The sequence below is a fragment of the Biomphalaria glabrata genome, chromosome 6 (assembly GCF_947242115.1).
Source record: "Biomphalaria glabrata chromosome 6, xgBioGlab47.1, whole genome shotgun sequence".
NCBI lineage: Eukaryota > Metazoa > Mollusca > Gastropoda > Planorbidae > Biomphalaria > Biomphalaria glabrata.
In genome coordinates, this window is record NC_074716.1 from 21106322 (window position 1) to 21169236 (window position 62915).

The 62915-nt window shown below is 32.8% G+C and overlaps 1 protein-coding gene across 6 annotated transcripts; it reads left to right on the plus strand.

The window, feature by feature from the left end:
• The first annotated feature begins 729 nt into the window (after window positions 1–729).
• Window positions 730–54060, plus strand: LOC106066332 (protein unc-80 homolog). Of its 6 annotated transcripts, none has more exons than XM_056031583.1 (69): window positions 730–875; window positions 5022–5188; window positions 5298–5346; window positions 6377–6529; window positions 6650–6859; window positions 7387–7570; window positions 7658–7845; window positions 8343–8554; window positions 9187–9237; window positions 9669–10027; window positions 10199–10295; window positions 10389–10582; window positions 10725–10807; window positions 10903–11146; window positions 11657–11762; window positions 12607–12848; window positions 13050–13231; window positions 13564–13727; window positions 13900–14041; window positions 14406–14556; window positions 15232–15471; window positions 15590–15774; window positions 15940–16155; window positions 16256–16391; window positions 17786–18031; window positions 18167–18301; window positions 18428–18544; window positions 18918–19123; window positions 19680–19892; window positions 20827–21000; window positions 21131–21269; window positions 21397–21505; window positions 21697–21769; window positions 22279–22413; window positions 22672–22858; window positions 24750–24878; window positions 29256–29390; window positions 29815–29915; window positions 30016–30102; window positions 30197–30280; window positions 31145–31213; window positions 31329–31427; window positions 32123–32219; window positions 33912–34033; window positions 34152–34229; window positions 36368–36475; window positions 36653–36697; window positions 37312–37496; window positions 38410–38608; window positions 38704–38811; window positions 39185–39295; window positions 39375–39532; window positions 39899–40015; window positions 40451–40661; window positions 40901–40980; window positions 41115–41238; window positions 41483–41522; window positions 42203–42258; window positions 42993–43178; window positions 43837–43960; window positions 44689–44901; window positions 45888–45983; window positions 46331–46419; window positions 46508–46676; window positions 47256–47405; window positions 47498–47677; window positions 48803–48949; window positions 50361–50662; window positions 50959–54060. In XM_056031583.1, the coding sequence occupies exons 2-69, from the start codon at window positions 5097–5099 to the stop codon at window positions 52969–52971; spliced, it is 11826 nt and encodes a 3941-aa protein (XP_055887558.1). In that variant the 5' UTR covers window positions 730–875; window positions 5022–5096; the 3' UTR covers window positions 52972–54060. The 6 variants fall into 6 exon arrangements, with proteins under 6 accessions (XP_055887558.1, XP_013080777.2, XP_055887561.1 ...); XM_013225323.2 differs by having other exon boundaries at window positions 733–875; window positions 5064–5188; XM_056031586.1 differs by having other exon boundaries at window positions 733–875; window positions 5064–5188; window positions 14421–14556.
• Window positions 54061–62915: the final 8855 nt, after the last annotated feature.

Below are 62915 nucleotides of genomic sequence, written 5' to 3' on the forward strand. Positions count from 1 at the left end.
AATTAGATCTAGAGATAGATCTATAATCTATCCATTTAGTTTTGTTATAATAAAAATTATAATAGACTTATAGTATACTTTTAGTATACTAGTATAGTTTATTATTATAATTTATACTAGATCTAGAATCTACTACTATCCAGAATCTAGATCTAGTCATAAGTGACTGTCTACCCCCTAGTAGTCTAAGTTAGTAAGTAGACTAGTGACGTCTAGACTCTAGTCTAGCTAGCTAGTCCTATCTATTAATCTATCTATAATAACTATATTAATTAAATAGTCTGCTCTATAATATATTTAGAAAAGTAGAAGAGTTATCTTCGGGGCATTTTGGTGCATTCCATGATAAGTATCATTTAAAATTGTTTGACAGCTAGATTTTGATAAGTATATCATCTGAATCGCTATCAATAACGTATCCAGCCATGTCTATTTTTATTTACATTTTCTCAGTCCATTACAAGACGTCACTTCCGGTTTCGGCCATTGAAGCTGATTTTCAAATCTCGTTATTTTTTCCACTTTCAAATTACTTTTTCTAATATAAATACGCTTTTCTAAAATCTCAAAATTTTAGGAACTAACTTTGATGCTATCTACTGTCTGAATCAATCGCTATCTCAATTTCGAAAAAAACCTCTTCATTTGGTCTTTAAATATGACAAATTAACAACGCTTGTCACGTGACCTTCAACAACGTAAGTAATATACTTATTATATATTCAGGGGTGAAGGTGAAGGTGAAAGTTCAAATTTAGTAAAAAGAGGCTACACATTTATAGTCAATGTAGACTCAGTGTTTCAGAAACCTGGAATATTTAATAATTAGTTTCTTACTCTGTTTCTGACACAACACAAACAAATCGGTTCAGTGGGTGTGTAATAAATAGTTGCTCTATTATTAAATCTAATTCAAATCTTTATCTAGACTATATAATTCCTATTTCACACTATTTCTTCAACTTTAATTAGTGTCAGAATAGTCAGATTGACTCATTTATGATTTAATTTAGTCATTTTAGATCTATTAAATTTAAAATAATTAAATCTAAGACACTATAGTACTATACTCTATAGTGACCTTAATCAATAGTCTATAATCTTACAATGAATTATTGCCTGTCTAGATTGAGAATGAGTGAATAAGTTAGACTTTAGACTAGTTTAAGTTTAGACATCACAAAGTTAGTTAGTGTTAGTCCGTCATGAGAGATAAGAGTCTAGATTCTAGATATCATTTATCATATATAGAAATATAGAATAGTCTGGATCTAGAATAATATAGATCTATGATGACTGTATGACTATGAATAGTATGAATATGATGATCTATCTATAACTTATTATAACTTAAAGAATCTGTAGTAGTCTATTTACTACTCTATAGGCTAGTATAGTAGGGGCGGACTGGCTATATCACTAATATCAGTATATATGAAAACTATATGGATATTCAGGAGGCGCGGTGGCTGAGCAGTAAAGCGCTTGGCTTCTGAACCGGGGGTCCTGGGTTCGAATCCTGGTGAAGACTTGGATTTTTATTTACGGGATCCTCGGGCGCCTCTGAGTCCACCCAGCTCTAATGGGTACCTGACATTAGTTGGGGAAAAGTAAAGGCGGTTGGTCATTGTGCTGGCCACACAATACTCTCATTAACCGTAGGCCACAGAATATTACATCATCTGCCCTATAGACCACAAGGTCTGAAAGGGGAACCTTACTTATATATAGATATTCGGGCAAATACCCTGTCCCTGCAGGGTCACCAAAGGGGCTGCATGAATACCAATAAATTTTTTAAAAGATTTTATAATATTCTCTTTAAAGTTAAAAGCAGCATTCTGAGCATCATCATCATGATTTAAAAACAACAAACATCTTTTACACTAATCTAAAGCATTGTTTTAAGTACCCTACATTCTTCCTCCTTATTATAGTGCTTCTAGTAGATGTCACTTCCTTATTATATACAACTAAACGATAAACAAGAAACTTTAGACCTTATTTCTTATAGAGATATGGAGTTCACTTTAGTATGAACATATTCAGATGAATCTATAAAGGGACAAACAACGCTTAAAGTCCTATAGGTGACATGTTCAGTCACCTACAAATTCTTAATGGTTTGTTGCAGTTGTCGCATGATCTCAAGTTGGCCCATCTACCATGTCCTTCATAAATCACATTTATTATCTTGAACAGTGTAGCAATACATTGATTGGAATTAGAATGCAAAAAATTAAAAAAAAAAAAAAGGAGCAGAAGATAAGTATAATAATTTTAGCTTTTATATAGCGCTACTTTCATGCTAATAGCATGTTCAGATCGCTATGGTCCACTCTCATTTGTGGACCGGTTGGGAGGTTTTCCGTGCTGACTTTAGGCGCTCAGTAAACACAACTCTGCTCGAGTCGGGTGTTGGACCTTGACCCCCATTCTTAGGTGGCCAAGCCAAGTTTAAGCATACTTAGCCTCTCGACCAAACAACTATTGCTTGAATCCTATGCAAAAGAATGTAGTAAAATTATTTTTTTCTCACAAGCACCAACCTTATGATGAAAGCATTTATGAATGAACAGGCTCAATACCATAAGAAACACTAATGCCAAGATGACAAAAATATTGACTTAAGTCAAAATACATAGAGGCTTTGCTAAAATATGAAACAATCTTGACAGCATTTTTTTTTTTACTAAATGTAAGGATATATTAAATTACTCTCAAACAAATGGACTTAATTTTCTGTTGTGTGAGTAGCCAGTTCTAAGATGCAGACAGCCAAAGTAGGTTTCCATTTATATGACCTTATGAGTAGAGTAAAGTTCCCTTTTCAGACCTTGTGATCTACAGGACAGGTGATGTTAAGGTAATCTGTTTCTTTGGCCAACAGTTAACGAGCAGGGTGTCATGTGGCCAACACTACGACCAACCACCTTAGAAATGGGTGGACTCAGGGGAGCCCTTAAAATCCCAATTTATTTCAAAATCCCAGTCTTCACCGACATTCGAACTCAGGACACAGGTTCGGAAGCCAAGTGATTAACCACTCAGCCACCATGAATTGTGAGATGGGCAGTTAAATAATGGAGGATGAAGAGTTGTATTTGTAAATTCAAGTCAATATGCCTGAAAAAATGGCAAGGAATGAAACTGAATCATAAACTGTATGTTTGTGATGGAGGATCTTCAGATGCTGTGAATGTCAAGTACATGTGTATGTTAATGTATATAAAAAGGAAAAAAAAGTTCCCCTTTCAGACCATGCGGTCTATTGGACAGATGATGTAAAGGTCATCTGTTTTTGTGGCCCACAGTTAACAAGAGAGTTATGTGGCCAGCACAATGACCAACTGCCTTTACTTTTCTTTAGCTAATGTCAGGTCCCATTGGAGCTGGCTCAGCTTAAAGGTGCCCTTAAGAACCCGAAAAAAAAAATCCCAGTTTTCACCAGAATACAGGACCTTCCAGTTTGGAAGCAAAGCATGCAGTCACTGTGCCTGTTAATGTATATGGTAGCAGGAATTTTTGCGCAATGAGAGATTTCCAATTCCAAAAGTTATACTTAATTCATTTAGTCATAGTGCTTTTTATATAGTCTCAAAATCATCTAATATAGCATTCATATAGCTTTAAAATAACTAATTTCGATACATTATTAAACTGTACACAATGCTTTTGAGGACAGGTTTGATTGGATGCCCATCATATGGCATACAGTTTGTGGGCCGGATTTGAAACCCAGTCAACCCATTGTCTATAGTTAGGAATAATAGGATAGATCATCTATACATATACTAAATTTAGTCTATTCTAATTTCTAGTAATCTAGAATCTAGATCTATCATCTAGAGATCTAGACTTAAGTCACTCTAATCTAGTCTAGAAAATAAGACTGTCATACTCCATAGCCTGATGCAGCGTAGTCTCATACTGATTGTTTCTACTTTATAATTATAATTTTATAATGATATTTACATCTAGATTTAATAATTTAATACAATAGTTAAAGTTAGTTATCAATGCATCAATATTTAATAGGTAGAGCCTTGACTCTATAGATATTTTAATGTATGATTTACACAGGACGAGTTGGAGGTACTATAAATTAAATTTAAAATTTTCATGTGCACTAAAATTGAATATTTTTTTTTTAATCATTGTTTCCTTTTTTTTTTTTTTTTTTGGACAACATTAAAACCAACACACACATTATAATTTTAGTGATATAACAATAATTACACAAACTTAAATCCCAAATCTAATGGACAAAAATAACTATTTGTTCATTATATTAAAAAATATCTTTGACCACAAACACACATCATTCTTTGTAAAGACATAATAAAATGAACATATATAATGTGACTAAAACATTTCGTGACAAAGCAGTTGCGCCAAAAGGTTGGATCATGATAGGTCTGCCTAGTAGATCTAAAGTGCAGATATAGAAGAATCTTGAGATCTAGATCTAATACTTAAAGTTTATCATTTAAGAGTCTACTGTGAATTCAGCATTTCTATGAAATATCTTTATGATTTTTTTTTTATGGAAAAGTAGCTAGTACTGCCTGGTACCCATGTTTTTTTTTTTTTTTACATAAAATAGTTATGTTGTTAATCTTGTCTGTTTGTTTCCCCATTATGACCCCCCCCCCCATACACACACTCAACAACCACAATGTTTTTTACCAGAACTATTTATTGTATACATCCTTCAATGGTTCATTGGAAGGGCCTTAATTATAACCACACATTCTTGGCCCATGAATTCTAGTAGCCAGTAGGAAGAAAAATGCTTTGATCCTCTGACTATGATGGAGATAAAAAAAAAGGCATGCATTTCAAAATTTAGTCCTCCTCTCTTGCACTTTTTTTTTGTCTGTCCCGTGGGACTTCATTTACCCACAATTTACATACACATAATAATTTATTTTTAAAAAAATGTGTCATCAATTCTAGTTCAAGACTCTGTACTCTGTACTATCTTAGCTCTTTGTTCTTTCTCCTATTAAATCTTTTAGAGCTGCAGCACATCATTGATGTTTCAAAATTACTGGTTTCAGCAGCTAGCATTTATTTAAATCCAGGATGCCACAATGGTGAAGAGAAAGTCTCAGAGTGGAGATGACTATGATGGAGATCAGTCAGTACCACTCCCAATACAAACATTCTTTTGGAGACAGACCAGGTATCTATTGAAACTATGACATCTCCTTGTTATTGTTTTAATGATTTTTTTTAAATTTTATTGTGGCAAATAAAACATAGATAATGTTTTTTTTATTTCCAATGTGTAGTCCCTTTATTAGACCAAAGCAAGGCAAATTATGTGAAGCTTCTTGTGTGGTAAGTGTAAAATCATATCACATTACTTTTGTAAAGTTTTTATTTGCATGGAGATAATAAAGAACATTTAATATAATTTTTTTATTTTGATATTTTTTATTTAAGATAAAACAAAACTAAAAACAAAATGGCTCTTACCCTCTCCCTTTTTTGTTTGTGTTTTTATTTTGACCAGTTAGCCTTTCTTTGTCAATAAGACTTGTCATTTGTAGCTAAAACAACAATGGAAGCTGTTTTGTTATTATTCTAGAAACTACACAAATCTTGAAGTAGAGCTAAAAAAAAATAGCTTATAAAATTCCAGGAGTGCTAAAATTAAACATGTTTTATATTCATGAAGAATCTTTCTCTCTTAACTCTTCAAGAAGTTAATTTTAGAGCAGGATATTTTTAAGGAGAAGAAAATAAGGTTAAAGGGGGAGTCAGTTGTACTTTAGGTTTATTTCAATACTTTCATTGCAGATATATTCATTCAATTTATTTATATTGTGTTCTTATATTAGAAATATCCTTTAAACCTATTTATTTTAAAATTCAAGTCTATGCTATTATCCTGTTCAATATTCTAAATTGCAACTGTTTACTTCAATCTATTTAAATATTGGATCTGCATCTTTGCTTAAGTGTATGTGTCCATAGATCTTTATCTAGAATCACTAGTTTGTGTAAACCATACATACATACATGTGTATGACAGCCTTCCAATAAGAGCTAGATCTATAAAAAAAAACTTAAACAAATTTGCCATTGGGATTCTTTTTTTGTTTTGTCATTGTTATACACAGTTCTCAAATTAAACTGTTTGATTCTTAATATCATTTTACTATTGAACTAGGATTCTATGGAAATAAAGTAACATCTTGGTACTTAGTATGATTCATGAAACTTAAACCGTATTCAATTATTTTCATAAAGTGAAGAAAATTTATTTTTTTTCAAATTACCAAATACAATTAATTTTTCTTGTTTTATTAATTGTGCAAATAGTAATGCAATAAATTATTCTTTCTTTGTTTCATTTTTTTGTTAGTCTTTTGAGCGTGTGGTGGTCCAGAACATTCTTCATGGCTTGTCTCCTAGTCTTTGTGAAGCTGTCCAAAGTGTATCCCGTTGGAAAGTTGTGCAGGCAGCATTCCCACATTTGATGCATGCCTGTTCTTCCCTTATAACAGCCTGCAAGAAGGTAATCATGCAAACTTGCATTCTAATCAAATCAAATTCAAGTATTTGTAAAAGAAAACATTAAAAAAAAACATGTCCTAGAAATCCTTATGGAATATATGAGGGATTAATTGTTTAACAGGGAAATCCAGAGAATCGTTTTGGTCCAAGTGAGACTAAGCTTTTGTACACTCTGCATTGGATCATACTTGATGCTGCCTCAGAATGTGAAGATGCTGATGCTGAGTTTATGATTCAAAGGGATATAAAGGGCTCTTCACCACACATGCATTCTCTGAGTACCATTCAGTTGTTTGTGTATCTATTTGCACCATTAGTCCACTTGTTACAGGTGAGTTCACATTAAAGAAATTATATTGGTCAAATTCATATGAATACGTTTTTTTTAGTTCTTTAAGTAGGTAACTATACTATACTTTTGGTATTATTTTTATAAAAATGTAGTCTAAACTCATATTGTTGGATAAAGCTTACATATGTTTTGTGGAAAATAGGCTTCATAATTGATAAGGGTTTTGTTTAGTATTTAGCTTTAGCATATGTTGTTATTGAAAAAAATTTTTTTTTCAAATATATATATATATATATATAGAAATTTCACAGCAGATGAAATTTAATTTTAATCATATGCACTTCTAAAAACAAAACATGCAATATTTAGAGAATGAAACATCAAATGCATTCATTGTATGCTGCAAAAATGGTTGACGAATCCCTTTGATCATTTGTTTTAACCTAATTAGTCTATATTTAATGTCATGACCAAATGTTATGGTAACCAGAGAAGGGTGGTCATTGAGTAGGAATTAAAGAAAAATTTTACTTTCAAATGTTAATTTAAAAAAATATATTTTCCAGGATGCAGATTTTGAGTCCCTAAAATTAGAAAATGGTCTTCGCTTATGGCGTCCATTGTGGGAGTACCAGCAGCCAGATATCCCATGTTTTGCCACACCTGTTAAACCTCAGAGAAGTGTTCTGAAAGCTCAGAGGTCACTTCTCAAAGTCAACACGAATGCTGCTAATATCTATGTTGGCAAAGGTAATTGAACATTTATAAATATTTTTTGATTTTGCAGTTTAAAGATATATTCTACTTAAAGCTGAATTATTTCTATTTCCCATTAAGGTACATCCAGGGAGAACTTGTTTTTTTTAAACGATGACACAATGAGTAGACATAGTATTGAAGAAGATATGCCGGCACATGCTCCATTGGCCAGGATGAGTGACATCTGCACATTGTCGACAACAGACTCACAAACTGCGACCATGGAAGTAATATGTGAGAACTGTAACACAGTTATACCTGTGAAGGTAAGTATAAATGCAGTTCTTGATGTAGTTAGTCTTTCAAAATGATGGCTATTGATGGAAAGAATACTGTTAAGTAGACTTGCATAACAAAAATGTCTTGATTATATTGAAAGTATTAACTTTTGGATTCATTTGAAAATACATGCTCAATACAAAAAATTGAAAGCCAATAAAAACCAAACAATTAATAGCTTTCTAAATAGACACATGTTGTTATCCAATTGGATCAATGTGTATCTAGCGACATATTCCTATGCCTACCTAGAACGCTAAGTGATTTTTTTTTCTCTGGTTTTACTGAGGACATTTTTTATTATGACATTCTGCCGTAATGTAGTATTGTTATTTCAATATTTTACATTAAATGATAGCCACTGCTACATTTTATTAGGCTTCATGTTCAGTCATGGTTTTAAAATGTGGGCAAAATCTTAAAATTTAAGTTTTTCTTCTTCTTCTCATGCTGAATACTAAAACTTGTCTTGTTGATGTCACAGAACAATGATGGTCCAACTTGTCGCTGTGGACGTAAAGATACACTTGTTGCCTTCCTTCCAGACTCCAATAATTATGCTTTTCTGAAACTAACATCAGCTGTGGACAAAGACTATGTTAAACAGAAGCTTGCCTCTGCTGTAAATAGTGGTACAAGGGCTCCCAATGCATTAGATATACTTAGTGCTAGTTACCTGGATGTGGGTGTGCTAAGGTGAATTGTCTTAATAGTATTAAAATATAATATATACACCCAAGGGTGAATTAGCTATTATCCGCAATTTGGTTATAAATTTTGTTATGTTGGTAGTACTGTTCTCTTTGCATCTAAGTAGTGCAACATTCAGAGATCCATTTTTGTAGTCCACACACTGCTGGCTACACTGGCTTCAGAAATTCCACTTTGTTTCCGCTGACCTTGCTCCATTGGACTTGTCTGGTCCACTCAGTGAGGCATTCAGATTTACTTTGGATGAAGTGAAAGGAGCATTGCATTCTTGACTCGCAGCTCAACCAAAAATCTTCTTTTATGTGAGCTTTAGGAAGCTTGTATAATAATGGACCAAGTGCATTGAAAAGCAAGGAGAGATTGTGTTGTAAAATATTGTACATGTATTTCCTGTTTGTATTGCAATAACATTTTTAACCAAATTGTGGAGAATAGTTGACTTTCCCTTGTGTGTGTATATATATGCCATATTAGGATTGCATATTTTGATTTTCATCATATTGAGGCATAAGTTCTGATATTTTCACTGCTTATCATTAAAGCCATTCTGTCCTTTCACTTTTCTTCTACAAACACTGAAGAATTTTATAATTAAATTTTTATTTTCTGAATTGTAGGTGTTTATTCTGTCTAAGCTGGTCTGAAGATGGAATATATTGGTCACTACGGTAAGCCATTTGTTCAATACTTAATGTATCTTTAACTTTTATTAGACCATATGAAAAAATGTCTGATCTTCTATCCAGTTGTCGGGTCAGTATTTTGAGGTTTTATTCCAGTATTTAAAATCTTTGTGAAAGTTTAATACTTTTATGCATACTCTTAAATTACGTCCCTTGAAGTTAACAGGGAGGGAAGTATCACAGAAAAACACAATAAAAATCTATTTCCTTGCTGGGAAAAAGTTGCCAAACATCAATTTAATAGAGTAATGCTTAGTGAATAAGTTATAAATGTCAAGTACTGTTATGTCATTCAAAGTAAATGAATTATTAATTAACATCTTATTTTTTTAAAAACTTGATTGTATTGTTTTCTTTCAAAATCGTATTACACTTGCTTTCCTTGTGGTCAATTCTCTTTTCTGTCATCTCTTTAGATACATACATCAGAGAATGCTGGAGGTGTGCCATGAGCTTGAAAAACTGGAGTCCAAGGAACGAGCCAGAAGCTCCTCTCTGCCAATACCTGATCTGAATGTGTTAATGGCCCCACACAAACAAATGAACTATTCTGATACTTTCATACCCAACACTCCTACCAGTATGGTTTCAGAGCACCCCAGTCAAGCTCTTAAACATGTTCCTGGCCTAGAAATGCGGCGTCCAGCTATGACAACATTTCCTATCCCAGAAATCCGCAAAGAACCAGCCTTCAAAAAGATTAGGGTTGTAGAGTTAAAACAGTTCTTTGATTCTGGGAAATCATTTCTTCGCAAAAGAGATGCCACTGAAGAAGGTAAAATATACAAATGTTCACTAAAAATGTTTTTTGTTTTTTTTTACATCTCCTTTGGTAAAGATTAGCTCTGATTGTTTGGGACTAACACTTCACTAGTTTAAAATATATATTGACTCAATTTATCTCTAATTTTGTATTGTGTCTGAATTAACTTCAATATGTTCACAGCAAAAGATGATGGTGTTCATGATTTAGAAAATGAACTTCACAGACCAGGAAAAGATATGAAAGAAAATAATGACAAATATGTTGAACATCCAGCAAGGTAAGTACTCTTTATCCCCAATGTAAGTCTAGTTGACAAGAACTGCTTTTTAGATGTTACTCAGGTTATTTACAAATTGTATTTGTTCTTCAGTTTGCAAAGCAGAAAAAGTGTATCCACTTTAAGCCAACAGGATAAAGATTCAATGGGAAGCAGTAGTCACTGTAGTGGACAAGAGTCATCTGCTTCATCTCAGGCAGATCTGCAAAGCAAATCTGTCAATTCTGCTGGAGACAATAACCGCCATCCTATCATTCGTATTACTGAGCATAACCCAGAAGTGAAAGGTACAACAGCTTTATATTTCCAATGGTTTAAATTGTTTTTTTAGGTATATATTTAGATCTTTGAATAAAATAGTAAAGATTTAAATTAATGCTCTAAAGAAGGAATTGACCATTACTGTTTAATTAATTTTTGTGATTCCAGATGACATTTTGGGATCTCCAGCTCTAGCTCGTAGTTACACAGATTCCAACATAGCCTACAAGCAAGATGGAGAAGTGCAAGAGGTTAGAGAACTCACAATGCACTTAACTTCTGTTCAACAAGTATACTTGTTGTTTTTTTCATTTTGTACATGGAGTGTTGTTGTTTTCTTTCTCAGGTGTCTGGCTCTAAGTTTTATATTCAGTCCAATGGTCACATCAATTATAAAGTTGTATTGAGGGCTCTTCACTTTGTTGCCATGAAGGAACACACCCCCAGGATATGTGAAGTCTTGCTGAATCTCTTGAACTGTCTCCTGGATCTGGACATTATAGAAACCAAATCTTTCAGTTTGTCCTCAGAAACTCTCTCTGCTAAAGTCAGTACATCTGGTCCTAACTCGTCTGCTGGGACACCTGAAGGTAAGAGTAATGACAACTTTATTTCAGCTTTATTTTACACCTTATTATCAGTGTTGACCTTACAGTATTTTTATATAAGAAAATACTGCAGTTAGAAAATTGATGTAATGAATCATTATTATTTTCTAAAAGCTAATCTAAATTCTGAAAACATTAAAAGGATTTAATAGTTGGGGATAAAAAGTCCATACCTGACTGAACCAATTTTGGTTTTAAATTTGAACATTGATTATAATCTGAAGTTCCATAGATAATTTTGGATTGCATATATATTCATATATCACTCTTACAAAATAAGAAAACTTTTTCTAACATTTAATATAAAAAAATTTTCTCCTGCCATTCTAAGTGTTTTGTTTAGTCGAACTAGAGATATGTCACCGTAACATTTTGTTATTGATGAATTTGTTAAATTAATACCATTGTAATTGGATGTTCTAAGTATTTTTTAAAAAATAATTTTAATTATTTAATTAGTACTTTCTTTCTACTTTCTTTCTACTTTCCTAGGTATGGATGCCATGCACAGCGGTAAGCAGTCGCCAAACACAGAAGGAATGACAAAAACAAAAGATGAAATAACAGCGCACAGTCTAGCTATGGACAGTCTGTTCAGGTTGGGGAACAAAATAACTATTTTTCAAACTGTTTTAAGAAATGATCAGATCTACTTCATAACAAGAAAGACTTTTTGTCTCTTTATGATTTTTTATTCAGGTTTAAAAAAAAAAAATATTTGCACTAAATTGAGATCATTATGAAACTTGCTAAATTTGTATTTGTTAAATCATGGATCTTATCCTAAAGAGACAATAACTGCACCCATATGGAAACACTAGTGTTGATTGCCTTTTCTGGGTCAAAATTTACTTGGCTCAACAAGTTTGTGTTTCTTCTATAGGACTGTCTGACAGCTTTCTTCCTCTTCCTCTCAAAGGCCACCTCAGTCCTTTTGCTCTCAGCAAGAATCCTAGGGTCGTGCCAGCACATACAAAGTTTCCATGTTGTCCAATCATAAGCAAATACCCTGCCACATATTTTTGTTGATAACTGTGGTCACTTGCAGACATCTCTCCAGGTTGGAGTTTGAGATCCTTTGGGTCTAGTTTCATCAAATTCTTCTTTCTGGTTTGGGTTTTTCAAAGCATGATAAATTAACATCTTTGAAAAACTTTCATATCTATTTATTCATTAATTTCAATAAAGTACTGTATATTCCATAAACATATGAAGATTAAATTATTCTATTTTAATTAATTTTAATTAAACAGATTAAACAATATTGAAAGAATCATTTATTAATCTGCTTTACTGTAAATGCAAGTATAAACATTAACAAAACTTTTGATTAGCTAAAGTAAAATGAAATATGTCTAACTTTTGCTGTACTCTTTTAAATATTTGTGCAGCTATATCAGTCGCAAATGATATTCATAGCTCACTTTTGTTTATCTAATCAGGATCTACAAAGCACTTGGTTGTCCACATGGCTGTGGTGATGGGGTGGTAGGTGCTCAGGGTGATCACCTCCGTATGAAAGGACAAAACTGTTTACAAAGGCTACACAAAATCAATCCACTTCTCTTCCACAAGTTCCTTAGAGACAGCATAAGAAAGCGTCCATTACAGGAGACAGTTGACTTCTTGCATGCATTCCTTGGCTTTTGTTTTGATCCTGCAGCTATATTACAGTCTCCAATAAGTTAGTAATATATGTAATTTTATTTATCATTGAACACTTGCAGAATTAGTTTTCTTGTTTTGTTTTTCTAATGTTTTTGTGAACTCTTAAAAAAGCAATGATAATTTGTTACTAGTGTTAGAAAATGAAATAATAATTTTGTCTCAGATAAACCCATGTGGATTCCATAAAATGTATAAAAATTAAACCAAATACTCTCAGCACACAAGAAGTCAGTGTCTCAAGAAAATATCCCAAGATTAGGCTATGCTAACAATTTTGGCCACAGTGTGGGGGGTGAAGGTTATCGAGGAGTGGAAGGTGTCCTCATTGCAAACCTTATCAAGCCCCTGGTCACCCGATGTGTTGAGTGTTCTGGTGAATTGTATGGCAATGAAAACATTGTAAGTATTTAATTCTCTTCTAAATTCTTTCTTAGCTCTTTGTATTCTCTCTTACCTTTTCAATTCTTCCAACTTTTTTGTTTTTCTTCTGAATACTTTGTAAGATTTCATTGTGAATGTTGTTTAGATGTGTTTTATAAATTAGATATTTTAAAATGCATTATTATTGAATATTTTAAACCCATGAAATAATTACATTATTATAATCATTTTTGCAATTATAATGTACATATAGTGAATATACATTAACTTTTTGATGAATAGTAATTATAAAATATCAACATTAAGATGTTTTGTATTGGCATTCTAATTGTTCAAACTAAATGTCCCAGAGTTTATTCTGTGATGTGCGGCAATTGATGGCATATGTCAAAGAAGTTCATGGAGGAACATTCCGACGGTTGGCCTTAAGTGGACTTTTGGACTCTTTACAGAAACTTAATAGTAGTGCCAAGAAAGTGCCACTTACTTTAAAGAAACAGGTTTTTCCTATCCGGTGAGAGAAAGTAGCATAAAAATACAAGCATAGATGAGACAAAAAATACTAATTGAATAGTTTCCCCTTGTGTTTTGCTCTTGGTTATTTTATTTACTCTACTAGAATAAATTCATATTCATTTCTTTTTTTTTTTTTAAATTTGTCATGTTGTTTTTTTTCTGCGTCACAGGAGGACAACATCTATAACTTCCGAAAGTGGGGATGAGAAAGAAACTCCAGTGTCATCTAAACATGTCAGTCTACAGAGCTCTGAAGATGTTATGAGCAGACGCAAATCAAAGAAGTCTCTGTTTCGTACCAAAATTACAAAAGTAATCAAATTTTGATGTAATTTATCCAAGTTCTCTGTTTAGTAAATACTTTTTAAAAAATGTTATAAAATATTTGGCACAAAAAACAAGATAGTTTTTGTAAACTTTTTAAAGTGGATGCAGTTTAATATGTGTTGTTTATGTTTCACTAAACATTTACAAGTGGATGCAGTTTAATATGTGTTGTTTATGTTTCACTAAACATTTACAAGTGGATGCAGTTTAATATGTGTTGTTTATGTTTCACTAAACATTTACAAGTGGATGCAGTTTAATATGTGTTGTTTATGTTTCACTAAACATTTACAAGTGGATGCAGTTTAATATGTGTTGTTTATGTTTCACTAAACATTTTCCCTTTCAGTCATTGATGTTTCAGTATGCAGCAAGTGACTCAGAAGTTACAGATGAGGCAGTTGGTGGGAAAAGTCCAAGAACTAGTATTTCTGCAGCAGAAGAAGACTCTCCACAATCTAGTTCAACACCTAGACGTAGATTTAGTAAATTTAACATAGGTTTGTGTTTAAACTTATAGGATTTATTTCAAAGAATTAAATAAACTATTGTAAACTATAATTACTTTGTAAAGGAGGATTTATTTAAGACACTACAATAGACCTATTTTTAACATTGTGTGTATGCATATTATTTTCCTTTTTTTAAAAACAAATTGTGTCATAAATGTGTCGGGTATGTTTATAGGATCTACTAAACATGTTTGAAAGGATAACAAATTAGGGTTTGAAAAAAACTTTCTAAATAATTTTCATTCAGAAAAATATAACAATAGGTCTATTGTGTCTTAAATAAATCCTCCTTTACAAAGTAATTATAGTTGTCTTCAGTCCTAAAAACATAAGGAAGAAAGCAGTATTTCGGATGGCTATTCAAACCCAGCCGCCAATCTACTCTCAAATCAAACAGTCCAAGATGTCCATTGAAGTTTTCTTTATAATGTTTGCCTTTAGTTTAAAATAGACTGTTTGTACATGATGATACAATTTTCTTACTCATTTTAGTTTGAAGTCCTTCAAAAGAAATCTTTTCGTTATTTGAATGTTTGATGTGCTTCCTAGATCATTAAAGTGCTATAATCCTTTCATAAAAAAGTATATTGTTCTCAAGTGACTTTGATCTTGTAATTTATTATTGGAAATGTTTTCTTGACTGCATCTATTCTGAAACTCTAGGTTGGAGAAGAGGTACAAAAAGTGATCATGAAGATGAACAAGTTTCAGACCCACCTCCTCTAGACAGACGGGAAAGTCGTAGTGAAGCACAGGTTCATCGCACTGGGCCAAGTGGACGAGGACGAATGTCTTTTAGGGCAGCAAGTCAAGCAACCTTGACCTTCCTGAGTGCAAGAAAGAGAATAGAAGATGGGATTAAAACTTTGGGCAAGAAGATGACACGTAAAGGAAGCTGTGATGGTGAGTGCAAAGATTGAAATAAATACAGATGCTTTCACACTATAAACACTTTAGTGAGACTTTAATTTATACGTACAAGGTTTTGAATATTTATTTGTATCTTCTTTTTATCACCTAGATTTTTACAAGCAAAGATCAGGCATGAAAAATGATGGCAATGTAGAACTAGTGTTTGTTAAAGAGAAGCGCATGGTGGATAAATATGTGATCAAGTCTGGAATGCTGCGTTTCTCATTCCTCTTGGAATGTTGTTCTCCTGGTTCATTGCCAGACCCACAGCTTCTTGCTGCCATGTTAGATTTGGTAAGCAGCATTGTGCCAAGAGTTGTCTGCCTTGATTTTCACTCTGTTGTTTTTATATTTAGTCACATAGCTTATACTTTGGATTTTATAGTGAATTTATTATTTCCATCTCTTACCCATCACATTAAATGTCTTAGAAACATGATGATTTTGCTGCTGTTCCAGGAGGCTCCTGTGTCAGCTAGGGCAGCTCTTCTGCTTGAGTGTGCGCATTTCATTCACCGATGTAATCGGGGTGAGTGGCCCAACTGGATGAAGTTGAACTTGCCAAGCTTTAGACACACAGTGGCAGCATTACAAAATAGAGGTCAGCCTTCAGGCTATCGCAGGAACCTGATGTTGCAGAGAGCTGCTGGGCGTATGTTTTATGCCTGGGCTGAGGTAATGCATCTTTCTTTGGTTGCTTTTGATTTCACTGTGTTCAATAGGAAACCACTCACATCTAGTATTCTATTCCTCATGAGTACATTTGTGTTGACAGAACTTGGGTCTCCAAATGGAATACATTCTTGCTAAAGAGCATGCAGATAGACTGGCTGTCATTGATGAAGTGAAAGATGAAAAAAGAAAGAAAGAGTTAAGGATGGAGGATGAAGAAGAAGATTTTTTAGATGAAGGTAAACTTTATCTTGAACAGTTAAGTACATTTACCAGTAAGTTAACATTTTTGTGTGTGGATTCCAAACATCTACTTCTAAAATTCAGTAATACAAAATACCTAATTTTATGCAACTGTTGACCTTTTCTCATGTTTAATTAAATTACTAACACAGAGAAATAGGAAAAACAACCAAAAAAAGCAAAGGACTTTGATCCAACTTACTGACGAACTAGCCCTAAAACACCACCTACCGGACTAAACTACAAACAACCAACCATCAAAACACATTTACTAAATAACACCTTAACAAAAGAATCAAATCCACTGGAGCTCAAAGTGTAGGCATGCTTGAAATAATTGAAAGCTATCAAAAAACAGCTATCCATATATATACAGATGGATCAGCTTTCAAAGCCTCCATCAATGCTGGTCTTGGTGCCTTCCTGGTCTTCCCTAAAAATAAACACTTTGAGATGAGCACACCCTGTGGCGAAAACCGCTCAAACTTCCAAGCCGAAATTGAGGCAATTACCATAGCACTACAGACAGTGGAAAACAAATTGTATGAAGTAGTGCAACCACCATCAGATATTGTTGTCTTTACAGACTCCCAATCCACTCTGCAAGCACTTAACAGCAACACCTCAAACAGCCCAAGAGAGTTGACAACACTAATTGTGATAATCCATCAGATGATATCAAAATTAAATATCAATATCACACTACAGTGGATCCCTGGACACATTGGCATCATGGGAAATGAAAAGGCAGATAAGCTATCAAAGGCAGGTTCATCTATGAAACAACCAGATAGACCTGTTAACTAACTCACCCTAAGGTCAATGTTAGTCAACAATCACAAAGAGGAGTGGCGCAACCAATGGGCATCAGGAAACACAGGCAGAGCCATGTACAAAGAAATGACTACGCCTAACAAACTGGACAGTATTAACTTCCTCCCCCGCAAAGAACAATCTACAATTTTCCAACTAAGAACAGGACACACACCACTATTAAATTACCACCTGAACAAAATAAACTCCACACAACTCCCCCTTTGCAGACACTGTGCCCACCCCTTTGAAACCGTAAACCATATCCTCTTTGAATGCCCCTCCCTAATCCACCTTAGGCAGACCCTACTTCCACTACAGCCCAACATAACCAACACCCTGTACGGCAGTGCTGAACAACTGAAGAAAACAGCACACTTTTTTTCCTTGGCACAGTCTGCAAAAGAGCTCACAGCTCAACAGCAATAAAGCTGGCTAGAAGAAGAAGAAGAATGTTTAAATTGTGTACTTATGTAATAGTAGCATTTTTTTGGTTTTGAGTTAAAAAAACAAACAACTTCCAGCATGTTGCTCTTTGTTCCTTTAAATAATAATATTTTGTCTTGACTTTGACCAGCATCAGTGAATCAAAAAGGAAAAGAATGTCCATATGCACTGAAAATGTTAGCCTGTCTAGTTCTAGTCGAGATCACAACTTTCTTAAGAGAAACATTCCAGTATCTCCCAAGATCCAGAAGTCAGAAACGGGAACATATGTGGGAAAAAAATGTGCCTTGTCGTCGCTACAGTAGTATTGTCAGTAGCCCTGGTCACTCTGACAAAAGTTCAGAATCCAATTTAGCAGAACTACCTTCTAATTTTAGTAAGTTGCATTAGTGGAAGTAAACTAGTTTCAAATTTTATTTGGTAGACAAGAAGCATTTCTAAAATAAAACTTTTTTTATTAAATGATTAAAATACACTGTTGGGTCTAGAAGTGTTATATTGTTTGCTGCAGATAATGTTGGCAGTCCAGGGGACAGAAAAATTAGTTTTGCTGTGCTCACAGAACGGTCTGACTCTCTTCACAGTAGTACTACATCTTTGTCTGCTCTGGACCCAAATGCCACATCAGAGGATAAAAAAGAAAGGGGTATGTTTTAAAGTTGTAAAGTATTTAATACTTTGTCTAACAGCTTGAAATAGAAGAGAATGCATTGAAGCCCCAAAATAATTTTTGAACTGTGTTTTATTTTAACTCTTTTAATTTTTCTTCTAGTTCGTCGATTAGCTCAAGGCAGACAGAAACTACTGAGACACTTTCGGCGAGGTTCTGGACATAATCTTAGTTTCCGACGAAGTTTCAAGCTTTCACGTCCAGAGGGTGGAGGAGGAAGTAATTTTATAGTTTAATATTTATTACTGTAGTTCAGTATTTAGTCTATAGCTTTAGTTTAATCATTAGTTTATCAATAAACATAATTATCCACTGCTCTAAACTATGTCTGTAATTTATTACGTTATAAGAAAACTATAATTTAACTAGTTTATAGTAAAAATAAAAACTTTAAAAAAAATTAAATGACAGACTATTATAGTTAGAATTTAGGAATCGTCTTGTAAAACTTGGACCTCTAAACATTTGAGGTGCATCCCTACATAATATCTCCTGAACTTGTATTTTGTATCTTTTTATTTGCTTTAAAAAAAATGATTGACATGCTCATTGGTAATGTTAATCAAAAGATGTTGATGAATTGTTTTATCAGGTATTAAACATGGTGGCAGCATTAAGTCTCGTAAAATAAGCAGTCACTCACTTCAGTCGGATGCTAAGCTTGTTGAAGAAGACGTACCAGCTGAAGTAGACAATGAGTCTGTAACCATGATGAGCGACGACACACAGGAATCTCCCATTGATAAAGAAATGGAGCTAGAAGATGAACATTTGTACACAAACCTGCCTTGGATTAAGGTTAGATAATGTCTCAACATTTAGAGAGCTTTGAGCTATCTTTAAGTAAAATTTACTTTTTGCCAAAACATTGTGGAGAATACTGCAAAACTTACAGCATGTGCATAGTATTTTTAAAGTGAAGATTGGCTTTGTTTTGTGCAAGTCTATTCTAATCTTTAGGCTTAATGTGCACCACAATGACACAGTAGGTCTGGCTGCCAGTGAATGCTATATAGAGCCCAGTCAGCAGCATGCTTCTTAAAGATACAAACACGAATGTGTCTGTACCTCCCCTCACACTCCATAGCAAGACTTTGAACAACTCATTTCTTAGCAATTGTATCACTTTGAATAACATCTTGTGTAACATCACCTTTTTGATCCTACACGCGTATTTTAGTGACCCTCAAGTTTCAATTGTTTAAGACTAATGTGTCAACTTACACAATCATAATTATATTGGCTGCACCTAGACACGTAATTATTTATTTCTGAACTAATACTTTAAACATTAAATGATTTCATTCAATAGTCTCTCATTTGTATATAAAATCATAACTGTTTCCTTAACCAGGTTGTGGTTCAGTTGGCTAATCTCTCTAATTTCATCTGTACTCATCAAAATTTCTGCCATCCCAACTGTTATGAACGTCAGCGAAGGTCTTGTACTAGGCTGACTGCTGCTCTTCGTAAAATATACGAGTCTACTGAAGAAGATGAAAAAGATTCTAGCAGCAAGCAGCAACAAGATAAGAAAGATACATTGAAAGAAAAACTGAAAAGAAGGGTAAACACAAAGTCTTAATGTCAGTTTTTAATGTTTCATATATTGACTGTACTAACTGTTCTAATACAAATTCCTACAAGGAACAAAAACATAATAATTGTCTTGTAAATAGCAGAATGTTGATTATCTGGGTTAACTGGGAACAGGTTCTGTCCAGAATATTGATCCTTGAGATAACCAAATATGGAATATTATAAACAACAATTCATTTCACCAACAATATAAAGAAAATTCATACATAAACATTAAATTCAAGCAAAATATACAGGGAAACAAAGCTTTATATATTGTAGCCTACCATTATTGAGAGAAATTATTCTTGATCTTTCACTGCACATCAGCAAGATCACTTTTGATACCATAATGTAAAACAAACAAAAAAAAAGCCAGTTCAGATATTTGGCATTCTGTATAACTGACATCCAGATAAACAATGTTTTACTTTTATTCTAATTGTTGAACATATCTTTAGATAAATATTCTCATGGAGCCCTATTCTGCAGAGACATTCCTGTCCACATACATAGCAGGTGAAGGTGGAATTTGGTTTGATGGTAGAGAAACCAGTCATTTTCTGTTCGGCTATCTTTTCTTCCAGAGCTGAGTAAAGTAAAAGTAAAGTGCCCCTTGCCCTTTTTAGGGCAGATGATGTAAACGTTATCTGTTTCCATGGCCAATGGTTAATGAGAATGTCATGTGACCAGCAAATGACCAACTGTCTTTACTTTTCTTAACTAAAGTCAAGTACCCAAAGAAGTGAACTCAAGGACATCCTAATAATCCTGTCCTAGTCTTCACTGAGATTTGAACACAGAATCTCTTGGTTTGGTAGCTAAGCGCTTTACCCCTCCTCTTCCACACTCCCATGAAGAAGTACACTTAGACTTACATGTTACACTCAATTGTTGATAATAGTTTGAGCTGATGTTTGCAGGAATCTATCTTCCAAGTGGCCTCACCAAGTGCAAGGAGAAGGGAGAGCACTCCACTGTTAGAGAAGATCAAGACTGATGTTTCCATAACAAAGTTAAAACTGAGTACAAAAAAAGATGACAAGCCAAGGGAAACCAAAGAAGACCCTCCCATTCTCAAGTATCTGACATCTCAGGTGCGCCAACTAATTAGTTCTTTCAGTCACATTCCAATGTGTACTAGGCTACCACGAATATAGAATAACCTACAATATCTCAATATAGGCCTACTGGGTTCATTCATGCTCTACTATACCTTCTCTCCAGGCTCATAGACTTACTCAATGTCCCATGGCCATACTTACTAAGGCAGTGCCTGTTCTTAATGTGGAACACTTTATTGACATAATGCCTGTTGCCTGGGAGCTCATGCTAGAAAGTGATCAGGAATTAGCAGCAGCAGCTGGTTAGTAGACATTGAACTTGCATAAATTGTTTGTAGACAGATTTTTATTAGAGCTTTGGACATTAAAGATTATTTTTTTAAAAATAAAATGGCTCATTAATATTGTCAATACATTTTTTTTTTCAAGCTTCAGTGTTTTTGCTATCATCGGCGAAGTCCTCAGACAAAGCAAGAAATATGATCATCAAAGAACTTCAACATGAAGAAACCAACCAAAGAATCAATGCAGTTCTTAGGTATATTATGATGCAATTGATTAGAAATCATATCTAAATTCATATTATGTATATAATCTATATTAAAATTCACATTCATCTCTTGATTTGTAGACAAACTCTTCTAGAGGCATGCTAGTTGTGTGAGTGTATGTGTTCCTTATCATAATAACATGCAGAGAATTAGAAATAATTTTGTTGTTGTTTATTAGATTTGGCTCTTTATGGAAATTTCGTTATCAAGTGTGGCCTAGAATGGAGGAAGGAGCAAATCTTTATTTTAAAGTAGGATTGTTATTTTTTTTCTCTCTTTTTTATGCATGTTATTGCCCTTATAGTTAGAAGTATTTTTAATGTACACTAGGACATTCAAAGGACAGAAGTGCCAACAAAAGTTCAAGCTAGTTTTCCTCACAACTAAACTTTATAAGGATCTGAGTTTGAAATAAGTCACACATTTCTGAGTTTGCATTTTCATTAAATCACACTACATAATGTCTAGAGTTCAAAGTAGGTCAGGGGTTCCCAACATTTTCACATTTGTTTGATCAGTGCACATTTTGACTGCATATTCACCGCAGTGGCTAGACCTCGTTTGATACATTTAAGTTTATGAAACCATTTGTAAAGTAAATTTGGTAAATTGTAAACAGCTTTGTATGAACACATCTAAAACATATCCTGGGAAAAAAAATTAATGTTACGTTTATCTAATAATAATGAGCATATGGTTCATTCTTGCTATAGACATACAATTTTACACAAAAAAATGTCTAGATATGTTATGTTTTCAGCTTCCCCCACCAAGCATAGATTTCACATTGCCATCTCCAACAATTGGTTTACCAAATCTGATGGTTGTAGACCCACCGTGGATGCCTCACTTTAAAACTAATATCGAAGAAGTGACTGTCAACCAAGAGGAGACCGTAAGAGAATTTACAGATAAGCAAATAGAAAATTTAAATTCAAGGCTTATATAACTAGATAAATGTGTACAAAAAAATAAGGTTATCCTAGGCTAGACAAATCAGAATTTACCAATAGCTTAGGCCATTAGATTATTGGAGTACCCTAGGACTAGAACTAGAACTATGATAATGTCATACGTTTTTAGGACTTACAAATGTCTCTTCTTTTTTGTTTGAAATTTGCCTCTAAAGTACATTTTGATTTTTTTTCCCCAGAAATCATTGGTAACAGCAACCACCACCCGACGTAAGCAGCAACAGGAAATGATTCGCAAAGCTCTCCTTGCTGAGGAGGAAAGGAAAAGAATAGGGAGAGAAAATTTCCCAATGACCACCATTCCTCTAGCCCAGCATGCTGCATATGAACCATTATTACACCATGGGGAGGAAGGGCATGAGGAAGGTAATTTGATCTTGTCCAGCCTCCTCCCTGTCACCACACTCCTTATGGTACTAGTTGAAGCTAATGACATCATCATGTTGACATCCATGTCTCACATCAGTTCTACTCTCAAACATTTAGGAAATTTATTGCATCAACATTTTTAAGTTGTCAATATTTTACAGTTTAAATTTTTCAATTTACACACATTCTAGGCTTATGACTTCTACTCAGTAAATAATTAACCAGCAAAAGCTAACAAAGTATATAAATAACCATCTAAAAAGATGTAAAACTGTTCTGTATTTTTCAACAACATTTAGAAGAAAAAAAATCAAACACTATTTTTATGTACACTGCTGAGGATGTGAAGTTGTGCCATGCACAAATAAATACTGCATGACAGCACTGGCATATGTATTTCCTTGTTACCAAATCATATTTAAAAAAACAACATTTGAAGACTTGCTGATTATCACATGCAATCAATTCATTCTTTAAAAGTTTGCCAGATGCTAGGATATTGACCTTGACCTTGTTGCACATCACATCACCTGTATCATTCTAATAAAAAAATATTAATCTCATTAATATTAATTTGATTAATGTTATGTTGAAATAGTCACATTTGGCATTAGAAAAAGGAATGCTTTGAAAGCACATGAAGACATTAACCTTGACTTACATACACATCATCCACCCTTGACTTGAAATGTCATCAGCTCCAGACTTAATCAAAGGCTTGTTCTAATTAGCAAACATTCACCATTGTATATTAGATGTGAATATTGTGATCTTGCAAAGCTTTCTTATATCGCTGGCCTCTCAAATCTGTCGGATAGAACTTAGCTAGAATGTTGTGTATGTTTGTTAGTTTTTTTTTTTGTTTTTTTTTTTGTTTTTTTTTTAATTGCTCATTTTGTATTAAACATTTTTTTAAAAAATGCTTCAATGATTTTCATTTAGATTTTGTTGAAGTATCTGTATTCTTTTTTTTTTTTTTTTTTTTTTTAACCGAAACAATTCATACAATAAAGTCCAAAGTATGTTCAGAAAATGTTTGTTATTTTCCTATGGTTTATACAAGATGTGACTGTGCTGAGAGAAAGAATAAGTTCACAAATGATGATGTCCGACCTTTTTGAGAGGCCCTAAATGTTTTTTTCCTTATATTTATATATATTTATTTTTTTTTATTTTAAAGATACGTCATTCATATATCTTCATTTATTTCTAGTACATTCTAGTTAGTTTGAACAATTTTGTTTTAGACTTAGTTTTATTTCATCTGCTCACATGAAGAATACAATGTATCCATAAGAAGTAATCAAGTATATCTCCACATTGATCTTTCCTATTACAAGTAGAACACTAGCACTTGGAATGTTGATACCCTCAAGACAAACTCAGCACCACCACTAATATGTCCATCCAACATGACAGTTTGATTTGTTCCATCCCATGACTCCTGTGATAACATTTGTTTTATAATCTCTTTAACCATTCAGTCACAGCGCGTGCTGGTGAAAAGTGACATTATCTACGTATCAAAAGGCAGACGCAATTCCCTTTCCGAGCTACGCATGCAGTTCTTTGTTTGAATAAATTTGTTCTCCGGTCCAGTGAATAAATATTTGTTCATATTTTATCTGAAAAGATGTTTTTAAAATCTTCAATATGTGGTCATCGATAAAAGAAAATATGAATTGGTTTTTAAACTTTTGTTTTAAGGTAATACTTTTATCTTTAAGAACGATACCCTTTCTTTCAAAGAGAACAAAGATATGCATGTTGCTTAAGATTGGGCTGGACGTCAGCAAACCATATTTGTATGTCCCTTTTTGCCAGCGCGGGTTCCTCTCAGCTTGTGTACATTTGTGCCATTGTTTGCTTGTTTGGACATGTCTGACAGTCGTGCAGGAAGAGATGTCACTGGCGGCAAGACGTGTATCATTGGCCCCAACCAATCGGGCCAATAACCAAAGCCGCAGCATGTCCTGGCGAAACGGCAGTCTGCATTGGGGTAGACTTGCCGCGGAAGGTAGTAAATTTTGTTTGTTTTTAGATTTGCTTTAGTATTAGAATATCTTAATGGACAGATTTAGTTTAAAATCAGTAAAGTTGTATTATCTAGGGGAAAAAACTATATTCTTAAACAATTTAGTTTGAAAGACATTCCAATATAATAAGCAATGTAAAAACGAAATAGCAATATTATTTTTTTGTTAGAAGTCCAGATTAACATAAATAGTAACATGTAAAAACATTTTCTGTTAAATGTATATAAAAAAAATAATATTAATAACTTAAGGCTGATATCATCTGGAAATAATACTATAAAACGAGGTTTTTATTCTTGAAATAAAATGTTATGTATAAGAAAGGAAACTTTAAAACATTGAAAAAAGTGCTGGATTTCCAATGATCACATTGTCTGTTGTTGGAGCTGAGTCTAATGATTACTGTTCTTTTTTTATTCATAATAGAATAAACAATTGTGATTGTATAGTATGTGCATGGACTGCATGGACTAGAAAAATGTCAACAAATTAATAAAACTGAACTTAAGAATTGTTCTTCTATTTTGTACCATGCTCAAAATACTAGTCTAACACTCACTGCATAGTTAGTGCATGCAAAGATTCATGTGTAAATTGAACATTGGTTAGGTACAAACACATTGTAAATCTAACAAATGAATTTAAAATTGTAACTACATTTCAACAAAAGCAAGGAAAACTGTTGATTTCTTCAAATGATCAAAAACTGGTTAAAGTTCTAGATTATTCTTAGAATTGGCTGAAGCTTTTATGGGTTTCATTCATTTAATTATTATTATTTCATTTTGAATTTGGCTTTGATAAGCTTTTGGGGAATCATAACTTGTCTTTGCAACTTTGCACCTATTTTGAACCTGATGAAGACCATAGTAAAAATTAATAACCCAATAGCAGATCATTTGAAACACAAACTACTCTTTACCTTTTTTAAAAAATTGTATATTTATTCATGTGCACACAACATGCTTTTTTTTTAATTTAAAGGGTGCACCATAGACCTATATATATATATAGATGGTTAAGTATGTAACTCTTTTTCAAACTCGAAGGGAAGTCATCATGAATCTATGAAAATCAATCTTTTCTGTCTTAGAAAAGTAATGATCTTTAGTCTTCAAATTTTAGAAACATTGCAATAACATTTAGCGGATTTTTAATAAAATGGGCTATTAATCACAGAACTATATAGTCATGCAAATATATAAAATAAAGCCATTTCCTGTTAGTTTCCATTGAGATAACGTTTACAAAATTCTAGATCGAAATAATTCACATCTGTTTATTTTAATCCTCTTATGTAGCCTACACTCAAATAGATTGGTTACGTAGATTTTATTAGTTATATAGATGTATCTAAAAAATGCAAAATAATAATTATGAGACGAGACTGTTCTTATTTTCGATGTTCAATTACTAGATCTAGATCTAAACATAAATTATATGTTACATAGATTAGGGATAAAAAAAAAAGTTACTTCTTATAATAAGGCTAGTCTTTGAGTCCGAAGATCAGTGAGGAATGCAGTATTTCCCGTGGCTTATAACTAGTTTACAAAACAATGCCTTGTTTCAGCTTTTTTGAACTTTTTCATGACATTGTTTTGTAAAGTTAAAAGATATCCATGTCCAGTCCCAAGATCAGAATGGTTTCAATTTTTGAAATAGCACAAGAACAAGATCAGTTCTTGTCATTGGGGGGGCCACTAAAACAAAAGGTTGTTGACCTGAAATTTCCCTATCTACAGATGATATTTGTCCCAAGAGGTAGATGCAGTGAGAGCTTTAGTGCACCAGTGTCTACTGTAAAAAGAATGACATTTTTACTAGCTTAATTTCACCAATTTTGAACTTTGAATTGAATTATTTTCCTAGTAAGTTAAAAATCTGTTTTAAATTGCCTCAGTGGTATTTTCTCTTTTATGCATATCATGTTTCTTCTAAAAGCAAGCAGAAGTTTTGTTCAACACATTAGTGCAAATATTGTTAAAAACAGATGTGGCTCTTACACTGACTGTCAAAGAGAGAAATGTTGAACAAAATGTTCTTAACAACAATCAACTGTTTAAACATATTAAAGATTGTGCTTTTGTTTTATATAGTGATCATATTCTTACTAAGGTAAGCTTGAAGAGGCATACTTGTTTGATCCCAAACATTTCTTGAAGAATCTTCTTGGCATTATCTTTGAAACCCTCATTTCTAGAACTCCTATGTTACTGAGTTTTAGAGTGCAGTGTTGAGTTCATTTGTTAATGGTACTGAGTTCTAGAGTGCAGTGCTTAGTTCATTGTTTAATGTACACAATTGCTAGGTAGTTCATGAGAAGGCCATTGGTAAATACACATTGAATTATAAAGCTATTTAGTCTGAATTATCTTGAATGTTAGGGTACATATATAGATATATTTAATCTAATTATCTTTACTGTGTATCTCTGTATCTATCCATGACATTTACTCAGTGTTGCCTCCCTATACCAATGTATATGTATCTCTGTATTCAATAACCCTATTCAATGTAATGATGTAGCCTAATCAATTCTGTTCATTTCTTTAGTAGATACTGTTACTTATTTCCAAACACTAAGCATGTTCTACAGTTTAAACATCCTCTCTTAATGTCAACTTGGTGATTTAGCATTAAATTAATATATTTATAAGAGTTGAAACAGTTACACATTAGTCAAGTAAACTTGTTTATTTTTCAATATATTTTGTTTAAGAGTCAGCCTATTATTTGTCTTCATCTTGTGCCCTTGAGGAAGCAGAATTAAAAGATTTCCCAGTATGCAGTTTAGTATTTGGCCATCGTAAGCTAGACCAACAAAAGTCAAATGCAAGTTGTACTGGCTTTAAAAAAAATCTTTCAAATTCATATTTTGTCATGCAGAGAAAATTTATTCAAGATTTTTTTATATGGAGCAATCTGTTTTTATGGAGATGAAACGAAAACTTAATTAGAAAATTTGAACACCACACACAGAGACTTCATGTTCTTCCCTCTTTATGGAAACTAGAAAGTTGAGTGGATTTTAATAATAATCAACACAAAGTTTACTTGAATTCAGTTTGAATAAAAAAAAACTTAAGTCATGTAATGATTAACCATTCCTTTTTTTAAAATTGTTCTATATTCTTCTACTGCATCTTAAGAGAGATAGTAATGAAGGATTTCACTGATGAATAGTTGGACAGTACTGTCAAAACATTGAACAAGACACTTTAACTAAACAGTAGTGTCCAATAGTACTAATAGTTTTATTATTGTATTTTTAATTAGTATCTTTCTTATGCTGAATCACAGCCCTCTTATAGCACTGAGCCCGATTTATTATTGAGCCCGACTTTTATATGATAATATAGAATAACATGTTTTGATTGATTGATAGCAACTGATGTTATTAATGGAACACTAGTGGATAGAACCATTCAGATGTTGTTTGTTTTTTCCTTGGATCTCCCTGTGTTAGTATGGACCCAGAGCTTTCTAAGTGCAGTCATCAGGTTTCCATCAGCTGGCATGTTCTATTGGATTATTAACAACTACTCAATGATTTTCTTTTCCATTGAAATTACATGCTTATTTGTTTTCATTGGTTTGTGTTTTGTTTTATAGTGCTGAGCCATTATTTTTTTATCATATTATAACCATTTTTTAAAACATAACATTTTTACAAATGTTTTTAGCTTTAAAACACTAAGAAACATATCAGGCCCCTTTTCTCTGTATGGAATTGCATAGTTTCAAGCTAACAGGCCAGCACTTCCAGTGCAGCTAAGATTATGTTATAGGCATTCCCACAAATGTGCAAAGCCTTTTTTATTTTCCATTTTTTCCTTAAAGGTACATTTTTAAAAAAAGGTTTACAAACAGGCAGGCTAATACGTCCAATGATTTCCTCCAGTTCTTCTTTTCAAGATTCTAGTGGAGTACTGAAAATGAACTCATATCAATTGTACATATATATTATGTAAGAAAAAAGAGATTACCTGAATACAGTGTAACTAAAAAAACAAACAGCAAAAAAAAACCTACTACAGTAACTAAGTTAAATATAATTGACTTACATTGTAATATGATCTTGTTAATATCAGTAAAAATGTAAAGTCTATTGACTTGAACTTTACATTGGAGACTAAATTCAAAATGTTTGCAATTTGTGTAAGTTTTACTCTTAATGAATACATTTGATACTTTAATCAATTAGTCCTTTTTTTTTCTTCTAAATTTCAATGCATTTTCTTAAAATGTCTTCTAATTTGTTTTCCTTTTACTTATCAATAATCCTATAATAACAAATGATTTAACTCAATTTAGTTTGTGAGAATGTTTCAATCTGTACTTGAACTATTTCCTAGGAGATGAAGACAGAGTGGAACATGCACATCATCTCCAAACAGCTCAGGCTATCTTCCCTTCCTGCATCTGTGCTGCTGTTCTTCCAGTTCTCCATCTACTAGATGATCATGATGTCAATGCAGATGGAGTATCTGGTGAGATGTTCATGTTGTTATGGTCTGCTTGGAGAAATAAATAGATTGCTTTTTAAAAACTAGGCTATTTTTATTTTTGATATCAGTTTTTCTATATTTAATGATTATATATAAATATATATATATATATATATATATATATATTTGTAACAGAAAAACAAGTTTCATGGTTAGAAAAAAAAATGTGACTAATATCAATATTAAACTTTTAAAACATTTCCTCAGTAATTTTTTTTATCAGTTAGCCATAAAAAAAAATAATTTTCATTTGTTTTTGAAACTATCAGATTTGTTCTCTGTATAAAGTAAAGTAAAAACTTGTTCTTTCACTATAATGATTTGTAAAATTGACCTTATTAGTTCTAAATGCTTTCCTATCAATCCAACTCTCTAATTCTAATGGTTGCTAATTTTTTTTTCTCAGTTGCTGAAGTAGCTAACAAGGTGATCTGGGATTGTATTGTTGATGACCCAATTCTTTTTCTCAGACATTTTTTGGAAAAACTTACTGTTAAAGATAGACAGGTAGGAGGAACTGATCTCCATTCTTACAATTAATGATTGAAGATTTTTTTTTTTTTTATCAAGTATAAAATGCTGACATTTGATGTTTCTTTCCCCTCAGGAGGAGTTGATGTTCCTGTTACGTAAACTCATCTTGTATTTCCCACACATGCCAGCACAAGCTGCTCACTCAATCTTTAATTATCTGGTAAGCTTCAGAGTAGGGATGACATTTACATGGTATAAGTATCACATGATGATATGATAGAGTATAATCTCTAGTCCATTTTGTTGTGTTCTAGATTGGATACATCATGTTCTATGTCAGGACGCCATGTGAAGGAGGTCAGGATGCTATTTCTGGAGCTTTGTCACTTCTCTGGCTGGTAAGGTTTTTAAACTTTGCCTATTCACATTCTCTTTACAACTTCTCTGGCTGGTAAGGTTTTTAAACTTTGCCTATTCACATTCTCTTTACAACTTCTCTGGCTGGTAAGGTTTTTAAACTTTGCCTATTCACATTCTCTTTACAACTTCTCTGGCTGGTAAGGTTTTTAAACTTTGCCTATTCACATTCTCTTTACAACTTCTCTGGCTGGTAAGGTTTTTAAACTTTGCCTATTCACATTCTCTTTACAACTTCTCTGGCTGGTAAGGTTTTTAAACTTTGCCTATTCACATTCTCTTTACAACTTCTCTGGCTGGTAAGGTTTTTAAACTTTGCCTATTCACATTCTCTTTACAACTTCTCTGGCTGGTAATTTGTTTCAGACCATGCTATTCAAAGCTCTCAACTTCCATGAAAATTAAAAAAAAAAAGTTTTAATTAAAAAAAGCCATTTTGAGACCTATAGTCCATGTATGAGATGATGCCAAGTTTCTATAACCCAAATAATCTTGTAATGAGCTATCATCATAATCATTTTAGCTTTACATTTCAACAACTAGACACAGATTAAAGATGGAAGACTCAAGAGACATCCTAAAATTTTGAATGAAATGGTTTTACTACCTGATCTCATTTCAAAAAATGAACAAAGACATGATAGAATTGTACATCACATTTAGTTTTTAGTGCGGATATTGAACAAGGAAAATAGATTTTTTTTTAATGTGGGTTTGTAAAAAATAAAAAACACCTCATGGGTGTCATTTAGAGCTGATACCAAGACATGTTACTTAGTATTAGTCTTAGTCTTAGTATTTGTTATGAGATTTAACAATGACTTTGATCCCTATCTCAATCTCAGTGTATCCCATGTGTTGAAGGAATCTATTTCAAAGACTTGAAACAGACTTTGAAAAAAGAACAATGTGATGTAAGTTGTTCATAGTTGCATTTCTCTTCTAAAAATACTTTTTACTATCAAGAGCTATAAGCACAAAATAAATTTAGTGATGAACTAAACAATGCTCTTTTTTTTTTATTAACAGCCTTATCTTCTCGTCTCCGCAAGTGTGGCCAGTGCCAAAAAGATTTTAGTCCATGGACCTGATTTATCTAGTATACCATCACAGCTGCCTATACATGAGGTGATGCGGGCTAAAGCATTTGTAGTATTGCATATTGTGCTGTAACAATAATTTTCTTTTCTAACACTTGGAAAAGTCTTTGTTCCACTGTTCATTTGTGGAGTTGCTCTTTTGTTCTAGTATTTGAAGTATATTAGACACTTACTTAGCATAGCAACGCACCATATTTAATAGACTTTGAAAGCAACATTTAGTGATGTCATGGATAGTTGGCTTTGGCTTGTTTATGTTAATTTTACTTCAAGGTGACAACATTGTACTGTGTAGTCGCTGAATGAACTCTTTATGTTGTGTCTATTCTATTTATGTGTATGTTTCTGTTGTGTTGTCTTTATATGAGAAAAGAGTCCTTGTAATCACAACTAATTTCCATAAGGATCAATAAAGCAGTCTTAGTCTTAGTTGTATTACTGACAGAGATTTGACTGTGGCCTTTATGTATTAAACTACGTTCAAGTTATTAAACTGTCAGAACTTGGTTCTTTATTTGTGATAGTGTTTGTCTGTTTGTTTGAGATTGCAAGTACTACACCTGTTCAAGACACTCAAACATCTGAGTAATATGTCAGAGCCAGACAGCCATTTACAAGTACAAGACAAACCTATTACACTTATTGGTTGTAGTATTATGAGGTGTCTTTGTTCTAGGTAAAGTCACTCTTTTTAATAAGCATTTTTTCTGAAATCATTTTCAGGACACACAATTCTCTCAAATCTTACAAGAAAGTTTGGAGTTTTTCAATATTCCTGAAGACCAACATCACTCTCATTTTTTGGTGGACACAAAAACACGTAAATTACATTTCAAGATATAAAGTACTGATAATTAGTATAACATTCTAATAGGTTAATAATTATAGACAGTACCATTGACCAAGATATATATAGATATAGTGCTCATAATTATTTGAAAATGAATCATTTTTAATTTGTTGAGACTTTTTTTTCTGAAAATCAAATATTTATGTAATTTCTGTTATGAAAAGGTAATTTCCCAAAAATCTAGTTTTGACATTAAACTCTTACTCTCCTAAGCGATGATAATATCGTAGATTTTTTTCTCAATAGTCCATTAAGCAACGATATTGCCGTTGGTGCATTTAAACATCTTTGTTTCGTTGCTATTCTTGGTTAATAATTTTAAATGCTTATATTCTAAATCTACGTGATTTCCGCTTGCAGAAGAGTTCACTGTTTACTTCTTTCAACATGGTTTTAATATTACAGAGCGTTTTAAAAGTCGTTTTTTTTTTTTTTTTTTTTTTTTGTGTGTGTTAAAATGGAAATCTTAATTATATTTGGATCAACAAATAAAAGACCTTATTGATTCAGATGACAGTGATTTTGTTTTATCTGTTCACAGTGATAGCGATAGTTCTAGTGTCAGTGTTAGATCTGAATCTGATAGTTCATCAACTGATGAACCTGCCACGCCCCCTCCTAAATCTAGAAGTATTAGTACAAAGAATACATCTAGATCTCATTTTAACAAGTTTGAAAAATGTAGAGATGGGTACTAAAACAGAAAGCAATTTTAGATTTATTCTTTCCAGTAAATCTAGATCTACTTCAGGCAATGTAGTATATTCAGGTGTCAACATGAACTTACTCAATTCTGAGTCAACTCAGCTTGACTGTTTTTTTACTCAACTAGATTCCGCAATAGTTGATAATCTTGTTGATGCAATAAACAGTTATGCAGTCTACATAATAAAAATAAACACTCCAGCACGCAGGACATCCATTTTTACAAAATGGAAACCAGTTTCTAACTGAAATTTATAATTTATACTTGTCGTTACGTGCCGCACATCCATATGGATTGTTTTAAATGCCACAGTTAAAACATGGAAGTTGTTTTTTGTTCAGGCAAACATTATGTAAAAAGCAATGAATCACTTTTATTTGAAATACAGTACAGTGTAATTATTTTCTTACTGGAACTTAATGTTGCAAGTTGTTGTTTTTTCTCATAAATTTTCTATGGTGGTGACCTTGGAAAATGTGCTCCATTTTTGTACTTCATGAGTTTTTTATTGTTTTAGTGGTTCTATTTCATGAAAATATGAATAAGGATTATAAAACAATAGCATTTAATTCAATTTGGAATAGAAATGATCTTCTTATGGGACTTGGATTACATTTTTTGTCCTCCATTGGTGACTTTTCAGATTTTTATTTTTACTTTTCATATTATACACTTGATTTTGTAATATCTAACAAGAACATTCATTTTCCTTTAATTCAATATAAAAAACATTATTCTATGATTGTAAATAAAAACGTTATATCATTTTAATTATTACATGTAACTGCACTACAATCTGATTAAATTAATAATTCCGTTAGAACATGGAAGATAATTACGGAGAGAAAGAGTTAATAGTATGCTTTTTAATACTCCTCAAATAGAGCTGTTACATACTTTACAAAGGACATTTCTTTTGTGCTCTTTTCAAAACAAGCAATTTCTTTTATTTTCAGACCAAATCCATAGCAACAATGCCTATGTCAGAGATTTTTACTTTTTCCGTAGAAATTTTTACCCACAGTTAAGTTTGGTGCACATGAACCCAGAAGATGCATCATTAGCTTTACAGAGAAGGGTAATATTGAAATGTTTATATTTCATAATATCAATATTCTATGTTTTTACGTATCAATATTCTATGTTTTTTACGTTGGCTTGAAACCAATAGAACTGATTCCTATTTAACTCTGCAGGTGTTTTTGCTGAAGTTTGTTGAAGTTGGTAAAGTTTTATTACTGCAAGCAATCATGAAGAACACATCACAACATCAGGTAAGCTAGTACATGGTTGTGTTTTTAATATTTTCTTTTGGCTTGTGTTCCATCATAAAGATAAGTTCTACACTTATCGGTGTCATTCAAGTGAAAAAGAGAATTAAACTGTATGAAGTCATTAATTTTCATGGCCAATTCTTGTGTGTTTGATCAAAGCATTAGTATCTATCTGCGTATTGAATCAGATTAGGATTTTTTAATTTGTAAGCTGTGGTTTAGTGTTTAATATTATATGCACATGTTTTTTAATGTTCTTTCTTAGAATCTCACTAATTTGGCTATTTTACCAATGCTATTAGTCTTGTTAATTATAAATATCTACATGTGATAAATCTAAATGCTTATTTTTTATTGGGAGACCACAAAAAATAATTTGGGTACTGCAAATATTTTTTATTTATGAAGTGAGAGATACCTATCAGGAGATGTATATCATATGACATTTATCTTATCTTATGAAATATATACATAACTTTAAAAAAAAAAGGATAACGTCTTACACATGTTCCTAGGTCAATCTAATCATGCATGTTAATCAATGACTTAAACTCTGCCAGGTAATTGGTTTTCCTGCCTGACTCAGGCAACCCATTCTATGCTCTAATAGCACTAGGGAAGAAGGAGCATTTGTACAAATTTGTCCAAGCGTATGGAACAAGGAATGTGCCTTTATTCTTGTCTTTCTGAGTATTTTATTAGATTATTTTTTTTGTATTTGAAGATTATGGTTTAAAGTTTTATGTAAAATTGCTGCTTTAATTTAAGTCTTTTATTATTATTATTTTGTGTCTGTTCTAGTTTCTTAATTTTTTCTTGGGTTGAGGGGTCCCATACCAAGGTTATAAATAACATTTTTAGTTTGATGTTCTTATTTGATTTGTAAAATTTCTTTTAATAAATCCTAATGCTTTGTTTGATTTTTTAATAGTTTCATCAATATGGGAATTCCATTATAGTTTTTAATTAATTATAATACCTAGGTATTTTGCATTTTAAGTCTGTATTACTGGTTTTAACAAAACTAAGATAAGTTTTTTTTTTTTTTTTTTTTTGTTACTCCCAAAAACTGGCATTTTTTTGTATGAAAAGACATGCTCCAATTTGATTCCCATTTCTGTAATTCATCTAATTCTCTTTGCAAAATTTCTGTATCTTGTGTTGCTTTTATTGTTCTATATATTATGCAGTTTTCTGCAAATAATCTGACTTTTGTTCCTGAACTAATGCTATTTGGTAAATCGTTTATGTAAATTAAAAATATTAATGGACCTGTAACATTTCCTTGAGGTACACCTGAGTTAACTGTTATTGGTTTCATATAATCATCCCACATTGAGATGGGACTTTTGTATGATCCCATTATCTTGTTGGTGATACTTGTTTGTAATATACAGTATTGAAATGTTATTGTGAGCATTGTTATGCAGCAGGTATAACAAGCCTAAGAAAAAGAATGGCTGTTGCTTACAAACTTTATTTATTGAAAAATTAATTTTCCTTACAAATTCTTCTAAACAAACCTGGATGATGCATTTTGAAAAGAAAAAGTCTTGAAATAGTCAATTTCTAATCAACTTAGCACCTCAGAATCCACATGTCATATATGATTGTGGAGACAAATACATTTTGATGCATATACATGAAAGAAGTTTTTTTTTACTTTGTTTTATATTACATTACAAACTTTAACCATAGTTCTCAAAGCCTAAATCTAATTGGACATTTTCACTGTAAACCAAACAATGTCAAGTCGCTAAATTAAGCTTCAGTGTTCCCAAGTAAAGCTACCGATGGAAGAGTTTAGAAAATTTGACTCTGTAGAGCTAAAAAGTGCACAAAAATAATAAGACTATCTTTTTAAAACCTAGTTTACCAACACTACATTAGTTCTGGTCACTGGAACACCAATACAAAAGGTTGTTATTTATGGATTTGCCTCCATTAATAAGAATCTCCACTAGATACCTACATTAAATAAGTGTGCGCCTGGATGATTGTGACTAACATAACCAGTGACTCTGTTGTTCTTCATTTCTATACAAACTCATTAGTTGGAAAAACAACACTTTGGGTTTTTATTGCCAGGACAGTTCCTTGAATAGTACTTTTTACATAGTGTGTCTGCATTATTTCAGATACAAAACCATGTTTCATTTCTTCATGAAGAATTGACTAAACTTCCATCTTTCCCACGCAAAGCTTTAGAATCTGAGTTTGACATGTATTCTGGGCAGTGGGGCAAGGTGAGACTTGTAGATCTGTGTAGACTTTAATTTTATTTATTTCAAAATATTTAATTAGTATTTAGTAGCTTTTAAAATTGTTCAAGGAATTATTTTTAAATTTGTTTATTTTCAAATGTGTTTTTTTTTTTCATGATTATCATATGTATAAATTGTATGTTCTCTTCTTTGTTCCAGGAAATCTTTGGGATGGATGCTTTGCATAAATATTCTTGGGCTAAGGTTTGCTAAACTCTTTTATTCATCATTAAAAAAACAAATTTCAACATCAATATTTGATGATGTTTGTTACAGCTTTTCTAATATATATCTATTTATAACTCTCTGACAACTACCTTCTTGATGCGTCTAGGTCTCCTGAGGTTCCACTGTAATTATCGAATAAAACAATTAAACAACTAGATCTATACACAGAAATTTTAATAAACTTTACAGCATATCAAACACCGCACTCGCTCTTTTGTAAAAATAGATTATACATACATTCACACATTCACCCGTGACATTGTTAATGTGACTATAAATGTCACGATTCATTCTTTACAAAAGAAAACATCTCTCCTTTTCTCACTTTTATTAGAATAAAAACTTCATTCAGTCCTGTTTTAAATGAATAATTCCATTGTTTTATCTCCATTATCAATTCTACAGCCTCAACAATGAATGGTGGAATTATTTATACTGGGAATTTTTTTTATTGAAAAAAAAACAGATTTTTTGCATACATTTTTAATCTAGTATGTTTGAAAATCATTTCAGCTTGAAAATATTGTGCTGTGATATTATCTCCCCTAGATTCTACATCATGTAACTCTAATCTCTCTGCTATTCAACAGTTGATTAGAACTATCTTCACTTCCATGTCCAGCACTTTCACCTGGTCTAATGACCTCAATCTGTTCATCAGTGTCATTAATGGAACTATTGTTCTTCAGTTTGAGGATACTGCTGTCCTGCGATTCTGTTTAGCCACACTCATTAATGCCTCTAGGCATTTTAAACACATTTTTGCAACCAATGGGTATGTAAAGTGGGTTCGGATCTTCTAACTTGTTGCTGGCATATTGTATGGACATTGGTTGAACTTTGATTACTCTGGTCACTTTTTTTTGTTGTTTTGGTTATTTAGTTACCATGAGCATGTCTTTCATATTGTATTTCTCTACATGTTGGTGTGGCATTTGATGTCTCTGTAATGCTTGATTCATATCATTTTTTTTTTAAATTGGTTTTAGTTGACACTGCAGTGCTTTTTTTTTTGTTTGGTTAGACACAATTTTGATTTCAAACCCTTCAGTATTGCTGCCAAATGTGCATTTACATATTGTCTTGTTAAGCTAGAATTTCTCTTTTGTTCAATCTATTAGTTTGTGATGGCTCTTGATGGTTTTGAGTCAGTGGCACATTTCTTTTTTGTTTTTTATTTGGTGTCTAATTATTGTTTTATTTTTATTTGCTGTATGAATAATTTATTTTTGTAATTTACTGCCTTAGTACAGCTAAATGACATTTTTTTTAAGGCGAAGTACAGATGTATAATGTTGTATATAGTGTGAAGTACACAACAATAGCTCAGTTGTGTAAAATAGTTAGTAATGTTTGATTAGGCTTTGTAAGTACTGTTGCATGAAAAGGTTTGTTTGAATCCAACTACAATAGTAACATTGTGATGTATATACTAACTTGCATAGTGACAATGAAGTATGTCAATTAGTAAAATATTTCTGTATAGTATTCTGTTTACTACTAAAAAGAGATTGTAGAAATACTCATTAACAAATGAAAAAGTATATATATATATATATATATATATCATTAGATTGTGCTTTCTGTTGTTATGTAATAATGTCAATGCATAAGAACTTGTTTATGTTGATAAAGGCAAATTTGTATGATGTGTCTTTGTGTTATTTGGTATTCTGTATATTTTCCAGTTTCCTTTACATCATGCCCACATTGGTTAGAGTCTACAGCAACAACCAGGCTAATCCAGTGTTAAAAAAAGCCATTCATTTTGTGTGCAAGCAGTTCTTTATTCTCCACCGTAAACCATTCATTCTCCAGATGTTTGGCAGCATAGCACCCATCCTAGATATGCCATGTGCTATTGAAGGTGTCAAGAATTGTACAAAGGTAAAAGCAAAGGGACTTCTATACTCCATGAATGTGTAATCCCAAGGATTTCTGTGGAGCTGAAACTATTCCTATGTATTTTTTCTTTGTTTCAGGTTCAGCCCAACAGTTTCTTTAACTTACTCTTGGCATTAGAGAAAGATTGCCCAGATCATTTATCTGTCCTTGACCTAGTTGTTGGGGACAAACCACTCAAAGCTTTGGTGAGTGTTTTTATAGATAGTTCAGTATTTCTTTTAAATTGGGTTAGAAAGTTGGTTTCCTAAACAAGGTTTTTACGCACTGAATTGTGTCTCTAAGGTCTAAGTTCTATAAGATTTCAGTCACAACAGTTTAAAGGGTCTTACATGGGCTCCAAAATGTTCACATTTAGAATAACATACAATCTAAATATAGTTATGAAGGAATAGTTTCAAAATCAAAATGGTGTTCAGATGCTAAAATGATCTTATCAAATGTAATGCTGAATTTGTCTATATAATCTTTTCAAGTCTTTGTATTATAACTGTTGTTTAATGTTCATTCTGCTTGGAAGACTGTATTTTACTATTATTAGTATGTATTTGTTTCTCCCAGGATTTCTGTTATGAGAATGATCCAGATACTTTCAATATGATGGATCTGATCAATATGTGTGTTACAGTTATAGCTTATGCACCAGACTCCTTTCGCTCCAGTCAGATGTTGGTAAGAACTAAGTTTGGTGACCTGTGTGTAAAAAAGTACATGAATGGTCTACAATGAATGTTTCTATTGGATGTTTCAGACTATACTTGAAATGGTGATTCCTCGCTATTTGGAATATCTTAAAAAAGAGACAAGCAGGAGAGACAACTCGGTAGCTGCGAGAACTGAAGTTGTGGCCATAACTAATTTAGCAGTAGCTGTAAGATCTCTCATTACATGCTGTGAATATTTTGCAAGGTATTGTCTATCTTATGTAGAATTATCTTTTTAGACTAAGCAAATATCCAGGTTTTAAAATACTCATTTCTAGGCCTCAAACTTGAGTGAAACTCTTCAGTTGTCTTGAATATGTCAATTAGTGTTTAAGCAAAGGGAGAATATCATGAACACAGGTCCAGTGCTATGAAATGTATTATAGTTTTTACATTTACAATAGCTGTCATGAATGTTGGTAGTCATTACTTGTGATGAATGAATGATTCAGGAGTGGCTTAATGAGATGTTCTTACAATATATGAATACAGCACTAGCAACACCATACAGTAGCTGGTTTAGAATTTTGATGGTTTAGTCTTTCTGAATGACTTTATTTTGTCACAACAGGAGCATGAGTTTACCGCAGAGATTTCTAGAGGTCACTGGAGTCACAGGATCTAAACCAATGCAGAACCACAGTCTGCATTCACTGACTGTTGATGAAAGAGAGGATTCACATGCCAGGTAGGATTACATATACAAGACCAACAGGCAGTCTCACTCATCTCTATGTAGTGGAAACTTTACAGGCACCATTGAAGTTCTGGTCTAGACATTACTTCTGTTTAGTCTCCAGATAACATATACAAGACCAACAGGCAGCTAGCCTCACTCATCTCTATGTAGTGGAAACTTTACAGGCACCATTGAAGTTCTGGTCTAGACATTACTTCTCTTTAGTCTCCAAATGTAATTTTATGCTAGGTTTATTTTGGATAAACATTTAATTAACATTTGTAACTGATAAACTTGCATAGTTAAATGATTGTAGCTGAGCTGCTATTTTTTGAAAGGACTGGCTTTCACTTTATATATAGATTACATATATATATATATATATATATATATATTGTACATTTAATTATTCAACATTTAATATTGATTTGGTTGTTTTTGTAGCCGACATATGGAAGAAGGCCGAAGAAAAACCTATGGTCAGGAACCAGATGACCTTGAACTTCGTGAAGATTTTCGCAAACCTAGAGACTCCCTCTTGTCAATAGCAGCAGAATTTTATTCTCAGTGCTGCAGTCGATTGAAAGATCTCAGGAAAATGTTGGCAGATCCAGCGTTCCGGTCACCAGAATTGTTTGACAATAAAACTCATAATGTGAGTAGTCTGTTGAACTTAGTCCATTGAACACTTTGAAAGAAGGAGAGTTGATCTGATAGTGTATTTAAGTTTATCAAACAAACAATGAAGCTAAGATAAAGTTAATATTATTTTTGTTGCATTCTGTTTTTACTTTTGTAATATTTAGACATACAAATAATGTCTGTATTTTTTTTGTTCATTAAATGTTCAAAGATAAATGTTTGAACTAATCGTTTATCACTTTGTCAACTTAGCGCCTCGCTGAAGTAGCTCATACTTTACTCAAACTAGCACCTTATGATCCACTTACTATGGCTTGCTCAGGATTACAGAGGTGAGCTAATTGTTCATTTAAAAAAAAAGTAATTTTTTAATTATCCTTTTGACTTTAATTACCTAAACATAAAGAAAAAAAAATTTTCATAACAATATTCATGCAAATTGAATCTGACTACTGTGTTTGTACAGATATATGTTAGAAATAATGCCCAACACAGACTGGTCTCATGAACTAATAAGGCCTGGCTTAAACTTGATCTTGAGACGACTGGACAGACTCTTTACTAAAATATCCAAGAAGACAGCATTAAGAGTAAGTAGACTTACTTTTTAAGCTTAAGGTGTGAGTCAGTTTAAGATGTGTGTCAGTGTTTGTACAATTAACCAAGTTAAATGAACAAAAATATCTTGATGTAGATGCTTGAATTTTAGTTTAAAATGTAATATTTTAGTAAATTGCATTTAGTTCTGCATTTAAGAAAAACAATATTTGACCATAGTATACTGTGTTACATTGAACTGAGACTACTCTTTAAAAGTGACTTTTTGTATTGCAGAGACAACTGGACTGGGAGGCTGCTGCTAATATATTAAAAGGTATGAAATACGTGTATTTCTTCTATCAAACTAAAGTTTAATCTTGGTTTTTGTGAGAATCTTTTCAGGTTATTCTTTTGTATTTGTAAGTTACGGTTTAATGTTTTATGTACAGAAGTAATAGTACTTTACTTTGTACTCTTCTCTCCTGGAGAATCTTTAAGTTTTAATGATTTTACAAATGATTATTAAATGTGATTAACCTCATGGCTCTATTTTGGGTCAGTTCTAGTTTGTTGTCTTGAGGTATCCAAAAACAGATGATACACATTTAGGTAGTATTGATTCAACTGCATTCAAAAAGCATTTCAGTTTTAGGCTCACAATAAAGTCAAACAAAATCGCTCAGTAATTAGAGGTATAGAATTGCAAATGAAGCAATGCATTGACCTTAATGCAATAGATACCAAGACCATTCAAGCTATATTATGATACATGATTTGTATATTGTAGATTAAATTTTGTGCTCTTTACTTAAAATAAACTTACTTCCCTTTACTGAGATAGAGCGGCCAATGTTGTTGATAGTGTAGTTTACATTTTCTGCCCTTTGTTATAATTAAGTCAACATTGTAGATCAAAGTATCTCCCCTATACACTCAAACACCCCAGTCTGTATTGTAGATGAAATGAGCTATCTTGTCCAACTGTTGCTTTATACAATCTTGTTTTGTCGACAGGAGTTTATCAAACTTTAAGGAAATTTTCTTTTGTTGCACTTCTTCCTCACCTGAAGGTAATTTATTAGTTGAGAACTGTTAGTAGTACATATTTATATTAAATCAAGTATTGTACCTCTGATTTAGTATTGTGTAACCCACCCCTCACATATAAAATAGCTACCTTACCCAGCTGTTAAAACAATAAACATGGCTGCTGTATTGTCAAAATGGGCATTCTCCAGATCACCCTAATTATAAGTCATATCTTACAATAGTTTTCAATTCCTAGATTTAAGACTTTACAAAAATTTAGGTAATAATTAATTGGTTAAGCCTACAAGAACTTCAAACTAATTTTTTTGTAAAGCTATTGGGCTCATTTTCACTAATTGCTTGGTAGGAGGGCTGAGTGAGAAAAAGTTCTGTATTCAGGGTTCTAGCAAAAGGAAAATTTTTTTTGATAATGAATGAAACAGTGAAATTAAATTCATTTGATATGTTCTGGTCACATGACACATTCGTTAACATTAATCACTAAAATCTTCACCTTTACAATTCCTGAAGACTAAAGCTCTTCTGAAAAGGTCTCTCCATTCTTCTGCGTTTCTTCTCTTAAGTGTCTAATCAGTGTAAGGTTTTTTTAATTCTCAATTTTGTCTTCCCATTGTTTTGTTTTGACCTCTTTAACTTTTTTCTTATTCTGATTTTTATGGAAGAGTCTTTACTTTACCAATGAGACAAAAATCATTTCCATTAAACTGCATAGTCTCATTTTATGTACAAGTAATCAAATAATTTGTTTCCCCAGACACTTGTGAATATCTTGATTACTATTTTGTTAACAAGTAATGGTTCTCATCTGTTGCTGCCTGAGTCTCTGACTGTACCAACTGGTATACACCGCAGTGAGCCTTGTGCTCTACAGATAGATGCTAGTCCTTTGTTTGTCTCCTCTGTGGTTAAGTTGGTTGCTATGCAGATGCAAGCTCTTGGGGTGAGTTGTAGAAAATGTTTCCTACCACACATTATACTCTAGGAGTGTAGACATAAGTACTAAACATGACAAAAAATATACATTCCAGCATTCTATGTGTCTAATATGCTCTGTAAGTCCTAGTTCTGAACATTTCAAACAAATCAGAAAGATAATTTATTTGCATATTAGATGTTAACAACAACCATCACATTTTCCATCCCTTGATCTGTGAAAGTTTCAAAGAATTGTTTCAAATAACTAATTCATGTAAAAAAAAAAACAACTTTTCATACAATATTATTTGACTTTTTTTTTTCTTTTTGGTTTCGTTCTTCTTTTTATTCTTGCTTTAAACAAAATTTTCCTACCACAAACCAAAGCAACTTAGCTCAGTAGTCTTCATTGACTTAGCTCAATAGTCTTCATTGACTTAGCTCAATAGTCTTCATTGACTTAGCAGCTCAATAGTCTTCATTGACTTAGCAGCTCAATAGTCTTCATTGACTTAGCTCAATAGTCTTCATTGACTTAGCTCAATAGTCTTCATTGACTGAGAGTTGAACAGATTGAAGCAATAAAGGTGTGACATTTTTTTGTTTAGTATCTATATATATTTCTAAATACTTTATACAGAGACAAGCTTTAATTATAGACACTATAACTAAAACCTTTTCAGGACCAATATTCTTTAGAGCAAATCTGTGGCGGTGTTTCAGCTTTCACTGCCAATGAGAAGTCTCTCAATTTACTGATCAACTTTATACTTCCATTGTGTATTAGAGTTGGATCACACTGTCGAGGTTAGTCAATGCATTCTTGAGTACTTAAGTACTCTGATACTTTTCTTTAAAGTTTAGGTCTAAATATCCATTTAGCGCAGCTTTAAATAAGTTGTCATCTATTTAATTTTTACATTTCTTCTTATTGTACTGCTTAACATGCCCAACTGGGTTTTATTACACTCCTGCTCACACAATTCCAAAGTGAATGAAAGTTGATATTAACTAGAAATAGATCAATTTGAATAGAGGAATCATAAGAACTGAATAGAGGAATCATAAGAACTGAATAGAGGAATCATAAGAACTGAATAGAGGAATCATAAGAACTGAAAAGAAACTGGTAATTCCAGAGTGGTTGTTAATTTTTTTTGACACTAGAGAATGACTTCTTTTATCATTTCAATACAATTGTTCCCAAAACCTGTTGTTACTTAAATATAAACATTGTAACCAGAACGTTCCTACTATTTTTATTTTATTTCAACTATAGTTTTTGAAATAGCATTTTCTTACTGCAGCTGAAATAGCAAAAGAATGATTAACAGAAAAACAAAAGAAATATTAAATAAACATGATAGAGAGCATTGTTTTTAGGAAAGAACAAAATAAAGTGAGATCATGGAGATAGTTGGAATAACTTAGAGTGATATGTACTTATTAAAGAGGCCAAGTTCTAGAGCAAGTAGTTTACTGAGACATGTATTTCTATAAAGCTTAAGCTTTTTTGCTGTGATTTTTTATTATAGACACACCAAGGTTGAGTCATGCTGACATGACCTTTGCCCTTACAGTCATCATTAACATTTTGAGTCCAAGTGCTTCCAATCAATCCAATCAGAACAACTTCAACAAATCAACATACCTCTCTATTGGTGAATATGGCAGGACTCCCAGTGTGTCCCAGACAGATAAAAGTATCAAGTATATATCTGAACTACATCTTCACACTGCACTTGTGGGTGAGTCCCTACTTAATCATTGGGGATTTTCAGGATACATCTTTACAATAAACAAACTATTAAAGTAATACAATACAGTAACATAGAAAAAGATGAGAAAGCTGTAAAGAGAAATATGGGGGTGTTATTAGGTAATCTAGAGAAAAACGTGAGAAAATAAAGAGGAAGATTGGGAATGATTTTGAATAGAAAACAAAACAATGTCCAGGAAGCTAAATTGAAGGATCACTAAAAAAAAATTTACTTTGTGCTATCAACAAATGAACTTAAAAATGTGATTTTACAGTGCTAAAAAGTGCAACAAAATGACCTATTAGAATACTTAGCTTATCAACATGTCCTGTCTGCTAGAAATCCCTTAAGAACTAGTTCTAGCTATCCAGCATGAAAGCAAATCTTCCCTTATGTAGACCTACTCTGTTGACTACCAATATTTCTTTTCTACATTATAACTGTATGGTTCATTTCTTTGTTGTTATAATTGTTAAAAATGACATTGTCTTAATGTGTTATAGAATCATTAATAACTGCTCTGGTCTAGTTACAAATTAAGTTACATCTACATCATATAGAAACATATAAATATATGTGAAAGCAATAAACCAACAGGACATTTGTTTACTTGAATCATGTCTGTCTCATTGGATTACCCTCACACTTCTTTCAATGTTCATTCTAATCAAAAATTTCAAAATGCTCATATGCTAGTTAACTCATTTTGTTAACCTTATTGTTTTTTTTTTTTTTGGCAAACTAAGAGATGGGTGTGCATTAACTTGTACAAACTGTTGATGTCAGCTAATTTAATTAATTGTATGACCAAAAAAGCAATAATCTGTGATCAATTTATAGCTGCATTGCATGTCAGTGTGTTTCAATATGGAAAATGTTTTAATAGATATTTGTTATAGAATAAAACTTTTTTTTTTTTGGTATCTTAATTGTCTTCTTATTTGAAATAAATTTTTTTTTTTTTTAATTTTCAGGTCTTGAAATCTTGATGGTATGTTTTGATAAACAGTTGTCATCTCACTGGCACCTGGTGGCTAAAACTATTATTGGGTTGGCCTCACGAGCTAAAGGTATACAATTATATAACTTATAGTTGGTCAAGCTTTAAAGAAAAAAATGTATAACTCATTCACAACCTGTCCATAAATATATTCTTTATATTTTAAATGTACACATTCATTGCTTATAAATACAAATGATTTATGTGAATTACTTGGATATGACTTCAATTTTCCAAATCTATTTTTATGTGCTTTAAATGAAAAATTTGCTCTTTGTTTTTGAAAAGTACAATGAAGGAAACCTCAGATCATGATGAAGAAATGTATGTTTATAAAAACTTTTTTTTTTCACTCTAAATAATATGTGTTTGGCTCCTAAACAAAATTTGGGATTTAAAAAAGAACTTTTGTTTCAGTGGATCTACCAATGTGGAAATTTGTAGACTTTCTGGTGACACATCGTCCCTCTCTTTTCATTTTACTGCAGACATTTATTCAATTTCGGGTAAGTTTGAGCAGGATGTAGTCAGTATACAATTGAACAGATACAGTGTTGAGTTGCATAGTTGTTAACTCTTTGTGTTGTTGATCAGATGATGAGAGTCAACTGTGACACAGCCCAGGAGTATTACTTGCAGCAAACAATCAAAGACAAACTACAAGGCTATACATTCTCCTACCACAAACCAGCATCTGCCATTCTAGTCAACCTAGCCATTGAACTCAGACACTTGCGGGATGAACTATCTAATAGTACTGGAAGTAAGTAGGCTTGACCTCTTGTCACTGTCACTCAATGAACTGTGGATTTAAAGCTCAATTTATTTTAGTACCATTCTATTGCATTTCTCAAGCTATTTTTGAGTTGGGTACTAATTTCCAGTAGAACACTGTGGTACCAAATACCTGTACCCATATCAGATTTAATTTTAGTATTGAAACCTTGGGTACCAGTTCTGGTTAGTATTTTGTCTATCTAGTCCTAGTTTTGAGTAAAAAAAATTAACAACTTTTTTTAGTTTCAAGGAGTTGAAACCTTTACCAAATTCTGATTGGAAATTGGGTACTAAGTCCTGATATTTGTTTTTGTTGCTATTGTATGCAAGAAAAAAAAATGCAAATGAGATCAGGATCATAACTCAGTCACCTTACAGCTTCCATTAATTTAAATTGAAAAATTGGACTATTGTTGGTCTTTAGTTATGTTAGTATATAAGAATTCTCTGAATAGTTTAATTGTTGTTTAAGCCTTGTGAACACTGATACTGAGTAGTAAATGCAAAATTACTCCAGCGTTATTGATTGTTGTTAACATTCTAATTCTATTCTAAACTTGTCTAGTTTACAGATCAAGAGCAGCAACTCTAGCTACTGAACAATCAGACTACTCTCAGACACAAGTACCTGATAGACATACCACAGAATTAGCAGCTGAAATAATTGGCTCCTCAAAGATAAGTCATGGGTCACTCATCAAGCGCTCCAGTAAAGGTATAAAATAAACAGATAGTTAGGTTACTTTTGTCAAATTGTTCACTTAAATAAATAAAGCAACAAGCCATTGTATGTTGACTATTTTGCAGCCACTTTGCTGTCTCAGTCCAGCTCTAACAGTGCTCAGCAACGTTCTCAAACTACAGCAGTATCCAATGAACAAAGTCCTTCACTGCAGAGAACAAAGTCCAGTAAACGTATCACTGCTAGAGGGGGCAGCCAGATTTTGTTTAAGTTTTCTCGAAAAAGTACAACAGATGAGCCAGGAGGTTAGAGATTGTTTTTTTTTTTTTTTTTTTTTTGACAATTTTTTTTTTTTCTTAGTAGCAAGATCCTTAGATTTGAAAATATGTAATCTGGTTATAAGACAAAAGGTTCTATGTTATGAGTTTTTATTTTAGACAGTGTTTAAACTTGTTACAAGACTAGAAGTTCTATGTGAGTGTTAAAACTTGTTATAAGACTAGAAGTTCTATGTGAGTGTTAAAACTTGTTACAAGATTAGAAGTTCTATGTTAGTGTTAAAACTTGTTACAAGACTAGAAGTTCTATGTTAGTGTTAAAACTTGTTACAAGACTAGAAGTTCTATGTTAGTGTTAAAACTTGTTATAAGACTAGAAGTTCTATGTTAGTGTTAAAACTTGTTACAAGACTAGAAGTTCTATGTGAGTGTTAAAACTTGTTACAAGACTAGAAGTTCTATGTTAGTGTTAAAACTTGTTACAAGACTAGAAGTTCTATGTTAGTGTTAAAACTTGTTACAAGACTAGAAGTTCTATGTTAGTGTTAAAACTTGTTACAAGACTAGAAGTTCTATGTTAGTGTTAAAACTTGTTACAAGACTAGAAGTTCTATGTGAGTGTTAAAACTTGTTACAAGACTAGAAGTTCTATGTTAGTGTTAAAACTTGTTACAAGACTAGAAGTTCTATGTTAGTGTTAAAACTTGTTATAAGACTAGAAGTTCTATGTTAGTGTTAAAACTTGTTACAAGACTAGAAGTTCTATGTTAGTGTTAAAACTTGTTATAAGACTAGAAGTTCTATGTTAGTGTTAAAACTTGTTATAAGACTAGAAGTTCTATGTTAGTTTTAAAACTTGTTATAAGACTAGAAGTTCTATGTTAGTGTTAAAACTTGTTATAAGACAAAAGGTTCTATGTTTGACAGTGTTTAAACTTGTTATAAAACAAGAGGTTCTATGTTTAACAGTGTGTTTAATCTGCAAAATATATTGTTCTCTAATGTATTTAATAATATGTATTGTTGGTTTATATGCACACACAAACATTTCAATATATTGTTTATATTGTCTTTAAATAAATTGGTTGTATCTGTTATGTTTATTGATTGCATTTGAAATGCTATATATTTGTATCTTTAATGCATGTGCAGATTTGGAAACACCCATTTCTCCAGTGTTACAAAGACAAGGCACCATCCGTTTCCGTGGCAGTTTATCAAAACAAAACAGCCAAGAGCTTGAAGGACACATCTCGCATGTAGTTTATGAAAATGAAGATCTTGAGGCAAATGGAAAAGGTTAGAAAAGTGACATATCTTAATATGATGTCAGTATCAATTGTTTGACCCCATTCAGATTAAAGTATTTTTATTTTGTGTTTTGTTTTTTTAAATATATTTCAATACAAAAGTGAATCTCTACCTAAGCTCATATAATTTTCAGACATCCCTAAAAAAAATTAATTTAAAAGTATAAAAAATTAAAGTTCCCTTTTTAGACCTTGCAATCTATAGGGCAGATGATGTTAAGGTCATATGTTTCTTCATCCAAAGGTTAACTAGCAGGGTGTCATGTGGCCAGCACAATGACATACTCCTTTACTTCCCCCAATGACTTAGTCAGGTACCCTTTAGAGTTGGCTGGACTAAAAATCCTGAATTCAAAATCCCAGTCTTCACCAAGATTCAAGCCCAGGACCCGGAAGGCAAGCATTTAACCACCAAGCCACTGTGCCCCCATTGTTAATTTAGTAGTTCATTTAAATTATAGCTTAAAACTCATTTGTGTGTTAGTTATATTTAAGTGAATTAAATATATAAAGCACCAACACTAATAGCCCAAATAACCATCTCAGACACATTGTGATGTATATACTAACTTCCATAATGACATAGGAGAAATTATTTGTATATATTACTTCTGGTCTTTACCTCCTGAAGGTGAAAACACCATTTTATAATGTATCCTCCTACCTTCAATCATACATACTTCTTTAATGTTTGGTTGTTGTTTTTTAACCAAAACATTCTTTGTGGTAAAGAAAAGAATCAAACATTTGTCTTAACATGAAAAAAGAAAATAAACTTTTCAAAATCTGTATTATTTAATTTTAAAGATGTAGTGGCACTGGAAATACACTATTCTCCACCTTCATACTTTCTGTTTGGTCAGTTTCTGCCTAGAAAGATCAAATCTCTTTGCTTTTCAAATTACAAAAATAAACCCCCCCCCCCCCCCCCCCCCCCAAAAAAAATTTTGAAACATCACACACACACACACATTCAAAAGACATTTATGACAACACACACACTCAGATGATTCTTTGGATTCTTAATTCCAGATGTAGATATAGATCTATTCTTATGAATTATCTTTCTTTCCAATGAAATAGACATTCCTTTTCACACCGAAGTTAAACTAATTCTGTTGCCTTCAGGCATTGTATGGCGAGCACTACAACCAACTTTTCTTATTTACCATATTGTTTAGAAAGAAATAAATATATTGACTCCAGTTCAATCCACTGCTGTATACAAATGTGTCTCCACCATTAGTCTGAAACTTCAGATTGAAATTCATCTACTTTTATTCAGTCACCCCCATCCTGTTGCCAAAAGCAAGGTTTAAAGATATTTAGAAAATGAAAGTGGCGGGGTGTTTAATGGTTGAAATTTTTACATGCAGCCATCAATTTTTTTTCTTTTGCAGCAAGAATGGTGACACAGCAGTCTGTACTTGGAGAAGATCCTAGAGAGCATAGACTCCAGCGCCAGGATGCAAAAAGCAGAAAGACTTTTAAGATTAAAAGAACAAAAACTAAAAGTTCCGTCAGACCAAGGTTCATGTCTCACCGCCATCGACCTGAAGTTTTAGACACTAACATAGGAACTCAAGAAGATTTAAGTGTCACTCACATGTCTGTCAACTTCTCGGAGCAATTACAGCGCCCATCTTCTGGGTCAGGGATGGCCAGATCTGTTGAAACTATTCCTGAATCTGTAGAAACTAAGGTACTGGTGCTTACAAATAATCTTGTACAAAAATATATTTATATAAATCTATACACACAAATTCCTTGTATTTTGTATAAGTTTCTGTCCTGTAAAGTTTAAATGATTAGGTTCTGTGTGTAGATTTTAAAGTGAAACTTTTGTTTGTTAAAATTCTACATTAGACTACATTGCAATTTTATTTTTTAGCCACCCTTTATAGAAAAGCTATGATAGATAATGGTTTTAAAATATATATATATTTTTTTTAGATTCTAAAATTAAATTTATTCTGAAATTATTTCTTCACCTTTTAGTCAGCACATGCTCGATACCTACAACGTTCAAAGTCGCACGATGAGCCACCAGAATCCTCTCCTCGAAGACATGACAAGAACAAAGCTTCCACTCGTACTGGACGAATCCATAGACAAGGTGGGCGCATCATCCACAGCAGATCACCCTCCATCAGCCCTTCAATCAGCCCTCGGCCCAGCTACCGCCACAAAAAAGATCAAGTGGACAATGTGAAACCTGAGAATGAGCACAAGAACAGAGTTGATGAGACAGAATTAGTTACATCCATGGATCTTGAGACTTTTGACAATGTACTAAACGAAGAGAGCATTATAAATAAGCTGTCATCACTAGAACGCACACAGGCAGACTCTCAGAAACATGTCTTTGATGCATTGAGCCCTTTATCTTTTGATGGTAGCAAGAAAGATTTAGACAGAGCCTCCAAATCTGCTGTTGAAAGTTCCATTTCATTCTCTTCTCTAGACACTGTCATTTCTCCCCACGAAGAGAGACCAGGGCTGGCTACACGAGAAAAGGACACTGCTAGGTCAAGGCCCCTTACTTCACCTAGTGCTGCTCCAGAAACACCAACTCGTCGTGCTGCTATAAGATTTCCAAGAGACCAAGCTATAAAGTTGACAAGTTTGTCACCAACTAAAGGTGAGAAGTCCTCTGGTGTGAACTCTAATGTCAAATCCAGCCAAATTGATTCCAGCTGGAGTGAGTCAGAGAAAATGAAGAAAGTTGAAGCCTGGACTAACAAGCTGATTAATCCCCCAGCGACTCAAGTTTACATCCAGAAATATTCTGCTAATTCACCTGTCTCTCCAACATTGGAATCTCCTGGACAAGTCCCAGCCTACAGCGGTTCATCATCACAGACATCACCCAGCCACATAACATCCTTCAGTTCCTCCCCCAATGACTCCCCCATTAGAAAACCTTCTTTCAGCTCTTCCCAGACTTCACCAACCCGAAAATTCTCATACTCCTCTTCCTCTACAACAGACAGCCCCACCCACAAATTGTTTTTCAGCTATCGCAATTCACCAAGCCACAGACTGGGATATATTTCACCCCAAGAAAGAAAGACCTCCTTTAGCTCATCTTCTCATGATTCTCCTGTCAGAAAACCATCTTTCAGCTCCTCCTCTGACTCTAGAAAGAAACTGACTTTCAGCTCTACCACCAGTTCTCAGAGTTCTCTCCTCTCATCCCCTACCAATGTTCCAAGCCGAGGCCTTGCTTCAGATTATAGTCCTTCAAAAGTGCTTGGACACTCGTCTATAGCAGCTGATGACAAAACCAAGCAAGGAGGCTTCACTGATAATGCTGTTAAATCCAACACTTCCTTTCACCCCTTAATGATTCCTAGAAGCCCTAAAGTACAAGACACCTCTAATGTTAGTAAGTACAGCAGGCCATTTGGTTCAAATCTTGATTCAGATGTTCACAAACTGTCTAATGTTGAGCACATGTCACAGGCAAGCAAGATGTCCAATGTCCCTTCCAAGCCCACCACATTAAATTTACAGACTGGCAGGACAGACACTCACAGCTCATCTGTTCATGGTCTGGTCAGCAGATTTGAAAAATCTGTTGGAAGTAGCTGTACTAAAGGCCCACTGACCTTCAAAAGTGGTGGACCACAGACAGCAACTAGTGACTGTTTGAGCCCCCCTGCTTACACTTACTCCTCTCCTGTCTATACAAAATCTAGAAATGAAACGTTGACCTCCCCTGCTAGTGGCAATAATTATTCCGGTGGAACCTACAAGATGGATGTAATGAATAAACCAGGTTACAATCAAAATGTGCCACTTACCAGTGTCCACACTGACAATAGATCTAGCTTCATGTCTGACCACAGCCCAAAGAACCAATTGGCTAGTCTGAGTCATGTTTCAAGGTGTGACTCCTCTGACTCTCTCAGTGCCAATGAAAGCTCTTCTTTACTCAGAGATGAAGAGAAAAGTCAGTCATTGAATTCTCTTTATTATGCTGATGAAGACATACCAGATGCTCTATAAATTCAATAGATAGAATCTAGCACTACTGAGATACTTAGTCCTTCATTTCATGGTCAGTATACATAGTCATATTTAATACCAGGCATTCTATTGATTTACTAGATCTGGTAATTAGTCATGTATTAAACAAATTGTTAACTTTTTAGCAATATCTGTTGAAGTTTTGGTTAACCAATAATCATGTGATATCTAGTTGTTGTTTTTTGCCAGGAAGGTGAATCCCATAACTTGAAAGCTTGTATTTCTGAAGCATGTATCTTGCATTTGTTTATTTATTCAGAAATGACTGCTTTGTCAAAGCATTAATAGTATTGTGTTCATTGTTGACCAGAATGCATTTAACATGTTTTCTATTGAGGCCATTGTTACATGTCTGTCATTTGTTCTTTGTATTGAACTTCTTGTTGGTAGTAAGTGATTCAAAATATTAGTCTGTTTCTCTGTAATAGATCAAGTTTTCATTTCAAATTATTATTTGATCATCTGCTGAATAGTATATCAATTTAGTATACAGTTGTTTTTTTTGAGTTCATTATATATCTAAACTATTCATTTATTAAGTGTTTGTCATACAATTTTCTTTTTATAATTCTGAGTGATGTTTTCAAGTCATTTTGATAAGTGCACTATAGTGTTGAATGATTGGTCTAGTCTAACTGGTGAACTAGACAGTGTTGCTTATGACCATCATCTGACTAAATGTCCAGATCTACTGGGAACCACAAGTTTTGTTTTCTTGTCATTGGTGATAGTATTTTCTGCATTTGTGATATTTTTAACATAGTATTGTTTGATTGTTTACCTAGTTTCAATACATCTATATATACAAGTCTAGCTCTATGTTGAAGCAAAAGATAAGCTACATATATGTATATAGGATATATATATATATATATATATATATATATATATATATATATATATATATATATATATATAATGAGTAGCCACAGGTAAATCTAAAATATTTTTTTTCAATCTATTCAGTAATGCAGTAATAATCTAATCCACTATTTATTGTCCACACCAGACTCAAGAGATCCATTGATGTACTCACATAGAAACAGAGAATAAAGAAATGACTTGTGACTTGTTGTTGTTTTCTTTTTCAACTAGAAACTTCATTTTTAGAAGAAATCTCTTGCATTACTTTTTTTTCCATACACACTTCCACAAATGTTGGGGGGGGGGGGGGGGGGATAAAATATATGCTTTTACATTTCTAGCAGGCAAGCAATATGTTTGGGCAACGGAAAAAAAAAATGTCTTACAAACATGATACTCATCAAACACAACAAATAAATGCTGTTTCAATAATAGAGTAAAGAAGCTTTGTAAACAGAAGGAAAACTTGTATAGAAAATTTAAAGAAACTAAGGCAGAAAGAGTTTATAAAAAGTATATTAAAATTAAACACCTAACAAAGTCCAAGAAAATAGAAACAACAGGAGTAACACCATTAAATTGACATATGATAATGAAACTAAAGCTAACATACTAATATATACTTTGCATTAGCTTTCTCAGCCCCAGGAGACAAAGACATTGCTTAATTTGAACCAAGAAGACAACATAGGAGATATAGAAGTACACGAAAATGGGATCCAAAAACTATTAGTGAACATTAAACCGAATAAAGCATCTGGACCTGATGGTATTCTAGCTAGATTATTCAAAGAACTAAGCAATGAGCTAGCCCCAGTGTTCAAAATACTCTTTCAGGAATCTCTAAACAAGGGCAGAGTACCAAAGGACTGGAAAGAAGCTAATGTCACCCCCCCCCCCCCCCCCCTATTTAAAAAAGAGAAAAATCTGATCCAGGAAACTAAAGAACAGTTTCACTTACCAGCATCACATGTAAAATGCTAGAACACGTAGCAACATCATAAACCACTTAGACAAACATAATGTCCTTACTCCATACCAACATGGCTTTAGGAAATATAGATTATGTGAAAGACAACTAATAGGACTAATTGACGATTTTTCAAAAGGTTTAGATAATAGTGTGCAAATAGATGCTATCTTACTAGATTTTTCCAAGGCTTTTGACAAAGTTCACCACCATAGTTTGCTTAAAAAATTAAAATGTTTTGGCATTGTTGGTCCATTGCACCAGTGGATTAAGGATTTTCTGATAGGGAGAGAACAAACTAATAATAAATGGCTCTAAATCAACACCAATAACAGTAAACTCAGGTGTACCCTCAAGGAACAGTCTTTGGTCCATTGCTATTTTTAAATTTACATAAATGATTTACCACATTGCATTAGTTCAGGAACAAAAGTCAGATTATTTGCAGACGATTGCATAATATATAGAACAATAAAAACAACACAAGTTACAGAAATTTTACAAAGAGAATTAGATGAATTACAAAAATGGAAATCGAATTGGAGCTTGTCTTTCCACCCAGAAAAAATGACAGTTATTTAAGGTAACAAAAAAAAAACAAATTAATTCCACTTACCTTATTCATGGTAAACCAGTAACACAAACTAAAAACGCAAAATACCTAGGTGTTATAATAAATGAAAAACTGTCATGGAATCCACATATTGATGAAATTATCAAACAAAGCATTAGGGTTTATTAAAAGAAATTTCTATAAATCAAATAAGAACATAAAACTTGGTTAGGCCAATAATAGAATATTATATGCATCCTCTGTTTGGGACCCCTCAACTCAGAAAACATTAAGGAACTGGAACAGACACAAAATAGAGCAGTGAGATTCATAACTTACGAATATTCACATTTGACTAGAGTAAAACCTATACTTAAATCACTAAATTTAGAAAGCCTTCAGGAGAGAAGACTAAAGTAAAGTAGCAAACACTAAACCATAATCTTCAAATACAAAATCTAATAAAATACTCAGAAAGACACAAAGATAAAGCCACATCCCTCGTTCCATATATGCTAGGACAAATGCTCCTTCTTCCCTAGTGCTATTAGAGCATGGAATGGGTTACCTGAGCCAGCCCGGAAAACCAGTGACTTGGCAGAATTTAAGTCATTGGTTAACATGCATATGAGGCGTAGGATGTAATCATCTTCTTTTTTGAAGTAACGTCTATTTTATATAAGATGATAATAATCAATATCTTATTGAAAATCTGAAACCTTGGATTAATAAAGGCTTTGTCTTGAAGAAGCACATTTTACGTGCAAATCTCTACCTGTGTAGATGACTTTTATGTATGTCCCATTTACCTCTTTCAGAAGCACTTTGCTGACTGCTGGTCTACAAAACATTTCGGAGACACCTCTGTTCTAATATACTCTACTTGCTGACTGCTGGTCTACAAAACATTTCGGAGACACCTCTGTTCTAATATACTCTACTTGCTGACTGCTGGTCTACAAAACATTTCGGAGACACCTCTGTTCTAATATACTCTACTTGCTGACTGCTGGTCTACAAAACATTTCGGGGACACCTCTGTTCTAATATAGGCCTACTCTACTTGCTGACTGCTGGTCTACAAAACATGTCGGGGACACCTATGTTCTAATATACAATACTTGCTGACTGCTGGTCTACAAAACATTTCGGGGACACCTCTGTTCTAATATACTCTACTTGCTGACTGCTGGTCTACAAAACATTTCGGGGACACCTATGTTCTAATTAGTGATGGGAACTAAACTAATTTTTTTTAGTTAAACTAAAACTAAGTTTGAACTAAAAAAAAGTAATTAAACTTTTAGTTAATCACAAATTGAAAAAAATAGTTTAACTAAACTAAGAAACTTTAGTTAAACTTTTACAAACTATTTTGACCTTTTTTAAGGACGAAACAGCCAAACATGAAAAATATAAAGCACAACCAACCTCTTTAGCAAAATGTAATAAACATTTATTTGTGCACATGAAACAAGATTTAAATGTCTTTATGGGATAGATGTAGATCTTAATAGAATCACTAGAATTAGAATACTATTATAGAAAGAAATTAGAAGTAATTGTCCAAGTTCTAATATAAGTTACCTTTAGAAGTAATGATAAAACTGCACTCTAACTAACTCGACCTAGATTCTAGAATATTCTGGATCTAGATCTAATATCTTCTCATTCTTCTGCAAACGAAATGATCAGAAACATAATCTGGATCTAGAATTAAATCTAGCTACTAGACCTAGATCAAATAATTAATATTTTAATCAAAAAATAATCTAAGAAATACTAGTTAGGCCTACTACTACTACTACTATATCTAAAATCTAGATAGAGTCTCTAGTAGATATCTTAGTAACTCTAGATTAGTCTAGATCTAGCTAGAGATTTTAGATTATTATAATTATGATAATTATGATTATAACTAGATATGGGTATTTATGTCTGTATACTCTATAGTAGTTAATACTAGATCTAGTCTAATAGATCTAGTTAGTAGATATAAGTATAATTATAATAGAAGTAGATGTAGATCTAGTCTAGAACTCTAGATTTAGTTAATTTAGTATTAGATCTAGTAATAGTATAGTGACGACTATTATTAGTTAGTTAGATACAGTTAGTCTAGTATTATAGTCATTATAGATCTATCATCTATGCATCTTAGGTCTTAGTAGCCTATAATAAGTAATTAGATATATCTAGATCTAATAATCAAATCTAGACTCTAATTCTAGAATAGTAGAATCTCTAAACTAATAGTTCTAGTCTAGTCTAATAAAGTAAAGTAATATAGATTTCAATGAGGTAGTTCCGTATTTCTGACCTACTTTAACCAAAGTCACGTGATTGTTGGACAACAAAGAGAAGAATGGCATTGTTTTCCTATATTTCCATTGCTGTTGCTCCTCTATTTTTACGAAATTTTACTTTTACAAACATTTTAAAATATACAGAGTACATCAACAAACTCCCTGAATGTTCAAAAATTATACGAATGTTTTCATAAAGGGCCAAGAACTGTTTAAGGATAGGTTTAAATTATCAATGATATTTCCTTTATAGTCATGACAAGCGTCAACACTTTGCCGATGATACATTCACATACAGAAAAAGATGTTTTTACAAACGTGTCTTGTAAGATTTAAAAAAAAAGCTTGGTATAAACTACACAAAACACACACACATATATATATAGAGAGAGAGAGAAAGAGAGAGAGAGAGAGGCCTATATATCGGATAATATGCATATTAGTTGAAACATTGTTATTTTCATAAACTTCAGCTATTTTTTAACGTTATGTATTTCATTTTCCGGTTATTGTGTTGGATACATGATGTATTATTATGTTATTAAAAGTTCTATCATTTTTAAGAAATTCACAAAATGTTACATTAAAGTTTCAAAAATGCGTCGACGAAATAGATCTAGATCTATTTTATTACTTAGAAACCAAATTTAACAATGAAAGAGCGGGGTAAGACACATTTGGCCTGTGTAACTGTAAGAGTAGATCTAGATTTATCCTTGACTATCAGATGTGTTATTTGTTCGCTAAACAACTGAAGCCTATTACGCACAAGGAAAACACATGGCAGTCTTTTTATCTTTTATAACAACTAGTCGACATATCGACTACACACTAGCCCTAGAGCTATCTGACCAATACACACTGGTCTGCTGTCCAACTTTTAGTGTTCTACTCAAGTTCAAGCTTGTTTACTTTTGGGCAGAGAGGAAAAGGGGGGGGGGGATGAAAGTGTTACTTTTTTTTCTAGGACTGGTTACCCGAACGCTAAGAACTGTAAGTGTAGTCATTCATTGTAGATCAAGAAATCTTGATCTCAGTATGGCAGATTATAGGCCAACGCTTCGGTACCTTCTATCAAAGGTTTAACTATTTGTTTTAGTTGAAACTATAAAAAAAAATTATCTGTAGATTCTCCTGTTATTAACAAATTATAGTTTAGCGCTAATGAGTAAATTGAAACCACTAAATATTGACTTAAAACGCTTCAGATTCCCACTACAAACTAACTAAAACTAAGCACGGTGCGCGTTGTATACACACAACCACGTGACTCGGGGGGAATACGAAACTATCTCATTAATAGATCTATATTATTGACTTATAATTTTAAATTTACATCTAGATCTAAGACTACTAAGAGTTAGACTCTACTTAAGACTAAGAGACTAAAAAAATTAAATATAGACTATTATGACTATAGTAGTCTAGACTAATTCTAATACTAATAGACTAGACGTCACTAGACTCTAACTCTAGATCTATCTACTAGTAAAAAGTTTTAAAATAAAATAGAAAGAGTCGACATTTCTTTTAGATCTATAGTAAAGCAAAATTCTTTGTCTTCAGCTATACAGGAACACACTGGTGTTTAAAAAAAAAGCAACAAAATGTAGATCAATAGAAGCAAGGAATTATCAGGATTTATCAAGCAGCGAAACTTGCTAGAATATAAAGAACACGTTTATTTTTCTCGCCTTTCAAATACATTGAATTGGCGGGAATAGCGACCATTATAGGGTAAAGGTCAAAAGGCTTTCTAGTGACCTGTGCACCCTCTAGTTATTTCTCCTCTCTATTATTTATTACATATATTCTCCAAATTACATAGATCTAAATATTTATTGGTATGTCTGTTAAAAAAGTTTGTAAAATTTGTAATTAAACTTTTTAGTTTGTAACTAAAAAAAATTAATTAAACTAGGATTTTAACTAAACTTTTTTTTTTTAATTAAACTTTGGCCTTAACTAATTTTTTTTAGTTGAACTAAAAGTTAGCAACTTTTTAGTTAACTTTTGCCCATCACTAGTTCTAATATACAATACTTGCTGACTGCTGGTCTACAAAACATTTCGGGGACACCTCTGTTCTTATATACTCTACTTGCTGACTGCTGGTCTACAAAACATGTCGGGGACACCTATGTTCTAATATACTCTACTTGCTGACTGCTGGTCTACAAAACATTTCGGGGACACCTCTGTTCTAATATACTCTACTTGCTGACTGCTGGTCTACAAAACATTTCGGGGACACCTATGTTCTAATATACAATACTTGCTGACTGCTGGTCTACAAAACATGTCGGGGACACCTATGTTCTAATATACTCTACTTGCTGACTGCTGGTCTACAAAACCTTTCGGGGACACCTCTGTTCTAATATACTCTAATTTATCAGAAACTGTTTGTATCTTCAATAGTTTGTTAGTTGTGATTCGAGACTTGTGTACATTTTAAATATGTACTTGAATTTCTAAATCCTATTTAAACATTAAAAAAGACAATACCTCCTTTATTGGTTTTTTCTTAAAAATTAATGCGTTAGATTAAAAAACAACAGAACACCCCCCCTCCCTTTTCCTCGAGAAAGAATCGTGCTTAAGCGAATGTATAGATCATAGTACACTTTATAATACTCCAATGATAAGCATTTAGATCTAGACTTAGGAGAGAATTTTAAAAAATGGGTTAAAATATCCATAAGTAGCCTATATCAAGGGTGGGCAACATTTTTGTATCGAGGGCCGCATTAAAAAAAGTTTGGGAATGGCGGGCCGCATATATATAGGCCTATATGTATCTTAGAATATATATCTTAGAAAGATAAACTTGATGTGTAGAATGTCTTTTAATTCATATATACACTGTATTTGATTTTTAAAAATTGCTGTTGTCTTTTTATATCACAATATCCCCACAAATATACAGTTGTAGCCTACTTAATGTGCAGTATTTTACTTCTTACACTCGTGCATAATGTTTCTTAACTGAAACTATCTTACTAGTTGTTACCCCTCTGTGTGACTGCTGTCAAATTACAGTCAGTCAACATTGACCAGTGATTATACTTGTTTAGTTTCCACAAAAAAATTCTTGCTCACTGAATGAAACAATTTATGTTCCGGAAGTTAAATGTTGGGACCAGCGAAGCCTGCTCTTGTGGAGCATCACCACAGAATGCTGACCATGTCCTTCAATGATGCATACTAAATCAAGGAACCCGAACAAGACTCTCCAAAGACTATTCGAAGAACTGCCTGATATGGAAACCACTATGCGGTTCATCTCAGATATAGGTTTACTGATCTGAACCCCATTGTAACAACATTTAGATGGTATGATGTGTTGTTATGCCGGGGATTTTACTTGAATTCAATAATTAACAAAAAATGACGATCTAGAATCACAATTGACGATTCTTTGATAAGACAAAACTCTGGAACTTTATTTAAATACAACGTAAGTACAGTCTATGTACAAATTACAAATCAATGAGCATGAAACATATTACAAAGGCTTTTCAAATAGAGCTCTTAGAAACGTGACTGTCTACAAGGACATTATTTTATCGACTGGCGTTACTTTCTTACACCCGCCAATTCTCTGGCGCTAACTCTTTTAAAAAATGTCTTTGTTTAATTTCAAAACAACCAATAGAATTCAAACATACTAATCACGTCCCTTGGGTAAATCCTGACGTGCTGTCAAGTGTCTAAATTTGAGGGGTAAATCCCGAGACTCATGTCGAGGGCTTATATTTCTTTCACACAATTCTATAATGTAATCTGTGACATATTACCCCCCCCCCTCCATTTAGCATTTGTATGGTAATAGAAATGCTCATATGTATTGAAATTATTTAAATATACACAAAATACCATACATGAAATTATAGAAAAATGGTTGAGGTAACATATGACAAAATAAAGTCAACTTGGAGATAAAAATATATGTAAATGCAGTGAATAAAATTATTGATGACTTTGAACACCTGTTTCACTATTCAAGTGGTTATGAAAATGAGACAATGCTTGTCATGAACAATATCAAAAGTTGTACAAAGCATAATACTTGGATAAATTAAATCTTGAATTGAATAGGTTACTTCTCTTCATGGTGCCTTATGATGAAATTAAAATATGACAATACAAAACTGATATACTACACCTGTGGAAGAAATATATATATACAATTATGTTAAGAATTAAATACATCTGGAAAGTGTGTCAGCAAAGACATTCTCACGTCCAGGAATTGTCTTGACCTCAAATTGGTAGTCTGTGAGTTGTAGACTCCAACGAGTTAAACGACTGTTCGCTAACTTCTTTGAGTTCAGAAATGCTAGTGGTGCATGATCAGTTAGGAGTGTGAAATGAGCACCTAGTAGATATCTGGAGAACTTGGCTATGGCCCATACAATGGCTAGACATTCACGTTCGATGGTTGAGTATCTGGTTTCAGCTGGTGACAACTTCCTGCTGATGAAAAATACTGGGTGCAAAGTCTCTTGGCATTTCTGTGAAGTGTCTTGGTATTTCTGCATTAGGCATGCACCTATAGCTGAAGATGAAGCATCTGTGGCGAGGTAAAATTGCTTCTCTGGATTCGGAAGTTTGAGAATAGTGTCTCTTGAGAATTCAGCTTTAATGTTCTCAATAGTGGTATGTAACTTTGTAGACCATGGAATCTTCGTTGGTTGTCCTTTCTTAGTGAGTTCAATCAATGGAGCTATGAGTGCTGTGTAACCTGGTATGAAATGTCTGTAGAAATTACACAGACCCAAAATACTTCTCACTTGCTTTTTACTGGTGGGGACTTTGATGTCTAGTATGCGTTGAATAATGTTCTCTTGAGGTCTCAGCGAATTGTAGCTGACTTTATAACCCAGGAAGGATATTTCTGACATGGCTAGTTCTACCTTACTAGGCTTTATGGTAAAACCATGTTGTTTCAGTATGCTGAAAACTTCTTGTAGTCCTTTTATATGTTCGTTCCATGTCTTATGGAATATGCAAATGTCATCTATATATGACACTGTGTCAGAGCGATTGCCTAGTATGCTGTGAATGGCTCTATTAAAGGTGCTGCTGGCGTTGACTAGACCAAATGGCATGAAGTTGAAATGGAATAGTCCATAAGCTGTGGTGAATGCCGTAAACTGTTTGCATTCTTGTCTGACTGGTATTTGGTAATAACCTCTGGATAGGTCTATTTTGGTGAAGAACTTTG

What these genes read in the sequence shown, in the direction of transcription:
- LOC106066332 (XM_056031583.1), top strand. Translation starts at nt 5,097, where the DNA reads ATGGTGAAGAGAAAGTCTCAGAGTGGAGATGACTATGATGGAGATCAG. An exon ending in TTGACAATAAAACTCATAAT is followed by an intron (nt 40,662 to 40,900) that starts GTGAGTAGTCTG and finishes TTGTCAACTTAG; the next exon opens with CGCCTCGCTGAAGTAGCTCA. An exon ending in TCTTCACACTGCACTTGTGG is followed by an intron (nt 44,902 to 45,887) that starts GTGAGTCCCTAC and finishes TTTAATTTTCAG; the next exon opens with GTCTTGAAATCTTGATGGTA.